The sequence below is a fragment of the Echinococcus granulosus genome, assembly GCF_000524195.1.
Source record: "Echinococcus granulosus chromosome Unknown EG_S00008, whole genome shotgun sequence".
NCBI lineage: Eukaryota > Metazoa > Platyhelminthes > Cestoda > Cyclophyllidea > Taeniidae > Echinococcus > Echinococcus granulosus.
Window position 1 is genome coordinate 1,552,762 of NW_020170388.1, and position 64,267 is coordinate 1,617,028.

The window sequence follows — 64,267 nt, forward strand, 5'->3', positions numbered from 1 at the left end:
AGGAAGACCCTCTAGTCCTGATCATGGGGAAATTATAACGAGTCAGACGTGTCAGGAGCTGTGAATGATGAAGCGATTGGTTGACAAATACGTGAAATGGGAGGAGGAGAAAGTCATGGGAGGGGTGCTAATACTACTGGGGAAATAAATCTTACCCATCCACCCACAGATGGCAATAAGCTCGAACGGCTATCAATTTGTCGTTCTTTCAGGAACGCGTCATCTGTCCATTATTTGCTGACTGACGGGCCGACACGATGAGAAATATCTCTCTGTTTATCCCTAACCCACCCAGTAACTATGCCCTCCATCCGTCAAAGGCACGCACCACTTCACTCACCCCTTCCCCGGACCACTGTGTTTGCCTCCTCTGTGGGTGCGGTTCTATGGCCGAAGTTGTCTACAATGAAGTACGGCTGAGATCCACCCGATAAAATGATACAACTTGAAGGTGTACAAGGAAACTTCTTCCAAAACAATCAGGTCTAGACGCTCATTTCTTACAAGAAAATGGTGAAATTCAAGCCCCATACCACTGCAAAACTTATCTGTGAAAGGATGTTTACTTTCGGATGGAAGGGAGGGAGGAAGATACAGTCCCATTTACCTCTTCGTATCCCCCCGATATTGTTCCTCCAAGTGCAGACTATAACTTTTTTGGTACCAGACTACTACATAAGTACATGAAAAATAGGACTAACCGTTGGGGCGAAAATGAAGGAGAATGATGATGCAAATGGAGAGGTGTCTATGGCAACTTTTTTCCTTGGCTTTTAGAAACAAAATGCGTTTTATAAAGGCAGAATTTGCAGCTAGCCTGTACCTCATTGAAATAGGAGGGAGTATTAATTGTAATGGTGATTGCTTTTAGCCATTAAAGTACTTTGGGAGGGCTTCTTTATATTTATTTCTCAGTACCATAAATTGATTTGGTTACCGCGTCTTCTTAAAGGTCTTATACAGGCGCTTTTTATTTTAGGAAAATTCCTACATCATTATGAAATTATTTTAACCCAGATTGGTGTTGGGCCTTCCAAACCATACCAATTGGATATGGTTTAGGTATTCCACTTTTTTTATGGGGGGAGCAAATAAAAGCGCTCTATGGGGACTATGATCTACAGAGTTTGAACTTTGAGTAGATACCAATATGTCTCTGGATATTTAGAAGCGCCCTCTTTACAAATCTTTAGTGATTTATGTTCTCCTTACAAACGCAAGAGGTTACTGGGGCCTCACACAAATGAGGTTCCTCCGTCTTTCTTATAAAGTCATTATCCGACCTAGTAGTCTGTGTTTACGTTATGGGAACGCAAGATTCCAAGTTAGGATTGTGAAAGCATAATACCGAAAGGTTGAAAAGACCCGCTTGAGCGTGTGTTTAATTAAAACTACCAACGTTCCATTGTTCAGGGCACGTCCCATCATGCCCCACTGGCGCTGGTCATCATGACAGTGCTCAAGTGCATTGACATGATGAGGGCTTGGCAACATGGGTAATCAGAAATCTCAACGGTACCTGGGCAACACGATCTCACACACCAAGGTCAGGAGCTAAATGAGTCATTAAATTATATGAGTAGCCCCTGTCTGACCTGTCTCCTCAATAAATAATCACAACTTTTCCTACTGACAACTGCTTATAGTGTCAAACGCAATAGATACTTCTCTTCCCACTAGTGTTCTTGCTGTCAAAGAACACAAATTCAGGTAAATAGCTGATAAAAATGTTTTGACTCGAATGAAATGAGCTAAACACTTGAAAAACAAGGGGTTTTGTTGCTTATGGTGGTGATAATGGTTTGCAAACACTCAATTTACCCTGTTGTGACGTCTCAGACAGCTGTGATTATTCTAGGTTAAAAAGGACACTGAAGTAGTTAAATAAAACAAAAGTTGGCCTAAAAAAATTTAAATAAATTTTTACTGAAAATTTGTAACATTTTTGGGGTATTTTCGGATCTATCAAGCTTAAAATTGCCTCAAATTACCCCTATCCATAAGAAAATTGATGAGATTAAAAGTGCATAAGTAAGTCCGAACATCTTGCATTTTCATTTTTTTAAAAATTATTCATATTATTGAAGAGTGCATTTATTTGTCTTTTCAATGTACCACATCAACCAACGCAAGGTTCCATTCGGTGCTGTAGGTCTCTTCGATAAATTCCGACTTGAATGAAATGTCATCACAAGACTTCTGTATTTAATGTTCATTTAATTTAATTTTTCTCTATTTCCTTGGTCCTATTTTTTGAATTCTGCCTTTTCGCCCAAGAAGACTTATACTTGGGGTTTTTTTCATCAACCTTCCACGAAAGACTGCCTAACATTTGGATCAACAGGGTCACGCCTGGTCCGAATTCGAGCGGTTGAGAGTGTGAGAAGATTTCACCCACAGATTGTTGGTGGACACGTCTCCCGAAACAAAGTGTTAAAAGCTGACATAATTTGGCTTGCAATTTGGTTTTTTATCTTCTAAATCGCTTATTCTCGTCGCTGATTGGCGTGAATCATTGTCGGTTTTCGTTCCGATCGGTAGATTGTTGGACGCTTTGATCACTTAATTGGTTTCCCAAATTTTGGAGTGAAGATTTCATAAAACCACGTTAGAGTAGTCGTAAGCCTACTGACAATGAAATCTTTCAGTCAAGACAATATGCGTATTAAATGAAAAAGTAATTGGATGTATCTGGATATGCGCCTTTCTTACACAAATTAAATCCAAGGTTTGAGATAGGTTTATAATCGGTATTATGCAGGGAAAAAATGTCAGCACGGAAAGGCGGGAAAGATTATTAGAAATTGTAAAGTTGTAAGATTTTTTTACCTATCGAAGACATGCGCCTTTTAGAGGAAATACTCATCTTCTCCCTAAGTAACTGGAGGGGAAATTGAACAAGAAAAGGTTTAATGAATAAAATGGTGAAAATAGTAAGTAGGTAAAAATAAAACGGTGAAATGGTCCCATGGCTACTAAGGTTATTATGTGAGCTTGGAATACTGTGATGCCTCCTAATTCATATTCCTGGCTCCAGAAGAATGGTTAGAGGATGGCACCATGTATAGTGGTGGTGTAGAACTTTACAAGTTATTAGCGACTTATGGAGAAAATCAAAGGTTCTCACCTCCTTCTCTACCTCTCAGGGATAGATGAGACCATCTAAGTTACCGGGGTTGATCCACTTTCAGAAGGGTGGATTAAAACAAAGTCGCATCAAAATGACTATCAGAAGGTCAAATTAAAGTGACAAAACACCTTTTGCAGTACTTTTGATTCGGTTTTTTTTTGAAGGGAAGGAGGAGGGAAATGTCCTAGCTTTTTATATCCTTATAATGATCCATCTCTCTACATTTTTGCCTTTCCAGTGATAGTCGGACCACTACCTAGTTTCTCTTCCCTTCCTTGCAATCGCGTAAAGTGTTGAACCCTTAAATTTTGCTCATCATTGCTTATGAAATGGTTTTTCTTTCTTCTTGATAAATGTTTTTCTTCTACTTTCTTGACTCCTCTGTTTTAATTACGTGTTATTCATAATTTTTTGGACCGTTTCTGCGCATCAAGCCACACCATCCTTTTGGTGGGACTTGTAGGTTGGGTGTGTTCCACTGTTTATTAGTAGTAAACAACCCTTTTTATCGTGAAAAAAAGGTGGAGTGAACAAACTGGAGATGAATTATGCAACTGTAAACCGGATGATATTAGGTGTAAAGCGGTCTGTCAGGTGCTTCACAAAAGGCCTTTCGCCACTGTGGCTACTTCACGGCTAAATTTTATCAGTTAGCAGTAAGTGTCTTTTCTCCCTTGACCACTTGATTAGTCATGGAGATTGGCAAGATTACCAAACATGAGTCAAGAGTTGTCCAAATCAAACCGGAATTTTAGGATTTATTTCATATCTTATCTGGTTAGTGGCTAGAAAGTAGCCTCCACAGTAGAAACACCTGTTAGTAGTACGACTGAACTCCTCTAAAACAGCATACAGAAGTTGTAAAAGCTTGCAAATTATTTTGTTTCCCATTTTTTAATTTTATCGTGAATTATGTGCTACTTATCCAGGAACGACTATTGTGCTGGGAGGCTGTGGTACACCACAACTGAGATCGTCACTGCCGTAGAAAGGTGAGACCGCCTTTGTGATGCCTTTTTGCGGCTCAAAGTCTCACCACCATCCAGACTGGGCTTAAAGCATTCGGTGTGAGGATATATTCGTGGGTATTACACCGTCGTTAATTTTAGAAATTTTCTCGTTTCTCCAACACCACACTTTTCATGAACGCAATTCCCCAGTTGTCCGTCATTTTGATTAGCTGATGATTACAAACACGATTTTTTAGGTCTGTAAAATCAAAAGTACGGTCCTGACTTAGATATCTTATGCAGATAAGAGTGAGTTGAATTGTGGGATTTCCACATCTAGCTGAGTCACTTCAGAGACTCCTTTGATAAAAACATTATGCATGCAAAGTTGAACTGCTTCAAAGATGTGAAAGTAACTCTGCGGCAAGTCCTATTTTCGTGTTACGCGACCCAGAGAAGAGACCAGTTTTCCATCCAAAGTGTAGCCTCTCTCCCCCTCCCTCGTCCACCCACCCCTGCATGACATGTTGACAGGCCGACCACACACGGGTTGAGTTCTCGTGTGCCCTAGTTCAGCCTCCCCCCCTCCACCTCCTCCACCCACTCACTGCTATACTGAGTCTGTACTGATTATGCGACCATGAGTGAGGAAAAAAAGGAGTGACTGATTGGCAGTGACGACGGTATTCCAACACTTGTGGGAATGGACTCGACTCATTCAACAATTCAGGGAGTTGGGTTGTGCTCGAAACCACTCAATGATTATTTTTTGACTAGAAAAGGAAGGAATTAACATGGATATTGCACTTTAAATCTTTTCATTGGTCTTGATAAGTTAAAGTGGTGAGGAGGAGCATATAGGAATAACGTGTCGAAGGTCTAGGAGGCCACTTAACTTGACCCGATTACCATACTGCTTGGAAGCAGGGTGGAAGCACACTAAAGCACCAGCGTAATTAAGCAGATGCATATAAAAACAAAAAAATCTCATCACTGCAGGAGGAATAAACACAAAAAAACCAAAATCGTACCTTATTTCCCATTTCTGATTGCAAATTTGGGTCCATCTCTACTTTTGCTATGTAGTTCGCTTTCAAATTCGTGATCGCCCAAGGCGTCGAAGTACACTTTATGGCAAAAGAGTAGGTCTCTACACAATCTCCCAAGGAGGAGAGCAGATATTCCCGTGGGCGTTGCATATTCCACAACATTTAAAATGCCTCTGGCATTTTCGATCACCATTGTACGTGTCTTACAGAGAAGGTGTGAAGATCAGTGTGGTCCCAAAGAAGAAATATCACTTTTACGAAGGAGTGAATCACAGCTTTTGGGCTGGGGAGGAGATGTAACGGGTGAATAGCTTAAAAGGCGGAAGAAGCATAACCGGTGTCCACAATAATTACTCTCCCTCTACTCTTCCCTTTTTGGTGGAAGAGGTTACTAAAAAAAGGGCAAAGTGGGTAGCGGTATCGCCATAACTTACCTAATGCTCCCAAGGGTCGGCTTTCGGTAATGCCGATGGTTAAATGTACCATCTGGGGTAGGTGACTTGTGTAAAGGTCTGCATTTCATAATTTTATCAAATGAATTGGAAAATAGCACCTTTGAGAAGTGCTATATATTAATTATTTGCAGGGATAGAGCTTTTTATATTCTTGAATAAATAGAACGATCACTATCCCCCCACCCCCTTTTCTCTAATAATAAGAGTCCAGAATGATTGCTCAAATTTTGAAGGTGTACTTTTTCATTCAGGTTCCATAGTCATGGAGAGGCAGCAGCGATGAGACCTTGATTTTGAGAAAGTGCTTTTTCGGCAACCATCATGACAACATCTTATTTAAACTACTTCAAGATGGAGGAGCTGGAAGACTAATTGGGCACCGACTAGTGGGTTGATCAAACCGTACTAGTGAAAACAATACCAAGTTACTCGAACCTGGACCTTGAAACTGCTCTAATGTCGGTGTTTAGATGGTCACATCAGGTCTACTATCGTGGGACAAAAAATGACAAAATTAACAATTTCTGCTGTTTTTACTGTCATTCCTAACGTAAGCTGCCAGATGAAATTCTCCTTATTTTTCCTTATTAGAGAAAAATGTAAGGGTGCTTTTTACGCTTTAAAACTGATAAATTTGAAAGAATTTTCGAATTACCATGGTCGATAGTTAAAGAAGAGCTCCTCGACTACTACCTGCTCAAAAAGATTTGTAAATTTCTCCGTACAGCCTGCTACAGCGACTTACAACTCGAGACTCGTATATATGTATACACTACAAGATGGAAGCATACGTCAGTGTCACCACTCTACCTTTTATTGTGATTTCCACTACCCTTCTCTGCCTTGTAACCCTCTATTTTTAAAATATTCGGTGGTCCTAGTTCAAGCTTATCTGCTTGTCCGGGTTCCAAAATCACATCCACTTGCTCTCCGTACAATAGTTGGAGAAATGTTTAAAAACATTCAATTCTCTTAATAAAACAATTAAAGATAAATTCGTCGAATGTAGGAAGGGCCTCTAATCTAAATCGGAATGAAGTGCAACAAGTCGACATCTACTTGCCAAAAGGTGTCAGGAACCGTCAGCAATGCAATTTTGGAGGCGCGTAGTGAAGCACTTGATTGACATCTGCATGAATTAGAAGAGGGAGAAAGTGATGGGAAAGTCACTACTGCAACTGGGGTATTAGATTTCACTCGCTTCCCATTCATTAGCAGGTGGCGACAAGCTTGAATGGCTACCAACTTGCTGTTCTCCGTTCCTTTCACAAACACCATAAAAAAGTATTATTTGCGTATTGCATTCCGACTGACAGACTGATCTGTGCTGAGAAGTGCCTTTTGTATGGGTACTTAGGTTAGGTAAACAAAAACGATTCGCTCCCTCTCCACCCCTTACTTTGGAGGTATGCACCAATTCTACAAAATTCTGTTTTTTACGTGTTTTACTGCAGACTACTGAAGGCGGAGTAATCACTTACGAAGGTCTTTGCCTTCCTAAAATTACTCATATTTCTTGTATGAAACAAGCTTTAAACAGTTGAATGGATTTCTCCAATCACTTCTGAGTTAGCTTTCCTGGATGAAAATACAGTAGAAAACTTTTCCAGCTGGGAGCATGTGGGACAGGCGCAAGCACCTTTGGATTGGGAAGTAAGGCCTCAGGCAGTAAATACAAATTGAGCCACTCTTCAATCATTCACTCCCTCTTGACAAAAGTCCATGGCCTCATAATGTCTGACTCAAAATAAATGAGTGGGATCTTGGTTTCCCGCCATGTTCTAAGGCAACTGACCAGCACTTGGCTAAGTTCTAGAACGGAACAACTTTGTCTAGATGAAGTACTCCGTATAGCCTCGTAATCGCAATCTTTGGAAAACAGTTTTTTTATGTATCTGCAAAACTCACAAGAAGGGGATGAAAAAAGATTCCGCTTCTTATCTGCCTCTGAAAGATGCCGTGAGCGAGTAAAATCAAACCAAAGTAGACTTAGGGGTTTTAAAATTCGCTGCGTACGTCAAACCAGCTCCTACTACTTCGTCATTGTGGCTTCTGGAAGGTCTACACATAGACATCTGGATCAACCTTTCGCCAACAACACTCTGACCACGAGAGTTTGAGGAGTTTATAGGAAAGCAGTTGTAAGCCTAAACTCTGGCGATTATGTAAAAGAGATAATTTCGACTTTTTCTTCCTTGATCTTGTAAACTACATTAAACCAGGCAGAATCATGTTGACACTAAAGATCTTCCTTGGACGATGCTCCATATCCGTTCATTTTTAACTTTTAAAAATTCTTGGAAATCTCTCTCCATTTGGCAGTGTCCAGTTCTTCTTACTTTGAATCCATAGAAGTGGAAGTGATCCTGACATCCATCATCTCATATTATTTTACTCATGAAGGTATGGATGAATTTGTCTAAGCATCACCGTGGATTGTGACTTATAAGCAATAGGTTCTAATGACACATAAACTGCTCTTGTTCCATAAACTTTCTGTTTATAATTCCTAATGTGCCCTCTAACTCCTAATTATGCTGAGAAAGAAAGCACCTACTATGTTGCTAGAGTAATCACCTTTACAAACAGTGGAGGCGAAGCTGTTCTTGGACCCCAATTTAAGCCGTCTTTGGAAATGGATCAGGAAGGTCATTTACAACAGAGCCATTTGTCCCATTTACTTGAGAATAGCAAAGCTGCCATTTTAAAGGAAGAAATTTTATTCGCTGCTAATCCACCTTCAGGGGAAAAGTATTACTTCTTTGAACATCGCAGGCGAACCTATCGCGTTCTTTTGACGCAGAAAAAAGGTGTTACCATCGCTTCTGTACTGTAATGTGTGATAGAAATGCTAGGCAAACCACGTTGACAGCGCCTAGCTAGGCGCCTGGGCATGGTAAATAACCTCACTGATGATCCATTTGCCCAATTTAAAAAAATAATAAGGTTTAGGATAACTCTGTGCTATGTGAGGAAACCTGTTGAATGTAATCACAAATGTGGAGAAAATGTCGACTTTTTAGCACTTTCTAAGTATTGAATCATTTCATTTTAACCAGTTTTTTACAGAACCAGAAAATTTGACCGAAATATAATTTTGCCTTTAACGGTGACAATGTGAAACGCATTTCGGTTCATCAGTCATGAAAACTTATCTGTAACAACTCACTCCCAATGACCTTGACACATGTAAGGTCACGTATCTAATCTTCAACTTGGAATAGACATTTGTGGGTTAAAAAATCCAGTAGCCTGACAGCAAATCAACTTGTAGAATTGTCAAATTTTGTGTACACATTTTCCGAATTTCAATTAATTGAATCCGCAATTTTGGAATTTATGCTGCTGTGGTATTCCCTCCCCTACGGGAAGGGCCCATACTCGTCTCCCCTTAGGGGATTGGTAATGCCTTCCGCTTAGCAACAACATTTGTGTAAGCTGACAACTTGTCACCCAAAGGAGCATCCCCAGACAGACACGCATTAAAGTCCTTAGAAGACCTATCCACAGATTTTTATAGAAAAAAAAGAACAAAATTTTCTAGTGTCATAAATTCTTCGGAAGAATTTAACTTTTGTAAAATGCTTTGAAACCGGTGGCCGTTTTTAGTGCGTCCACGTTTATTTGAAAAAGGCTTAGCTTTCTAAGAAAATTCAAACTTCATCACATGTAGGAGGGTTATTTTAAGTGACCTGTTGGTCATACTGAAAGAAACTTAAACAGGACATCAAATTAGCATAAAAACCATTTGGAGGGAGCACATGTTTGGACGACCCAACAGCCACATGAATTTAATCATGACAAACCGGCCCATTTTCCACTTCTATGGAGAGAGGGGGAGGAAGGGGGAGCAAGAATAGAGAAAAAGCACAAAACGGACAAAAGTTATTTCCCTTCGAACTGGGGTGAATGTGGAGGATTAGGTTTGTAGGGTGGGCGGGTGCCGGGAGCCAAGGGGGAAACGGAGGTTCCCCTAATTTATGCGTATTTGCACAAAGGTGACATTTGGACAAATCGTGTGCTCGCACACACATCAAAGCAGAGTGGAAAAAAGGTGCTTTAACCTTCCGACCTTCTAGCGGGTCGCGAAAACGCACTCCAACCAGAGAATGGTTTTCGGTGCCTCTTAGGTAGAATTTAATGTGCTTTTCCCCACCCCCCTTCGTCAGCTTCTCAACCTTGCTGTGATTATATAAACAACTTGTAAAGTGGATACACATTTAAAGAGGCACTTGAAATGGATTATTAGTGGATCCATTCTTAATTTAATGAGTTAAAAAAATTTGTCTGAGATAGGAAATTAATTTTTTTAGGAAAAAATTTAATAATTTTGGAATTTTAATTATCGAAAGGGTACATTATCGGTGAGATTTTGAACACACCCTTTATGATTTGTGGGTCTGTGGATAAAATTAAAACTTAGAATATTTCCAAGCTTTATTTTGCCCTTGAGGTGACGAAAGTGGATGAAGCGGTGGCCGATGTGCTTGGCCGATGGATGCGGTGCTGTCTTTGATTCATCCAGATGCACGCTTTTGTCTTTGAAGTTGTTTCCAGTGCAAAATAGATGTCTTTCAACATTGTTGAGGCATTTGAAACCAGCTGGTAGGGTAGAGAAGCTCTTTTTTCTATTGAGGCTGTTTTATCTGACTTAACCGAGACATTGTATTGCTGCAACTAAGCCGGTGTTTGTGCAAAGAGGAGGGCTTATTCCCTGTTGGCACAGATTATTTTTGCCCGAGGTTTGTCCATAAAAGGGACACTTAATTAGGGCTGGGCCATTGTCTCCCTGATAATATCAAATAATACATGCCTTTGGTTTTTTGCGCAGTTCTCCCTAAGATGCTTGATTTCTCTTCTTAACGAAGAATTCCTTTTGGAATGGTTTCTAAATTATTTCCGATAAAAAATGAGCTGGAAAGTTATGGCTCCGCCGTCTGAGGTTATTGTTGACTCCTCTCACAATCATCGATAAACACTGATACGGTGGGGTCACTGAAGCTCAGTGCTGATTGGTCATGGGAAAGGGCAGTAGGAACTACACCAACGGCGTGGAGAGATGGAGCAGAAGATGAGAGTGACTTCAACCTTTTTTCTCCTCTTGTGCAGCACCTTTTTTATTTTAGAGTAAAACAAGGCAAAAAATCCAAATAAGCCATTATCGTAGGCATTTTTTTTCTGGACAATCATCACGCTCAGCACCATCCACTTTGAAGAGGAATTTTGGTGTCATGAAAATTCCAGTTTGGACATTTTCACACTGAACCATCCACGGAGCAAAAAACTTCCAAATATTTACAGAATCGCCAGTTTTTCAAGGTAGGAAAGAAAATTTTTTGTCCCTTTTAAAGTAATAACAACGACAGTAAATTGTAGTGAACTTAAAGCTGTGGCAAATTTTGATATTTTATCCAACATATTTGTCACAAGTGGAATAAAAATGACATCAAGAAGAAAATAAGCTTGCAACTTAGTTTGTGTTGAGTTGTTGAAAGTCAAAAATGTCCACGACGGAAGTGTCTCTTCGATAGCAGGAGAGCTTGTCCGGCCTTACTGGCTTCTTTATTCAAGTAATATACCTTTTCACGGGGCAGATTTTTTATCTTGTTAATGCATCTGGCCCATCTCAAATGTATAAGCTAGGCAAATGATAGATGTCAAATAGGCTTCCCCTTTGATGGAATCTTCCGCTCAGATTGGCAAGCACAGATGATAAAGGCACATTTGATTGATTAGACGCTTTTGTTGGATTATCCTTTTTAAGGTTTTATAGTTTATCCATAGTTTGTTTGGAGGAGTGGGTCAAACTTACATGTAATGAGAAATTGAGGAGAGATTATAAAGTCTTCTTCAGTACGCCTTGTAGGCAATTACGGAGGTTGTCCATTTGATGAGTCTCCTCCTCCCCTCTACTTATACATAAATTTTTTAAAAAAGCTAGGAAACTTTTAGCATCCATTCATGTGAAGGATGTTTACTGCATAGGCCTTCTCACTAATCTTTCTTCCTTATTTACACGTTTTAAAGCAAAACATTTATTTTTAAATAGATGAATGTTTTTTTTAATGGGCAACAAAGCGATTCACCGGAACCTGGTGTCCCTCTATCCACTGCACTTTTGGGTACGGAACTCGAATAATGGTAGCTGACTTCGCAGTTGGATCCCTTGCTAGATACTAAACTAAATGAGGAAAGTTAAGCTTTAGAAAAAGAAGAAATAGAAGCCGAAGGAAGGATCCACTAAGAGTTCTTTGACGACACTTGACGAATACCACTGTCCATATTAAAACCGAGCAGTGGAAAGCATGCAAATGTACCAACTACTTCATGACTCAATAAAGGTGATTATTCTCCTCGTTTTGTCGTAGATTCCACCTCCTTTACTTGCAAAGCAATGCACTTTGCTTTCTTCACACCTCCCATGATGCGTTTGACTTAAATGCCAAATGGCCAGAAGTTGGCAGCCTCAACACAACATCAAGGGAACTTTTTCTATTTCACAATTACTGTTGACTCCACCCCTTGAAGCTACTTCTTAGCCGTCACCTCATGTCCAAGGTAGCAAGTGAACTCCCCATTACCAATTGTCATTCACTGTGAACGGAACGGGTGAGTAGAATCAGTAAAGTGAGCATCTTCGAGACTTACCACCAATAATGCTCGGACACTTAAAGGAAAAATTTCATAGAGATCATCAATGGGACGTCAATTCACGAGTCCTCTCTGCTTATCCACTCCGATCAAATAAATTTCTTTGAAACCAATCTGTTGATACCAATTCCATCAATACACTTCCATTATTTTTCCCCACCTCCTTATGCCAAAGCACATTCTGCAGATTCGGTGTGTCACAAGATCGGTGAGACTAGTTGTGACAGAATCGGATCCCTTCCACAAAGCACCGCAGAAGTCGACTTTAGGTAAGTGCGCGTAGTTAGCTAGTTGTGTGGATAAATGAATAATATCGCTTGGAGAGGAGGGGAAAAAGATGAGGAGGGGTTATTTGAGGAACTCTTAGGTGTCCTATTTCAGGCACCTACTGCTACCGCGTTTCACTGTCACACCCGGCTGATCAAATGCATTGTGTCCATACTGTACTGTACCGTACCACTCGGGCAAATATTAGCCTAGTCGAGGCGATCCTGGAAGGTTCACTTATTCTTTCTACCTGCAGGGCGAGTAAATCATGTGGAGGGAGAGAGAGGTCCAAGCCAGGTGCCAAAGCCGACGTAATGAGATCTATGGGTGCAAAAATGGGGTTTCCAACACTCCCTCACACTAATTATCCCAAATGCAGGTCCACTCGTAAAATTCGCGGAAATGGCTTCATAGATTTAGTCCTCTTTTTTGACTCACTGGCCCTTCAGAAAAACAGGAAATATCCACTCATATTATCTTCATCCTTTTGAGGATAAATAGCCTAATTCCTCATAAATATTACGAATACCTGTCTATGAGTTTTCAAAGAATGCCGATAAATTGTGTTATGGACATGGCAAAAAAGAATTGGGACATCCTTTGTTTTGGTGTGCAATTGAGAATCAAAAAATCATGGAACAAACTACTGCCTTATCACCCTCAGTGAGTACAATGGATAGACGGATAGATGTGCTTCATTGTCACGTTTTGACAACCAACGAATAAAATTTTTTATTATAGAAATAATACATTTACAGATACATTTTAAGAGTTTTTTCCTGTTGGTATAGTAACCATTTCCTATCAAGATACTAGTTAAGTGAAAACTCATTTTTGCCTTCAGAAGCACCAAACCAGGCCCTAGCTACCACCCTACTCTCATTTTTCAACTGTCCATTCTACTTTGTACGTGTCAATAAGATCCTCTGATGCCGAAAACCACATAAAGATAACAGTCATTACTTAAAAACAGCATCTGGGGGTAGTGGGAGTTTGCACAAGCCCTATCCTTCCTTCCTCGCCCAAAATACAAACCCAACAACCTAATGTCGCGGTGGGAATGGGATCTCACGTTGTCTTGCGAGAACAGAAACCTCTTCGGGTGATTGACTAACTCCCCTGTTTCTCCAGAAGAAATCCTCAGTAGTGCATGCCCCGGAAGTTAGGTGGGTGGTGGATGGAGTGTTTTGGAATAGCTAGAAATAGGTTCGTTTGACTGCAAAAAACACGCCAATACAAAAGCCAGTTATGCTGGTGGGAGTTGTGGTTGTAGTTGATGAAAGGAAAGAAAAACAAATTAATCAAGTCAAAACACTGACAGGGGAAGTCTTACGTGGAGTACAAACTTGTTTTTACCTTTTGTTTCGTTGATATTGTTGCTTGATGAATACTGCGCTTCCCGTGATTGAGAGGGGCCTCTCCTCAGAGGGGAGTCTATAGTCCCCAAACAAGGACATCGAGATGGTTGGTAATGCCTCCTCTTCCGCCCCACCTCATCTCCAGCCCTACCGGAGAATGATGTGCTCCCACAACCGTCCTAAAATAATCCTTTCTCACAGGAGCTTTCGGTCAGTAGTCAGGCTCTAAATCATAGATTCCTAGCTTGGAGTGAATTATTATCCAAAATAAGGTTTTTCTGGCAATATAAATGCCCACTATTGGCCTGACATGGCGGATACTAAACTTGCGTCAGACCTGGCGCAAAACCACGCCGAGTTTGTTGGGGGCGGTAAGTGTGCTTGAGTCTGGTCGTGTCATGCGACTGATCGCCTCAGTCTAGCATACGAGCTTTCCTTGCAGGTTTGGGAAAGGAATATCAGCCTAGGGCGTTGGATTGTCCATAAAAGTTAAATATAAGAGGAACGACATCCAATCAAACATCTGTGGGTAGGTGTGTTGGAGGCAGAAATTCACCTCCGTACACCTCCTCAATGCTGAGCCTCCAGAACTACAAGCTGGCCACAGCTATGTAGATACAGTCCTAAAAGTGAATCGTGGCAATTAAATACTGACAGCTAGCTCAATCGTTTGAAGGATGAATGCGAGTACTGGATTCACCGTGCCCCACTTCATGCCAACCTAAGCTACTGTTGAACATCTTCGTGGTGTGCTAATTGACAGCCATTGATTCGATTGTCGCTTTTCATTCTACTCTCACTTTGAGTGGAAAGCTTTTCCAAATTTATTGAGCTTTGCTCAGCGAAAAAACGCAAAGCGGTCTCATGGATGTTAATCCTCGTTTCCCTTATCCTTCCATATTGTCGCCACGTGTATGTCAATAGACTGACTATCAAATTGTTTTCCCCCCAAATTTCCTTCCCATTTGTTCAGGTCAAATCTGAGTAGTCACGAACAAATTTTGTGGTCATTACGTACGACTTAATTTAGTAGGAGTTCTCTACATCCACTTGATTTACATCAGGTGTCAACATTCTGAGTGGTGGCTATCCGCTAAAATCAGGATTGCGGTCCTTTTCGAGTCGGTTAACCACTAACATCAATGTCGGCATCAAATTTTCTCTGAAAGGCTTTAAATCTGAAAGTCGTATTTTATACTAGTTCATAGAAGTCCATTCCTTCTATGAATATTCTTGGTAGTTTTCAACAACCGACACAACTTCAACAGTGTCTGTTTTGTTACTCAGTAAATGTCCCCTCTGCGATGCTTCTATGTTGTATCCATCCCCGTAGCATTGTATAACCCTACCATAAATAACCTTTAGAGACGTTATAAGGAGTTTGTCCGGAAACAGGCATATTATCAAGGCACAGAAGGGCTAGAAAAATGGAAGCATCTGTCACACGAGCAGGGCTGGAAGATAGAAAAACGGCACGTAGTAACATGCGCAGGTGAATTCTGTTGAATTTTACACAAAAAAACTGGTAGCAAATAGGGATTTTCGGAGAACTCATCACAAGAGCGAATGCATGGGGTAGTCACGGGAGGGGAGGTTTGGGGGAGTACAGAAACGAGGCCACTGTGGAATTTGTGTGGACAGCTGACACTTTTTGTGTGGTTCCTCCCTCAGCCCACATACCCACCGCTCCGGATATCTGGACATATGTAGTGGGTTGCAGGGGTACCCCCTCTCTCCCTTAATCCCTCTGGCCTTTCTTTACCCCCCGGTTCCTCCTCCACCCTATCCGGAATCTCCAGCCATGACGTTTTGTCTCTTGACGCCAGGTGAATGAATAGAAGCCTTAGTTGCATGACAACTGATGGTAGTGTAAAGATTTAGCTATTTGAGTTCCCGGCTAGTGATCTGGACGAACAAATTGCGGATTTTGTTGCTAAACAGAATTCTTTCCATTTGTATGTTTAACCCTACTTGCTTCTTCAATCTGTCGCGATTTGGTCTCTACTCCGGTGTCGCCCCCTCGCCCTTCTGAACGTCGCCAACACAGGTGCTTACACGCTTATACACGTCATAACGTCTTTATGATTTACTCAAAAACCATAGAACGACATTGGAGTCTTTTCTAGGCCCCTAACAAACTAAAAGTCATGGTTTTCATGTTCATTACACGAGTTCAGTAAGGAGGTGAATCATGCTGCTATGGGCACTGACTATTAGCATTAGATTATCCTCAGTATAACACGTTACATGGTTTGGAGAGGAAACAGGTCTTTTTGTTTTTGAAATTGTACAAGTCAACAATGTTGAGATTGTTTCTAGGTAATGCTAGACTTATCAGCAGAGTTGTGAATTTCTTCCAACAAATTTGTCACGTCGATTTACACTGATAACCCTAAAGTCGATTCTGATTTCCTTGATGCTGTTAATGCTTGAAGACACATAGAAGGTCACATAGGACATCTGTAGTAAGCTTTAAGTCTTTAATCGCATTGAGATAAAGCCATATTCCCAGATTCTAGGACATTGTTAACTATTCCAGAATTGGATGAAAATATGGACCCATCTTAGAATCATTTAATCGCTAAACGTATCAAAATGCTTAGTTTCGTTGTCAAAGTAACGGACATTTAAACCTCGGAGTACTAGCTATTTAAAACAACTAACAAAAAAACTAACGGATGAAACCGTCCCATTAGAAACCAAATTGTTTGAGAACAGAAGACGCTCCTTTTTTTCTTATTTGAATGGAAGGTCTGCATTTGCTGAGACTGGTCATCTGTTAGCACTTATTGCATGCATAATCTTTTCAAAAAAAATGAGGCAGTTTTTTTACAATACTTGTATTCCTTTAAGTGACCGAAGGGCTCGGTTACTTGCGTGTCAGTGGTGAAGAAAAGGGGGAACTGTGAATCTTGCAATTAAATAAAACGTCTCCAACTTTTTGCACTCCCGTTTTCTGCTCCTTCTTATTCCACTCCGATTTCTTCATCTGGCAAAAATTCATGTTAAACCATGAACAGGCGCCACCCACTCCAATGAGTCACGAGAGCCGTGCCTTCACCAAATCCGAGATATATTTTACCCTTTTATTAATTCCACTCCATAGTCTATCTCGTAGGTCAAATAGTTAAATCTAAATTGTCTTCCAAGTCAGTGGTCCAATCAGAAGTGGATTTTAGATTTTGTTCTAATCTGATTGGTAAAAAAAATTGATAACTGCGATTTTGTCATGAACAGCCCGTGTCACCTCTTTTAATCCCCACCCTTCATGATGTCCGCTATTTCCAGTTACATCTCCTCTAAGCTTCTCCCCTTGTGCTCCAACGTGACATCTGGCTTGGCCACCTGCCGTGAGGCGAGTGATTCCGGCATCTGGCGCTGATCTTCGCCGCCTTTTCTGTTACCACCTTGCCCTTATTTAGATTGTTACTTTAAGTCTCGATAACCATCACGTACTCCCGAAGCTGACACCAAAACTTTTAAGGCAAATGTCTATAGTGTGAACCAAGTCATAACCGGGGTATTGAAATGCTGTTTCTGTTTGTATTATATATATATATTTGCTTCTGTCAAAATCTTTTTTAAAAACCTAAATTACCCGTTTTGAGATGAAACAAAGTGTTAAATTTAATCTAGTGCTCGTTGAGGTAGCTCAAGCAAGGGAATAATCGAGATTCCCAATCATGTTTAAGTCATCAATTTCCTGAGACTGGAATGTACATTCATACTGACAACAAACCACCAATCATCACGATGACAGTTTTTGGACTACATGGTCGGTTTCCGGGTTTTGTAAAGGGCATAGCAACGAGTAGGTTTGATGTGTTGTCAAGCTTCTGATGGGATGAACACCTGCTTGGCTTGGTTATTTTAGACAAAAAGGAGGGAATGAGGGAAAGGTGTGAAGTCCGTCACCTCTGATTATGAAAGTCACTCCTGGCTAGTTGTTATCGGAAGTCTTGATTTAGTGCAAGTGGCATGGCAACCGTTGGGGATGGGGTGGGTGTGGTGAGACCGCTGCTTGGCTGTGGGCAGGTATGGTGATATTTTAGTGAAGTGAGTACCACATCCACTCATTAATCAGTCTACCGCGCAGGTGTGAATTAGTCACACATCTACACACAAGCATACACACACACGCATTTTCGTTTTCGTAAACACACAAATAAGTACAGACATAGAGGAACCCCACCTTTACTCTGCCGCTCCCGCTCCCACCGCCATCCTATAACTTCATCTTGATGTTTGTGTATCATGCACGCAATCATTTCATCAGGGTTCAGTGGACCTTTACAGGTCCATTGTATGAGTGATCGGTTGGTGAGGTCTGAGTTGTGCCCTCTGTTATGGTGTCACGAGAGCCATCCCATTGGCCCGTTCAGATACGGTCACATATATTCTACTGATTAACTGTAGGATTTACACTATTCTGCCTGATGTCTTTCAAGATGATTGCTTCGGTGGTTTTTTTTACTTTATTAATTTAATGAGGCTAACTTTTGTAATTAATTCAATGTATTTTGCATTTTCGATACTACCCAAAAGCGGGAATTTCCGTCGTTCCAGTGCTCTCATGATAGATTTCCAAACTGAGTAAATTTGCCTCCCGGACTTAATCCGGGTAAACCCCAAAAAGGTGATTACTAGTGAAATGCGCTTTCACTTTCTAGTGCTTAAAAACCTTTTCTGGTGCAAATCTCAACAATCAGAGCTTTTCACGACATGATTTATCATCGGCTTCGTGTTCGAATTGGTGCCACTGCAATTTTCAAATATACACTTCACCGCTTTAACACGGGTCGTATTTATGATAGAGTCCAGGCTGCAAAACCTTTTTAGACATAAATTTCAGTAATTAAGTCCACATTTTTCACAAGATCTTCATATTTCTGTACAACCTCACTCACCCTTTATGCCTTAGGATAAAGTAAAGTGAGAAGTTTCCTTTTCGAGGGCGTATTTTGTGATCCTGAGCTCCCGAAATAATTACTCACAGCATTTAGTCCTAATGGATCCGATTTTAGACAAATAAAAATAGCCGACGAAGCGCCCAATTTAAGACACCTGCTTCCATGGTCCTGAGTTTTTAACCAGTTTGGTTGCTATGTTTACCGAAAATCGGGGAGAGAACTCACTCTCACTCGATCTATAACTGCATGAGTGACAACTGACAGGTGCATTATCGACCCAAACACTCGTTTTCTTTGGTCACTTCTAATCATTCTGAGGGGTAAGAGATGGGTATCCCACTTTTCTTCATGATCGGCTCCCTCCCTCCCCCCGCCTATTCCATTTCGATCATTTCCAGTATAGCGAGCAAACTGCTACAAACATTAAAGGAGGAAAAATGCTTTTGTCAACTATGATGCAAGCAATATGACAGGAATACCACTGAACCAGATGTTAATTGAATGGAAGTAAGTGCCCAACTCAGAAACCACCATTCCAATTTTCTGACGGATGCAAATTCGAACACGGAGCAGTGATGCAGGCTTTCGCGATTGGGAGCCTCCATAATTGGCGATCCTGAGATATGGTTATCCACAAATGCCTCCACACAAACCCTAGTAACGTGCTTATCAATCATCTTGAATGACTTAATGGGCAGCACCAAGATTAACCACCAGTGGACTGATTAGAGTGTAGTTGCCAAGTTCGGTGCTAAAACGTCCGAAATTGCCATTTCCAGAGCAAATTTAACTAGTCAGTTGGTAGGGCTTTCAAGAGACACATAGTCCACTTTGGTTTAAAAATTTCCCGGTAAAACGAAAACTTCTACTTCAGTGAGGATATATGATGCGAAAGCTGATAATCGGAGAGATTTTTTTTTTCAAATGAGGTCACCTCTTTGATACATGACCTCCTATCGTCAGCCACATCTTTCGATGCAATTTAGCACAGAAAATTAAGCCACCATGGTCATCCAGTGGTGTACTAGAAATCCACACATTATGGAAGCAATTTTCAGCATAGTCTGACTTATAATACTCGCACATGTATTGTGTAGAAAAAAGAGTGTTTGCGACATGGAATGTATAAGGAAAGATCTAATGCCTTCCCACGACACTTGCATTTGGCGCTAGGTGACGATGTCACATTGAAACGAGGCAAAACCAGATTTGGGGTTTGTTCAGACATCTCTTTGTATTGGTAGGCTTTTTGCTTTGTGTGGATACATGACAAACAATAGCATCGCTGACTTATTCGGACTTTTGTTAAGGACAAAAAAAACCAAATCACATAATGGCTTTGTTTTTTTTGTGTACCACCTCGTATAACGTGGTCATAAAAGTAGACACAGATGTAATGCGCGTTTATATCCACAGGGGTAACTGGTAAGCATCAAAATACGGCTGTGAAGCGCACTTTACCTCAAAAAGGAGTGGAGAATAATTTAAAATAAACTTCTTAAAATGGCCTGGATCATTCATCCCTTGTGAAGAAGAAGAGGGGGTAAAAAACTAAGAGTAGATTTTGCTGGTTTGATAAATGTAAGTTTTAATGTAGAAATCTCATTCAAATGCAACTCTTTAATCCAAATATGAGTCCTTTTGCCATTAGCGTCACATATGTGTGACACTTCGATTTACCCACCTGAGTCCAGCATCATGCCTATCTATCCTGCGTTTGGAGCATTTAGCACTAACATGATTCCATCTTAAAAAAAAGTTTGTAAAATGCCTTTTTAAAGAAACAGAACTTTTACATCGCTAGAATCCAGACACCCAATAATAAATCATCCGTTTAAAGCGTAGAAACCACAAGGAAATGCAAGAGTACCTAAGCAAATGGCTGCATAAAAAGCCGATTGACATTTAGTAAAACCTCTAGACTCGCGACACTACTTACTTTAAGCTGTGACTATAAAAGACTGATGTAAATGCAACACTGTAATCCAAATATTATGCCTTCCGCCCCTAATGTCACGCATATGTGACGCCTCGATCTTCCCACCTGAGTTTGGCGTCACATATGCGTGTCATGTGTACATAACCGATTACATTAAATCTTGTTAGCAAGTAGATTGGTTGAGTTTAGAATAATTAAAGAGAAGTAAAGTTTTCATGGTCCGGCCTACACTGACCGTTTTCCCCACGAGAAACTGGTAGCGACGTGCTACAAACTAATGCACGAAACAATGAGGTATTTAAAGCGTTTAAGATTAATAAAGTTTAATCTTAAAACCAAGCTCTAGGGAAATGCAAAAAACACGAATACCTGCTCAAATGGCTAGGTAAAAGTAGATCAACTATGAACGCAACCCCTAAACACAAGCCAATATCCACAAGAACTCGCTACTGTAAAAGCATGGAGAAGGGACATCAAATAAGATCGTAACTACGCACACGCATTGATGCAAACATTTTTTCTTGCAATAAGCCAAAAGTATACCTGCGTACATACATATATACAAACGTACTGTACCCGAGGAGGAGGAGGAGGAGGAAGAAGCATGCCAGTCATATTTACAGAGGGGAGGTAGGCTTAGAGGGGTTAAAAGACACCCAGAGCTGTCATGAGCGAAGACGAGGCATTATCAGAGGCGATCCCAGACTCATGCAGGGGAGAAACGCTGCTTGGTGGTGGAGGTGGCGATTTCTCGTGATCAATGGCCGATGTTGTCATGATGAGATGCAGAGGTGGAGGCACTTTCTGCCGCTGTTGCTGTTGTTGAACTGAAGATGTTGAACTAGAAAACCTTGGAGAACTGCCTAGGTTGCTAGGAGATGACTGACCGGATGAAGGGTGACGTGGTGATTCCCTGGATGTGGCATAACCATTGAAGAGACATGGGAGCGTGGTGGAGGCTGCTACTGCCTGGCGTAGGCGTTCTTCCATTGTTTGGAGGTTGTGTGGATAGGGCGGAGGTGCGAGTTGTTGACCCAGGTTGAAAAGACGCTCACTTGTAGACATCTTTTCAATCACTGACGGCACTTGTTCATTAAAGACGGTGCTACCAACCTCAAGACTGTTATACGTAAAGGCGTTTTGTTTGGAAAGTGTGGGATAATGCAACTTCCCGGCCTCTACAAGTGAGGGGCTGGTATTGACACCCTCTGAGGGGTTGGTTTTACTCCTCCTTCCCCGTCGTTTGCGACAAGTTTGGCAAGAGAGAATAGTTGCCGAAATTACAACCAGGGTCAGCATCGCACAGACAACAATTATGATTAAGGAGATTTTGTTCTGTGTCAGAAATCCACTAAATCCTTTTATGACGTTGTCATCCGTCGATGAGACAACTTCCACCTTATTTGTGGATCGTTTTAGAGAGATGTGATTGGAGAGGGGAAGACGTGGACAAGAAAGGTCAATAAAGGGTGCTATTGTGGTGTCGGTGATGCTATCTCGATGACCATAGACAGCTCGCAGACGGAGTTTATTTATGCCTACAATATTATCGTCGTTAGGAATACGAATGACCGTCATCTTGGGTAGTAGTTCTCCTACTAGTCGATGTCGGTGAAGAATGTTGACTGTATCTTGCACACCATTCTCATCGACTGTTACAAACTCATCGAATGCACTGGGAATGATGACTAAAATGGGATTCTCAAGAAGGTCAAGATCCCGAAGGTGTTTTACTCCACTAAAGGCTTGATCCGAGATCACAGTTAAAAGGTTTCCACTTAAATCGAGAGATTTTAACTGATGGAAGTCTGCAAAGCCCCCTTCTGGCAGACAGACGATTCGATTGTTGGATAGATTCAGGTGCTGGAATCGACTTCCCCTTTGAGCTAACACCATCCTCTTGAAAGCGATATGAGGTACGTCCGTTAGTTGATTTCCTGAAAGATCCAACTCCTGCAAATGACGCAATTCCATAAACGTCTCTACATTGATGTTAGCGATCCCTAGATTGGAGATTTCTAGATGTCGAAGTGCCTGTAATCCATAAAGCATTCCAGGTGTTAACGTAGTTAAAGGAGATGACCTAGAACCCAAACCGGAGATTAGGAGCTTTCGCAGTTTTGTCAGGGGCTGGAACGTGCCGCCTATTATCACAGTGATTGGATTTTGACGCAGATCTAACTCCTCAAGCAGTTGCAAACCAACAAACATATCAGACCGTAGTTTGGAAATAAAATTTCTAGCCAGATTTAGGCTTCGAATGCCCTTCAGAGATTGAAAACAGCCAGCACGAAGATTTTGAAGCCTATTGTTACTCAAATCAACCTCGTCTAATCTGCTATTCGGATCTGCGAATCCGATAAATTCAGAACCACTTAGGGATGATAGAGCGTTGTTGGAAAGGTTCAACTGTCTCAAACTGGCTACAAGTCCAGAGAACACACTTTTGGGAAGCATTGAGAGTGTTGAGTCACCAGTAATGTGAAGGATCTCCAGGTTTGGAAGTCCGTTAAAAGCCATTCCGTCCGGAGCAAGGCTAGTTTGGGTAGGCGCGTGAATTCGGAAATCTATGAGGTTGTGACAGGGCTTTTGATAGAAGGCTTTTCCGCCTATGATTTGACTTCCATTGATGTGCAAGTGAAAGATGTCACTCTGGCAACAGTAGGCCAAAATGTTAGAAAGACTGTCATCTTGGGATGTGGATTCTTCCACACAGAAGCAACTGGTGCCCTCAATTTTGCAGGCAGCTCTGGCCTCTTGAAGAAGGACTAAGAAGAGGGGGAAAATATGGGGGATGAGGAGGAAAGAGAAGGAAGTACTCCACAACATTGCGACATTAGACCCGGACTGTGAGTTCTTTTAGCATATCTGGATGCACGTGGCTGTATGTGCGCGTAATTACTTTCCAAAACCTGTCTAATGCACTTCTCGCATGCTAATTGGCTAATATTTACCACGTGGAGTGGATTGGTTCCCATCAAACCAATCACACCGTACGCGCACAGTTTGACTAAACCTTTTTCAGTCTAATTTAGCCTATAAAATATAAGTAGGCTAAAGAAACAGAATTTTCCTCTTTTTTTCCACATTTCTTTAGTGAACTTTCAAAATTCCACCTAAGCCCACCAACTTTTATGCATCCGTTATTGCTAATAGATTTAGGTCCTTGATTTTGCTGGAAATGATGGTTTGTTTAACACAAAACATGGCGGTATAAAAAGAGAGTTGTTCTGTGCAAAATGCGTCCTTTTCGCAATCAATTGGTGATTCACTGATTTTGTTTATCTCAAGTCGTTGTAAAAAACTACTCAAATAAGATACACAATTCGTGCTTCTGCGCTTGCTTGGACTGACTTGGGCAAATGATGAGAATCTAAGAAAAAAGCAATTTTGTTTCCTAATGCCACCAATTGCAGCAGAATCAAATTTTTCTTCCAAAGGACTGAGAAACTCGGAATGATTAAGTGTTATTTGCTTTTGAATGTACTCGATTAGAATGATGAAAAGTCAGCGATTCCGTCGTGTCGCCTGATTGAAAAGCCATACAGAGTTCTCAGGTACCTAGTGACTTAATGATAGTGACCTCATTTAGTGAGCACTCTTTTACGACTGTCTGGTATAGGTCGAGGTTACCGACACTAACAGTGATTTTTCTCACAAAAAACAATTTCGCTTGCGGTTTATTTACGCAGTACTTAGTTAATAAGGCCAACGACATGCCCCGGAATAAGTATTACAGAGCTGTGCAGCGAGTGACCTTCTGAAGGCATTTGACTTACTAAATGGACCCATATTTAATTCCAAAGTGGATAGTAATTTCGCCTTCTAAGCTCAAGGTAATCAAAACATTGTGACAAGTTTTCTATTAGTAGACTTAAGTAGCCATGCGGGAGGCCCCGTGTCGCTATTTTGTCGGCGCAGCACCTTTTTTAGCGCATAACAAGAAGTTGAAATATCACCTTTCACTTCCGGGTGGTCTTTGAAGCATGCGACGTCTGGCAGCAGGGAAATGCAGGCAGTGCTTTTTCTACCATCGCGAGGGAGTGTTAAAGGCCTCGGTCTCTCCCCCCTCCTTTCTGATCACAGTGGCGCTACCAGGTGCTCTTTCGCTTGCAAAAAGGAAATTTCTTTATAAGGTTACGATATTATGAGTAGAGGAAGTAATTAATTTCTTATGCAGCTACTGATCACTGGATAAACTTAGACAACAAAAAAGGTTGTCCGATAAAATTATTTGTTGTTTAACAAGTGACCGGGTATGTTGAACTTAGTACCGATGTCTGGCGTGGTGGAGTTTGTACTAAATGAATAAATTGGGATCCTTAAGTAAATTAATTTCCGCAACAAATTTAAATTAAACACTTGTATTTCCATCCAGATATCGTTATAAAACATACCTCTTGTTTATTTTTGTTTTCTAAAAAGGTTTTTACTTTGTGGGAACTTTTCCCAAAGATGTTTATCTTTACAGCGGAGAGAGGGGTGTGCTTAAACCCGTCCCCGAGGTTATTCAAAATGCGATTTTGGCAACCAAGTAAGGAAATGATTTTCGTGGAACGGAATCGATATCTGAAGAATGAATTATGCTTTAGTGATTTTCATTTCCATTTTATTGCGCTTCCGTCCCATTGTGGATATCCCCCAGACTGAAGACTTCCTTCTAGAATGAACGAATATCACATTTACTTCCATTTAAAGAAAACTAATTATTTTTTTGTATTTCTCTCTAGTTATAAGCCGGTAAGTAAATTAGTGCTTGAGATGAAATACCGCTTTTGACACTTTAAATGCACCTAGAAAATCGTCTTAAAGCAAAAATAGTGTAATCTTTGAGAAGGATTATCATTACTTCAAAGCATTTTCATCTATTGTAAATGAAGTTGATCGTCATCTTCGAGCAGAATTTTTTTCTTTTTTGATACAAAACAATAGAAACCAATAAGCACAAGAAGACTTAAATAAAAGCTTGTTTTTAGCTTAGGATAAGATCATAAACCCCCTTTTTATGGATAAATAAAGTTTACATTTTTGGGGGAGAAAAGTGCTATTTACTATACCAGTTGAACGGGTCAGGGAAGGAGCAAATAGTCATCAGACATGTATATAAAACATTTTAACACCAAAATTCCTCAACTCAAACAATAAAAGTTTTAACCCAAGACGTTTCAGTACGTTCTTCAAAGCTTTTTTAGGGGCAATGTCTGGCCGAAATTCGCCCGACAGTGTGGTTTACGCATGAACTACCCGCACCAATGTAATGTATTAAAGGGTATGAAAAGCAATGCACATTATGATGTGGTCAAAAAAAGAGTATTACTTGATCAGTAATCATTGCATTTACTGCAGTCGCAAGTTGACACGTTTAACATTACGCCTTAAACATTGGTCCATCAACCTCCCTTCAAAAACTATGCTTCCAAGGCAATTTCTGCAACGTTTCAAATTTTATGGCCACAGTGCTCACATCTCTTTTTTGTTCAAAGGATCCAACGAGGAGACTTAAGAATTTCAGGAAAAAAAATTAAGCAGAAATCGCCAAAATAAATAGAGGAATGATGGATTTCTGCGAGAATAGACAGACTAATAAAGTGAGTGGAATCTTGGGTGGAAAATGCCATTTTGGCCCAAAGAAGAGTTTAAGCTATTTAATCTTTATCCCTTTCCCGCTCTCTCTCCCTCCACTAGGCACCTTTATGCATTTTTCCTCATTTTTTTGCTTAAACTTGCCGCTAATGAGGTGAGGTTAATGGCAGAACTTGGGAGGTCTCGAGATTGCTACATTTTTGCCGCCTATCTTATTTTCCCACCAAAACGAGGAGACCATCATTGCCATGGGTGCCGAATTGTTTTTAGTGGAAGTGAAAGACTTCCCCGTTTCAAAAATCACGTTCTTTGTAGCGGAAAGTCATTATGAGTCGATATATCGATTGACTAGTTAAAAAAAATCGATCGACATTTAATTAGGCATATGTCGAACCCCACTCACGAGCTACCAATCAAGTGATTTTTTCGAATTTTTCACGACGAACTAATTACCTTTATCAATATTTGTGTAAAACCTAATTAATTTCTTTGGATTTTGAGATATGATGGTAGGGAAAAGTTTTTTTTTTTTAAAGGCACTCTAATAAAATAAAAAAACATTTTCCACCCATTATTCACCATGAGAAATCGCTTGATTTAGCAAATGTGCTACAAAACTTGTGAAGCCAATCTCACAAATTTTACGAGTGGACCTACAATTAGGGTAATTAGCGTGACGCATTGTTGGAAGCCCCGTTTTTGAAACCACAGGTCTCGTCACGTCGGCTTTAGCACGTGGCTTGGACCTCTATCTCTCCCTCCCCTTGATTCACCCACCCTGTTGCCAGGAGGAATGATTAGCTCTTTCAGGATCGCCTCGACTAGGCAAGTATTTGCCTGGGTGGTGCGGTACAGTAAGGTACGGATACGATGCAGTTGATCAGCCAGGTGTGACAACAAAACACCGTGGCATTTTTTGCTCCTTTGAGGGGCATTCTTTCCGACATGGCAGGAACTCTTCTGAAGCGGATGCTTCATTTACGGATCAGATTGGATTTTGCAGTGGGCGGCTGATAAAGGACGCCCAGGGTTTCCGCAAATCACTGTTTCTTGTCTTCCTCTCCCTCCTATCTTTAGGCGATATTGTTTATTTATCCACGCAACTAGCTACCCATACGCATTTACATAAAGCCATCCTCTGTTGCGCTTCGGGGAGAGGATCCTGTCATGTCACAACTAATTTCACCATTTTTGTGGCACATCGATTCTGTAGAATAAGCTTTGCGATGCAGAAGTGTGGAAAAGTAGTTTAGGGATTATGGAATTTGAAGCAAAATGCTTTGATAGAACTGACATCAAGAAACTTGTCTAAGATTGGCTCGTGTAGCCAAAGTAGATAAGCCGAGATAGCTCACAAATTGATAATCCATGGATAATAAGCAAAGGATACTTTCTTCAAGTGTCCAAGTGTTATAAGAGGTGAGTCTTGACGATGCATATCGTTGGTTAATGGAGAACTTACTTTGCCAATTCTACTCACCCGTTCCATTCAAAGTGAATGGGAATCGGTGGTGAGGAGTTCGCTTGCCACCTTCAACATGAGATGACGGCTAAGAAGTAGCTTCAAGGGGTGGAGTCAACGGTAATTGTGAAATAGAAAAAGTTCCCTTGATGCTGTGTTGAGGCTGCCAACTCCCGGCCATTTGACATTTAAGTCAAACGCATCATAGGAGGTGTGGAGGAAGCAAAGTGCATTGTTTTACAAGTGAAGGAGGTGGGGTCTACGACAAAACGAGGAGAATGATCACCTCCATTGAGTCATGAAGCAGTTGGCATATTTGCATGTTTTTCGTTGCTCGACTGTGATACGGATGATGGAGTTGGACAAACATTGTCAAATAATCCACAGTGGGTCCTCCTTCTACTTTCGTTTGATCTCTATAGTTTGGTTGCAACCATTACGGCTTAGCTTTCCATGTTTGACTAAATAGCCAGCAAGAGATCCGAAGACGAATTAGGGGCGCCGTGCTCCGTTGATATCGCTGTGATTTCATGCATTACCCATTCAGGATCTTAATTTTGTAAATTTTACTTTAAACGGAATTTTTGGTTCATTTTATGAATTTTGGCTACCAGGCAATATCACTTAACTTTTGCACAACCCTGATGCTGTCGCACAGTGCTTATGCATCACGCCTCTATCTCAACTATCCTGACAACTTGTCACATATTCCAAGTTCGGCGTTGTAATGTATCATTAATTGACTACAAAAAGGCCCATTTTTCCACTTTTGATAAAAATTAGCCAATTTTCGCATAAAAGTGATGAATATGAGACGATACACAACATTGTTTTGAGAAAATTTTTTAAACCACCAATCCCGGTCTTCTAGACTAGAACTCTTGTAAAAATCCGTTCAGTTGCTGTCAGTAAGTAGAGACGAAATATAATTTCAAGCCTGAAATAACAATTTAAGTAAAAAGAAGAAATTCCTTAAGGGTTGTATTCCCCATACTCTTTTGAAAATACCATTAGAAAGTTGAATACCCTGACAACATTGTGTCTGTGATTTGTAGGTGGTCTAGACGACATAACCACAGCTGTTGTTGTCCCGTTGTTTTATTGGTGAAAATTTCCGCTTCCACTTTTAACAGCATGTTGCATTTGTCATGCAAGCGAAACAAAAACCTAGACAGCGATTTGCAGGTCTCTTGATTGCATATGAATCAGGATCTCAAAGTGATATCTTAGGCGCGTATTTGATCGATGGGTGACAGATGCCTTGAGCCATCGAGTGCTATCTTTTTTAGTCATCAAGCAATAGCGCTGATGAGTTTTTTGAATGGATCACATTTAATGGGTATTCACATATCCTGCCTCACGAAAAGAAATGGAATTAAAGGAATAGATGACAGGATTAGCCAAATTAATTATTCATACTAACTCTTACCTTAAATAGTATATGAGCTGAAAATGCAGTGATGATGATGAGGATAAGGTAGTGTCCCGAGACTTCTCTGAAGAGGAAAGAAGGCATAAGTCCCAGATAGAATACATAGATTGGGTATGCGGTAGGGCCTGGGGCTACTGGCATGGTGCAGAGGCCAGCCCACCCGAAGGTGCAATGGCGGAGCACCTACGTAGCCCCCCCCCCGCTGCCGAAACGAGAATTAAGCAACCAACCCATTAAAACAGAGTACTGACCGCTGAAGAAATCGCAAATATTTAAAAGGACACATACACTCCCATTTGTTTACAATTGAGCTATTAAACAAAGGCTGATTTTTGGTTGGAAATCAATTTTCCATAATTTTGATACGCTTCCACCAATGAAAATCCAATTGTGACTTTTGTCGAAATCGCATCACAATTAGAAGCCCTGACCACTTTATTAATAAGATTCTGTTCCAATGGATATTAATTTTTCGAGAATAAAAGGAAGGAAATTTATTAGCATGTGACAGTCTAATTAGATATAGGGCAAAGGTTAAACTGGGCCCTTGGTTAGTGAGCTGGCCGAAATAACACGCAGCTACGTGCGGTGTAGACAAAACACACCGGGAAATAGACCGGCGAATTACCTCCTAGGCTGGTCGTTTTGGCGATCGTGTGAATTATTAATAAGACCCGTGTGGTATGTGGGTGGCATTCGGAGGAGCCAAATCACCCTCCTTACATGGGGCTTGTATTTTTCAAGGCGGTGTTTATTAGTCTGCTTTCCCTACTATGTTTTGTGTTAGTGTAATAAGGAACTACTCCACACAAATGTTTTTTAGCAAATTAAGAAAGGTGTCTGAGGCATGTCATGGTTAATGTTTGGATATACAAAACCTGGACTTAATGGTGTGTTAGAGAGACCGAGAAGCCGCCACAAGATAAATAGGGCTACGTAACAAAATCGCTTTTATAATTAATTCTAACAAACACCATTCTCCGTTAGATGATATGATTAGGCAATCTTTAAGTGAAATCTGAAAAATGCCTTATTGTTGGACTTTTAGCAAGATGCGTTACAACTGACAACTAACATTATTGGCTCTTGATTGACTTATGCAAGAAGTGACACAAAATGCATGATTTCCTTATTATAACTACGATGTATTACTATTTCCTAAGGAATGGTTAAAAAGTGCTAATTTTGGCGAAAAAAGCCCTTGTTTTTTGTTTGGCACCGCATTAAGTCCACAACAACAAGGGAGGGCCCTAAATCAACTCCAATTAGATCAACTTTGATTTTGGCTTTGTCTTGTTCAATCCAAAAAACTAGGTTTGTGATGGTAAATAAAAATTGCTACATTTCAACCTCACGTTCTGACGAAACTAATCAAAATGCTAGAAAATCTGCTCTGTTTTGGGGGATCTTTAACGCATTTATGCGTTGCATTTACATGACGTAGGTTTTTTTCACCTCATGGTAAATGGTTGCAAAAACTCGACCAGGCTTAAAAGAACAAGATGCGTGTCAAATATTCGTGATCTGAGGATGACTACATCCTTTATTTGTCAAGTAGCACTGCTTTTTTCTCAGTTGTGCTGATCCAGATCTACTGCGCTCTACGAATCTGCTGGTAGACACCACTGCTAAGGGACGAACAAAACTTTACCATCCTTTACGATTTCAAATACTACAGTAAGAGTTCATTTATTTTAGCTTAGTAAACTTTTTGATAAAAGGAATCAAATGAAGATGCGTCAGCACGTCGAGAGTCTACAAACTAAGACCAGTTCTCTAAGCAGAATGATGAAGCAACTGATTTCACCGAAATCCACATGTTGTATTTTAATCGAATAAAGTGATCAGACAGTGATTCAGTTACTGTCTTTGAGTTTCCTACGCTCAGCTAACTTAGACAAATGTGGAATCCTTGCCAGGCATTTGCAATTCACATAACATTTCCCGACTGTTCGCATCTACCCGCTATTTATTGCTTGCATAATAAATGACAACCTTCTATCGGGCGTAAAACTAATGCTGTTTTGAATTTGGCTCTCAAAGTTTATCGGAGAAGTCCGTGCTCCTTTTTATAAAGCAGAGAAGATGGCGCTCGAATCAAGGACTGGACTTATGGGTAAACTTCAAAACCAACCGACGATTCCTCATTCTTCTACCAATTATTCTAGTTCGCATTCCAGATGGCAGATGGATTCGCCAAGTAACCTTTTACTGTTCATTTTATGCCATTTGGAGAGTTTTTACAGCTAAACCTACCTTTAAACTGAATTAAAACTAGAATCTGAATTTGTAAGCCTAGACACAGACACGTAGAGTTTGTACTAATACTCGTTTTTTATTTTTGGAAACACAATAATGTGATTGAGTGGAAACCTTGGGCCACTCTTTCTTCTCTTGTCAAAATGCCTGAGTCGGCCTTGGTGGAAGCATAACTGTGGGTATTTCACGTCTTTCTTTTATGACAAATCTCGTCAGACACGAAGGTCATAAAATGTCTTTCCTTAGTCCTGGTCTGACCAATCCCGAAGTAAATGAATTTCCCGAAGGTCAGTTTGTTTTTAGTTTATAAATAGATAAATTAAACAAGAAAAATATTCATTTTATGCATATCCGAATTAGCCAATTTGTCACCTTTATAAAGCGGACTCATTTCTGTGCAGTGTGTGGAGAAACGAAAGACAGTGAGGAATAAGTTAGCTCTACTGCTACACCCAGATAATTGCTGGTTCTCAATTGTGACTGCACATGTCAGTATTTGTTCTCACTTTGACCCTGAATTTAGGTCCGCTTAGTCCCATTGTGTTTTGGTAAAATGATCCATTATTTCCGTCAAAACCAAAGTCAATGGAAACAGCCTCACTCCTGAGGACCGTCCATTATATAGCAGGTTGAGACAATGGTCAACAGGCTTGAACGAATCGGAACAGATTCAATCCTAAAGAGAAGCGTTTTTCTGTCCTGGGGAAATTACATGAGGACATTAAGTGGAAATGAACTGATCCAATGAGGGATTTGTTTCCCCATGACTTTTGCCAGTTTATTCTAGGTTTAAGATGGAATTAAGGAAAATGCTTCCTCTCTTCCACGTTGATAATTCCATTTTAAAAGTAGCAGTTCTTTTTTTCTTGATCAAGAATTTTTGTATATCACGGACAATTCGATTTATTAAAAAGACAACTTTTCATGCGTTTTTGAAAAGCAGAAAGGATATTATTAAAATAGAATTTAATATCGCCCACAAACTTCCTCTATCCAAGTAAATGGGTGGAGAATTGCTTCAGGGTTTCGTCGTATTTGGCCAAAATATTCAAAAAATCATCATTTTAGCAGTTTATATCCAGCAAACTTTATATAGACCTCAATATTTTTTTGAATATTTTTTGTGGTATTTTTACTATTCCGTCATCTGAAGGTGTAGGAGTAACCATGGCTCCCCTACTTTTCCCTTTCCTTCATTCCATTTTATTAGCACAAAACCATTGTTATCGTGTACCAAAACAAAAGCAAAAAATGCATGCATTTATCTAGTTTGCTGTGAGATATGCGATTGTTTTTAAAAGTCGAAAGGCATAAATAACCTGTGGGAAGCTGCTAATCTTTTCTCTCGACAGCATGATTCCACCAACGTCAAGACTTCCTACAACCTATGCATTATTTACTGCAGCGGAGCGGCCTTCTTTGGTCTTTTTTGATATTGTTTACTACAAATTACTCATAAATGAGTTGTGGGGCATGGTGACTCCCGGTGTTGCCATGTTGACAAGACTTTAAGACGATCCTTGTAAAGTAATTACATGCATTTAAAATTGGATGAATTTTGTGTGATACTACTAAAATAAGTGAAAAAAACGAGTAATTATATAATGCCATTGATATGTATAACTCTGATCTCTCATTGGCTATTTGTGTACCAGCAAGTAAGAAGTTACTCCTGCCTCTTCGTCTGCTTAGATTTGAAAAGACTCAATTGTCCATTCCCAAATTTGATTGCTCTGATGATAACAATCTAGGAAGCAATTTGTTCAAGCGTTCCAAGTACAAAAGATCCTGCTGCCACCATTTCTTTGAAATTCTAGTTACCTTCAAGGGCGTCTTTTAAGTGACGAAGAAGCAAAAAGTTGTACTGAATGGTGTTATCCGTTAATTGATTAAAATATGTAATTCAACATATTAAAGTCGTTTACACTCCGATTTGGCTCAGTTGAAGGCATGTAAACAAATTGCTCTTAGAAGTTCGTGAATTTCCTGCCAAGAAGCCAAAAGACATGAATTTTCAAGATCGCAGATCCATTTGGTGGGTCCTTGTGTGGAACTTATTAATTACGTCCAATTTTCTCCTGAAGGCGCTATGAAATGAGAGGTGCCTTTATTATGAACGTCCGGAATCGTGGCATTCGCCATCGAGGCATTGGCTAACGTCTAGAATTAAGAGTGGGTTGCGTAAACCTCTACGCATCATTGTGTATAGTTAAAGCAAGACCTCTTCCGCTAAATTTCATTTGCTATATTTTTAACTTCGCCCTCTTTCCATTAGCCTTCGCAACAGCACTCCAGGGGAAAAATCAGCAGTTGGATAGGATCAAAGATCGTGGAGTGAGGTTCCATCACGGCAGTCAACTCCAGAAGTAGTAATATTTTGGTGAAAATTATCTGCCATGCCCTATTCACACATTTAATTGCTCAAGGACAGACTATGTCGTAAAGAAGCCGCATTTTTTCCAAGGGATAAAGTTCTCAAGAGGCTTTGTTCATAATCTGGACCTGTCTATTATGTATTTACTCAATATCTCTTTCTGATTCTATTCCTCCCAATTGCATAACAATTTTAAGGCTTCTCAACTGTCCCTCTAAAGTATTCACAGATCCCTGTTAAATCATTTGATTCCATTCATTTTGATCTGCTCAATCTGAGTATCAATTTGTTCTCTAAACCATCAATTTGCGGTGGTTGGCAAATGTTTGCAATAGATGTTTCAGCTTTTCCATAGTTCCCACCTCGTTAAGACGGGGTTTAACGCGTGGTGACAGTTTAGGCTTGCAATAAATTAGACTGTCAGAGATAACTTGCCACGTTGCTACCAAATTTAGTCTCTGGGCCTACTTCTTGATACACGACAAAAAAGTGCGGGATCTGGTGGCATAGATGACACGGGCGGAGCTCCACGCCAACAACATGGTAGCCGGAATGTGAAATAACCACTCTTGCACTGCATATTGAAGCTCCATCGAATGAAAGTTCATCTAACTTCTGGAAGGATGTCATACAAAAGACTGTAGTGAGAGCTGTTGGTTATTATTCCTTCACTGCACCCACATAAATGAAAAACTTGTTAATGATATCATTTATTGTCACCGTGTTACCCCTGAAGATTAATAAAAAGCGTAAGTGGAAAGAATAGTCCGTTGGAAGGTCGTATTGTTTTACTAAATATTGCTACATTTAGAATGGCATAAAACAATGTCAGATTTTCCCTTTCTAGCCTAATATTGCTCCACCCATCATCAAAAACGGGAGTGGTTCAAGTTAACAGAAGAGGGAATCCTTTCAGGGGACCGAAAGCCAGTAAGCGCATGTGTTTAATCCATGTCAAGGTGAGGTGAGAGATGGGACCGAGTAATTTTGAGAATAAGGCCCACTGGCACTGACTCACATACCCAAATACGCCAACAAGCTTATCGAGTGTCCCCTTCATGAGGATGTGTGGGTGTGTTTGTAACTTTTCGTGGCTGACATAAATCATACAGGCCACACCATCTTCCCCCTCCCGAACAGCTTTCCACACTGTGTGGTAGCATTCACACAGTAGAGGGACGGTGGGAGGTAGGGGAAGAGGGGAAGGGAAATTCAATTTTCACCACCAAATCCTTCCACTCATCACCTGTCTTGCGCAAGTGGGAGGGAGTCTTTTTAAGTAAGACTTTAAAGGTGGAAGTCGCACCCCTAAGTAGAACACCTCACTTATTCTGGCAATGATTTGGCTACACTGTGTGTTAACATGAGCGCTAACAGTGCAGGCTACGGTTGTCATGACTATCTGTTTTGGTAAAGGGTGACTCAGGATACAATCAACTTCATTTAAGGCTACCTATTTATAAAATTACTGGTCGCTCTAAGTTTAACTACCTATTTGGTAATTTAATTTTTGGAGGGTAGCGTGCAGAGACCTGTCAAGACATCTAGGTTTCCCATTTTCTGTAGAAAAAATTGCCGACTCACAGTAAAGGCTTTAATTTTTTTTCAAATATCTACCTGACCATTTACGCAATTGGAGGATAAGACAACTTTTTATAAGGGACTCACTAGCAGAAATTTGGGCTCCCAGGCGAGCCTTTTGAATCAGTTCCACGATGCACATGTAGGACGGCATTCAAAGAAGAAATTATTTATGCCTGTTTTAGTGGGAAGGCTCTGGGCACAACCACATATTTTGGCATTTGGAGGATATCTTCTATTCTTTTGAAGGTTTTACTCTGTAAAAGAGATTAGTTTTTATGGTAGAGGAGAATGCTGAAGTGACCGGCCAAACTCTAACTTAAATAGATGCTCCATGGCTTCTTTGTTTGTCTGTCCTAGGTCTTATTTACCTCGGTTCATGAAAAACTTTCATAGTTTTATTTTCTTAAATGGTAAGGTGCGTTTAATAAGCGGTTTGGGTGTGAGACTATGTTTAACGGATCAACGATTAGGTACCTTAAAAAACCAAATTTTTACACACTTTTTTAGTTTTAAAAACGAAGTGACTGTTTGAAGCAGAAATTATTACCATTCACTAATTCTCGCTCATTTTTACGTGAATGTTGTTTCAAATACAAAATCTGTAATATTATTTTCATTATTCTTCTAAACACCGAAAAAGTGAATGGGAGAATTCGCAACACCCCATTCAGACTTACAACTCCCCACGCACCAGATTTAAGATATAGTTGATGAAGCAGACTACTGATTTAAGTAGTTACCAGGGTTTTGTTGATTTATGTCCGCAAGGCTTCAAATATCTTAGCGCCGCTACTATTCGACCCCTACTAGGAGCGAATAGATATCCTAGAAAAAATCGCTAAAGGCTCGGGGCTGGCGCCTGAACTTTGTACAAGCGATTAAAGCAGGGGTGACGTCGAGGGCCACCCAGGCGCAGCACAACAATTCCTTAACGCAATGTGACTCGGTGACACCATTTGCATTCAAAGGAGGGGGTTAAAAATGTCATTAGAATGGTGACGGTTTGCGTCGTCACGACGGGGAAGAGAGGTGAAGACTGGAGGGGGGTGATGCCAGTTGCAAGACTGTACACTTTTTAAGTCCTACCTACCGCGTGCCCTAGTTGCTAATTTTTGGGGGTGGGAAGGTGCGGGGGACAAGGAGGGGGGATAGGCGACGTCACAATATTTGTATCGACTGCCGCGTGGATTTTTTCCCCTGGAAAAAGACAGGGTCCCTTGTGATTTATACCTATATCCTGTTTCGAAACTAGTTTTTTGATGGGAGAAATTAACACACTGGCTACTTTTTGTTCGTTAACTTGAGAACGATAAACAAATTATTGGTGCAGTTACTAAGTCACCACTTCTAGCCGACAGAAGGGCGGTTTGTTGGATTCTCTTGTCAAATATGAACTAGCTCAATTCGTGTTTACTCAAAGTCTCTAAGATCAACGCCTTCAGTTTTGTCCATAAGCTACGCTAATGTACGAATTTTTTCATTTCCACAAAGTACTCAGATTAATCAATTGCATTATCCAGTGAAGAAAGTTTTCAGTTTAACTCATCTGTTCAGACGGTTGACCTGCAAAGTCAAGAGATGTCAAACTCCAAAATAGAGCCAAGCTATTCAAACCTCCCTAACTATTTATATCTTGGGTGTACTGCTAGGTACCAATTATACCAATTATATCTCTTTGAATTCATTCCTACTAATAATGAATTTGATACTGGGGAAAATCGAGGTTGAATTCGGCTGTCATACTTTTAGGTAACCAATCAAAATTAACCTAGAGATGAAAAAACGGGCAAACTTTACGCCATTTCTAACTTTTGATTAATTTAAAGGCGTAATGAGATTGGAATCAAATGATAAGGAATTAGGGCTTATCTATCTCATCCAAGTTAACATTACTTCCTCCTTACCCTCTACATAAAACTTACACAAAGGAAATTTTTGGAATCGGTAAATGAAACATTTGTTCAGAACAAGTCCATAAATGCACGGTTGTAGTTGCTAAGTCATCGGCACAATTGTGCTGTTATACGTATACCGAACTGTTAAATCAGTGTTTTGTGGTGTAGACAGCCTCGTTGTATCGTAGATGATGTGTTAAGCTAGAATTTTTCGGATCAGAATAACTCGAGTAAACAAAATGAAAAATATGTAATTAAAATACTTGAAGGATATGAAGTGTCCATTTTTTGACCTTTTTTAGCCTTCACTTTAAAATTTTAAATAGAGTCCTGTTTTAGGTTGCAGAATTTGGATTTCTTATAATGGCTACTTTGTTCCACTAGTGGGAGTTTATGACAAGCGTCACATATATGGGACACGTGAACTTTGTCAGCTCAATTGTACTAAGTAGTATTTAAAATGGGCAAATCAATCCCAAAACAATGCAAGTAATTCAAATGTTATCCATCTGAGGGTAAATGCTGCCGAAATGGTCAGTTTGGCAACGCAAATTTTGGTCTAGTAATGGAACAGTAAAATTACTGAGCCGGAAGTGAACGTGTAAAATTAGCTAACTTTTCAAAGTTAAGTACTCAATTGCAAAATCGCTCATATTTTCTGAGTAAATACACTTTTCATGCACTTGGTGCAATTTTTTTTTGCCATGGGACACCTAAATGGAGCCTATCAATCACCAATAAGCTGCAGGAGTTTTTCATCTCTCCGCCCAAAGCGCATTCCTTAGCAAGAGGTCTTGTGGGAGTTAAACTTTTAAATTTAGTACCCGCTAGTTACACTAATTAACTCTCGGTGTAGTAAAATCTGTAGAGAAGTTCCTAATGGTGCCTTTGTGCTCTTTTTGAGAACACAAACTTTAACTTTACCACTACTTTCTTTTCCTCCTAGTCTAATAGATTTCAGGTTGTCTCCTCTTCGGAGAACAAGCAGGAATCCATGCTAGTACAGTCCATCCTTGATTGATCGGAGAGGAGGGTACCTAGCCAGGATTAAGATATTTTACCAGCTAAATTAGTGCAAACGGCGACGAATCTTCTTTCAATTTCTCCATCTTTAAAAGCTGTAGGATGCATTTTAACATCATCAGTGGAAGAATTTATTAGTTCCACAAATTCATTTGAAGTAGAGGCAGGAAGCTGTCATTTATGGGTTCCAATTCTTGTTCAGAAGTAAAAAACCAAAACGAAACGCATCCTTAAGAGTGGATTTAAATACATTTAAACTGGTCCATCCTAATTGGACAGATAAGCGTGCTACTGACGGGCAAATGGCCATTAAAGTTAAGGAAAGGGAACTTTTAGGAAATCATGTTCCCCTGTCCACTTTAGTGGAACACTACTCGAGATGGATTATTGACATCTGTCAAAAGAACTGGACGTGAGAAAGGGTCGGAGTGGAGGCGTGACACCTCTCACCGTGGGAACGCATGCGTGCATATGACCCCCTTTTGATAGCACTGACTGACAGACCTCTCGACCCAGAGGATGCGGCGTTTTTTGGTCAGTATCGGGAGATGCGACTCTGACCAATTTAGTGGACTGTTTATTGATACACCTTGTCCCAAAACTATTGCAAGCTATTTAATGATTGATTGGAGGGTGGAGGGGGGGGAGAAGAGAGGGGCGAGGGGAAAATGAGAAACAGGGGGATAGACTTAGGTTCTTACCCAGTTTTTTGGATTCGAAGGATGTCTAACCACTCACGTATACCATTCTGTTGACTGCGGAAAGGTTTTTTTTTTCACGTTATTTGCCCTTATAAAGTGTTTTTTCCTTATCTACTGAAACAAGCTTCTGCAGGATAATTTTAAATTTTAGCTCTTAACACACAAATAACTCAGTTTGAAAAAGGATTCGGGAGCCATATGAGCATTCAAACACCAAATTTGTCCAACAGCAAGCAGGGAAAACTGACAGGTCAGATTAAAAGTTATGTTGTCTATTTGTAGAAGAAAAAGCTGCATTTCTTCCAGTGGCTTTAATTTTTATTTCCTAGGGATATGGAGGGCGACCCTGGTGATTTTTCCATTCACTTTTATGATTAAATTCAATCTAAAATGGGTAATTTTAGCACTTGTCTATCAAATTGTAACAATAACAAACCCAAAATCTACTTGCGATTTACGTCGGTTTTACCATCTCCTTCCGGTTACCAACCATTTTCTAATTTGCATTTGATTACTTAAACAATCAAGAAAGAATACCTTCTGCTTAATCAGCTTAGAAAGATATCTTGGTTGACTTTTTGAGTGCTTTCATTCTAATGCGGATAGGTTTATTTTTTTCCCTTCAAGCCTGGTAGAGCTTTATTGCAGACCATCATACAGAAGTCGAGATGAAGGAAGCTATCAAAAGTCAAAAAGGCATTCATCGCCTTTCCTTTCTCTTAAGAGTCTTTGCGGTTTTAAGCATCCATAGTTGACTTTCCTTTTCGGTCACGTCCAGCTGTTAGCTAGCCGACAATATCTAAAGTGCTGCTCATTTCAATGGAAGTCCACTTCCTCCACTGCCAACCATGTATCCCTCAACTTAATCTTTAAAGATCCTATTAAACAAACGAGTGTGGAATCACTTTTACTGCGAGCACTTAGGGGGCTTGGCTATTTAAAATTACCGGTGCGGCGCCATATCATCAAGATGGTGACCGTGAAGTGGGGATTGAGGTGTATGCACGGTTGAATACGAAAAGGCCAAATATCACTTTGATGCTCAAGCACTTGAATTAGCATTTGATGAGGCTTTTTTATTGTGCTGTGTAAATGTATGCTAATTACCTAAGTAGTCAACAAAGAGGAGGAAGTTTTTTCTGCTGAAAGGTATCCAAAATATCTGCTTCGAGTACTTGAGTGTCTTGAGAATTTGCATAAAATCGTGTAAACACTGCTTTTACCTTATTTAAAAGATTTTTCGTTTTACTTTAGGTGAGTTACTTAGTATTGCATTTTGGAAGGAATAAAAAGTGGATGATATTAGAAGGAGGAGGAAAAAATCACAATCTTTGTTCCATTTTAACCCCGGCCTAAATTGAAAAGAGTTGGGTTACCGTGGCTTGGCACTTAATGCTCGGCGGTATTCAGCGCTTGGCCACAACTTTTAAGTGGTAATGAAGATGCGGTGAGCAAAAGTAAAACTTCACATCTTGCTGAGTCACGGGAAAGGTGTTTTTTGTGTTCATGGGAAGCTGACCTCTTTTAGCCCAACAAAAGGCGCCAATAAACTAATGGAGATAAGGCTACAATTCCATGAATTCGCTTTCATGTGGAAAATGTGGAAATCAGCAATAAAATTGCGACGCATAAGACACAAGTTTACCTTTAGTGCACCTAAAGAATGAAAAATTAGTCGTAGAGGCGATGCGAATAGGCACCAGTATAGCAGTCGAATGTTTAGCTTGAAGAGACAGCCTCTAGATGGCATTTGTCAGGCATACCTATGATATATCTTTACATAGTCAGTAAAGAGTTGAGTAGCTAGACGTGCGGCTTTAAATTTGAAAGCGGACAATTCCATCTATCTGCATAAAACCACCTTTTAGGTAAAAGCGTTATAAAATAAGGTGGCAGAACTGGGGTGAAATTTACTTTCGACTCGTTTTTTCTCCCTTTAGCGATAGTCGAATCTTCACAACTAAAGACAATGTAATAGGCCTCCTCTTCCAACCCCGAATCCTTCGTGTATGGTTGTGCAATGTGATATTTTTTAAGACTGCTGTATCTATACTTCACTTTTTCGACCACACCTTTCGTCAATCCTACATTTTCTCTCTTGAATAAACCACAATCTATTGAATCTAGTGATCATTAAAGTGATGTAGTCTGCTCCTCCTTCCATTAATTAAAGTGACTGCTCGTCAAAATGCCTCCTCCGGTCACCTCACCACCTCCTAAGTATGACACAAATAGCAGTTTTTTTTCCAAAATTCACCAATAACCCCAGCTTTATGCATCCATCCAGACATTTCGGTATTTCGGTAAAGCCACCAAGTCCATTAGTCACCGATGCTTGATTGTCAGCCGTTGCCCCCTCACGCAAGGATGTGTGATGTGAGAGCCTACGGAATCATTCACAAATCCCCCTTAAAACCAACTCCCAATTGCAGATCTCGAGCCTGAAAAACATGGGTGAAAACAGCTTGTCAAGCGTGGCTATGGCGAAAACAATTTTTCCTGCCAACCTTAAAAAAATGAAGGCGTGGGCGAGGTGGTGAATTTGTGTCGCGTACACTCAACCCTCTTACTCACGTCGCTTTGATGACAACGATGAGAAATGAGGATGGCGATAATCACCACTGCAACTCAATCCAACCCTTCACTTTCACCATCGTCTCACGCAGACAGCGTCCCTTGTCGGCACCTTAGAGACCGATGGTGATAAGTGGGTGAACAAGTAACTGCTTATTTAAGCAGGCTATTCGGTGTGTAGAGGAATAGATTAACAACTCGACTGCCCCTATTTTATTTTATAAGCGGGGACGGTAAAGGAACCGCTTTTGATTGATAGCTGACATCATGTGTATCTGTTGGACGTGTTTATGGAAAAGTGACAACTTGAAGCCAGCAACAGTTTGATAATCCATCAATCTTTTGTACTGCCTTCTCACATATTGTGTGAGAGTAATCCACAAAATATTAAAGTGAAATGATTATTTTCTGTAATTTTGACATTTAACGCTTGTCTTCTTACTGCAGACATATCGATGCACCGTCGAAATGCTTAAACATTCTAAGGGTTGATTTATTCAGGAAATTAATACCATTTTTGCGGAAGATGATTTAATGGTAGAAATTAGTAAGAAAGGTCATTAAAATTCATTTTTACTTACCGGATTTCACAATTTTCGTCTGTCATAAACTTCTAACCATTTGACTTTACACGTTTTGAAAGTGCTGCCAAGGTTTGCATGCCCTGATAGCAATTATAAAATCCTTTTTTACCCTTTAAAGGTATTTTTTGCCTGAGCTGCCAATCATTATTAAAAAACTGCCATCTTTATCTTGACTTTCGACTCACAAATGCCTTGGCAGTTGGATGCTTCCGAGCAATTAAAAAAAGCGAAATATTTACTCTTGATAGCATATAAATCAGTTTTTTGAGGCCAAGTAGTGACGAATGAACTGATTAGGCTCACAATTAAGTCATTTTCATAGTTCTAAATATAGACTTGCCAGTTTTATGTTTCAAACTATCAGGGGGAGGGAGCCAGTTAAGCAGAGCTGAGAAGATGACTCAAATGTGGCTGTAGTCTAAACAGTCATGACGACACTACAAGGCGTGTCACTTTCGAAGCAGGTCTACAATCAACACATAAAGGGGACGGGTGGTGGTATGATTGGATATTTTGTTACCAATCAAAAGACGTAGACAAATATGCAGCTAAAAGAGCTGTCACTCTGGTTCATTTACTTAAGGGTTTTTCTTCATCAGCTTAGCATTACTTTGTACTCAAAATAAATTGTAATTAAATGAGGTATTTGCATCCTCTGTGTAAGTAGAAACAGGGAACCAATTACAAGGCAAAGATAGTCCAAAATGCTCACATTAACTCATTGTTATCGCCTCTATAGGTAAGGTGACCGAGTACTGTTGCTACGGCTACTGCATCGACCTCCTTCGCCGGTTGGCTAACCGCACGGGTTCGCATGAGAACCCAACTTCCTTCACTTATGAGTTGCATTTAGTTGGAGATGGACAAATGGGTGAGGAGCGTGTGGTTGCAATGAATGAGACTAAAGTCTGGACAGGGATCGTCGGTGAGCTGACTACTGGCATGGCTGATCTCTCCGTCGCCCCGATGACCATAACCCCAGAAAGGGTTACAAGGCTGGAGTTTACAAAACCCTTTAAGTACCTCGGAATTACCATCCTCATAAAGAGGGTAAGTAGTTGGCTCAGCTGAGATGTGATTGGCGCCTATACAGACACGCGGTGGTTTGAACCCCGCCTCGGATGGGTATCGATCACCCATCGATTCTTTATTAGGTTTCTCTCCAATCAAATTTTAGGTGGGGATTTAATACAATTAAAGAGAATTTATTGCTTTAAAAAGTGAAACTAGATTCAGTTTATTGGTGTTCTAGGTGAAAAAAGGATATGTAACATTCTGGGTAACGTTTTAATTAAATTTTATAAATTTTTCTAATTTCACCAGTAAGTCTTCATGTGCCGGGGATAAATGACGAAATTCCATTGGTGTTCATCTCACCTCTAAAAAGATATCATAACTGACTTTGTCACCAGGACACTGTCACATGTACTTTGTCAGAAGGGCAAGCGGTTGCATGAGTGGGTCTTTAATTGACTGCAGTTTTCCTGAAAAGCGATTGAAGCTTTATTTGAAAATGAGAGACAATTATCGGTTTATTCTTTGTTAGGCTTAACCGCAATCAGATTTTAAAATTTAGTTCCTAGCATCTTGTTTAAGCAAAAATCCACTACCTTGCCTTCAAAAACGCAAGTTCATTGAATTTATTGGTATTTTAGGTATAAGGTAAATATTTGCTTTGATCTATCAAAACAGCAACTTCAAACCCCAGACTAAGCCATGTTTATGTCAGCATAGTTTTGGATTTTGGAAAGATCACCTATTTGCGTGTCTAGTAAGCAGTATGTAAATAATTTTTAAAAAGGCTTTAACCCATGGCTAGTTTTGTTATTTAAAATAATGCAAAAGCAAACTTAAACCCACTCTATTTCAGCTATAAAAATCGTGCTGCCTTATCAAGGGATTACTTATCGCATCTACTAAAAGTAATTCAGTCTTGTCCAGCACATTCTCCACCTGTGATGATACAATTACCCGGAATCGCATCGATTGTTCATAGATTTTAAGGTTGCATTTAACCAACCAGGTTTCTGGTAGAGTTACAAATGTCTGTGATTGGCTGAGCTTAAGCATATTTATACATGATTGTGCTTAAGTTCCCCAAGCTAAATCAATCTGAGTACAGCGCTGTTTCAAATGGCAACTTGAAGGAAACTTTAACATCCAATTTTATGGTTTTAAATCCTTTTTCTTTCGCAGTATCCCAGATGTATCTCAGAGATTTTTAGGGCAAAATTTACAATTTAATCATTTTGACGAGTAAAATAAACGGGCACCAACATTTTCCATTTCCACGCTTGAAAGCAAGACATGGAGACATTGCTGAGATGTGGATGGTCTGGGGGCTACCGACATGTCTATGCCCTTGCAGCGGATGTACAAAGTCCAAGCCTTAAGTGCCCACGGAACCAAACTGAAAAGTTAAACAATCAAAGCATGATGTCGTGGCTAAAAATACGTTAAGTATCCTACTGAGTTTTGCTACTTCTGCAATTATATAAGCTAAGAATGTCTTTAACATAAGGCATTTAATGGTTGGTAACTAGTTTTTATAAGCAGAATATATTCCCACCCTCAATGCCTTAGGAGGTCTTGTGTTTGCTTTCCCCGTCTCTCGATAAAATTTGAAATCACAAAGATGAGAATAACGATGTGGACAGGATTGAAATATCCTTCCCAGCATTTGTAGCATTGTTTGAGAATGCATTGTGAATTGGCCTCTAAAATACATGAAAGAAGAAAGAATAAACTTTGAGTAGATTGTATGTCTTTATTTCACATGGATTGCCCCCATTCATTTTGACAGTATGTGGTCTTGTGTCGTCATTTTGGGATGTGACTGATGGACTTGTTCCTACGCTTCCTCTTAAGACGAGCAAAAAGTTGTTAACTAAACGTATTGAATTATATTAGGCAAACAGATGTCAAGCCTAGGTGTCTGGACCTCTAAAAGTGAATGAATCATTGTATGCAATAGCTTTTGCAGTCCATCACGCACACTGCTACAGAAATGTAGAATGGGAGGAGAATGGATCGTTTGGAAATGACCAATGGCACATTTGTTTTCTTTACAAACGTTGTAATGGAGAAAAAGACATTTTGCGCCATAAGTCACTTAGTCAGCCTCCAAATTACATTATCAAACTGGTAATTGCATACAGTGTGTAATATTTTGACTGTTTGCTTAACTCCACGTTTTGGTTACGTGGGCACTTACAGCTCTGCCATTAGTCTACCGCTCGGCGGCGTGGCCTTTGAGCCATACCAGTAGCCTGAGCTCTTCTGTACGTCAGTGATGTATATTCTGCCATGATACTATGACTTATTATGATTAGGGACTCTACAAGTATACCTGAGAAAAGTAGCGTAGAATGGCAACAACTTCTTCTTCCATGTTGACGTAAAACCGTTACTTCACCACTCACAGTTAAGGTTTGTTATTGAAAATTTCCCGCAATTTATTAATTTACATTTTTTAACGCCTCAGCAGCGACACGCAAGTCTTTGATGTCAGGAATGCGTTTCCCTTTTCAATGTTATAGCAGTTTTTTAGTAACTTATTACTGAAATCAAATAGTTTAGATTACCTGGCTTTGCAGGATACATTCTGTTGACCTACATGATACCGCCTTTAAATGCTACGCAAGTACCTAAGCATGATGATTCTGCAGACTCAGCTCATAAAGTTGCAGACAAACTCAATTTACGTTCATTGAGTTTAGCCGGTTAATCAGGAAACGCGGGTAAAAAGGTTAGGCGATAAAGGATTTTGAGTTATTTCATCTATGTCTCGTGGTTCGTGCATTTTGGGCAATCGCACACCTCAACAACTAACTACAAGTGACATTAAGCCACTACAGCAACTACCAGATAAACACTAGTTGCATTTTTGCATAAAATTCGATGGCCATGGATTCTTGTTTGTAAGTCAAAAAAGTACCCACATGAATGATTTAAATTGTTTAATGCAGTCATGAAGTAAATCAACATAACCTGAGTGTTCACACCGACATAATTAAAAGAATGGCTGATTGGGGCATAAATTACAATTTCTTGATATCTCATTAGTAAGAAGGAACTACTAGGTCATGTCAACTTCAATGCATGGTATAAAATGGAATGTGCGCGTTTGTTGTATTGTAGTCTTTATTCACTTAAAGTAAGTCGGCAAACACTCTTCATTATTCTCCTCTTTTATGGAAAAGTATTTTTTTGGCTGATTTGCCTTAGATTCATCCAAAAGAAGCACTGATGGCTTTATGACAGTCCGGAGTGCTTGTAGGAGATATCTATGACTCAGAGCCTTAGTTACCCTCTGAGGAAGACGATCCTGTTGAAGATTATTCCATCTGAGTAGTGAAATCTATCCAAACAAGAAGACAGTCAGAACAGAGCACGAATTACAGGCTATCAGATAGCATATGAGATGATGTTAACATCCTACTCTCTTCTCGAATTGACGGTTGAGTCAGTCTAGTTGTCCGAAGACTTGAGACGCTATCTTGTAATCAGTAGTACTGCATTTTAATCCATTTTATGTTTTGGTACTCCGTAAAAAGTTTTTTTTCTCACTTAAATTGTAGTTGTCATTTCACTTAAGTTTTCACCTAGTCAAGTCGCCACACTTGCATTCCGACTATTTAACTGCCGTAAAGTTTGAACTTACAAAATGCACAACAGACTTTGAAGTAAGCTTATACCTTAGAAATAGCTAAATTCCAAAGCAGAGAAAACACTTAATCAGCAAAGGTCCTATTTTCCACTTCTGTAAGCTCAATATTTGTTTTAAATGGGATCATTATCCCCTGAAAGAATTGTCCCTTTCTAACGCATTCCTAGTAGTCATTCCTCCATCGAAGCTATTCCACTGAAGAATTTCGCCATCACTCTTAACATGTGACGCTTTAGTTCAGTTGATGGGCGTTCATTGCACCAACGTGTTCTAAAAACCATTGGAAGAGTTACTAACGCCCATGCTTAAGGTTCCAAGGGCACGTTGATGTTTTTTTCCACACAAAGTCAGTGTCGTCGATGTACAATGAAAGAACAGAGCGAAAATGTATTCAGCCAAATAAAAGTCCCACTAGGAACAACAGAGTTGGTAATTTTGGAAGATAGGGCGAAGGAGACGAAGGCACCGCCTCATTTCATCCCTTGCATTTTAAGGAAATTTCCCCACAAAATAAGTATTCCCCTTCTCTTGGCCTTACTACTAAACAAGCATAAGAGCACCCACAAAGTGTAATATTTTCATTTTTCCTCGCTTTAAGCGACATGATGCATTTCACAACGTTGGAATTGGTAATTACCTTATAGGGGACAGGAGGATAGATTGCAATACCTATTTCCTCAGCAAAGCAGGCACTTGAAGAAACTTCAATCGCATTTGGTGGAATCTTTGGCAAGAAAATGTTGTTTCAAAAGCAAGTTTTTAGGAGGTCAGGCCAATCTTCTACTGGTTAAACTCAATTCAAACACTTGATGAGTGGTAAGTATGAAAGTGGTACTGGTTGAGGGGTTTGACAAGAATGGAGGAGAGTTTTAAGGAAGTCGGTGAAAAGGGAAACAAAAAAACAAGTACGAACCATTTTACCCTCATAGACTGACTTTTGGTGGCTGTTAAGGGTGATGAAAAAAATAGTTTTTAAGAATATATTGGTTGAGTTCTGATTTCGCACCTGTAGTTGATGACATCTTTTAGCGGAGCAGCAGGGTAGGGGTTTACAGGTTGTTACTTGAAAGTGATCGGGGCTAAAGTTTTCTGATACGTCAATTGCTTCGTTTAAACTGACCTCTTCATATCTAAAAGGTGCATTTAAGCAAGCGCTGCTGCATTAAACATTTACAGAGAAGTTTAACTACTAACCTTTCCTTCATTTAAACTTCCAACCAATTTTTCAGCTTTGTACAATTGTTACTGAATCAAGCCAATCTACCAGAATTGTTGAAAATTGCTTATTCTTTTAAACTTTGCAGTTTCCAGTTTGATAAAATTAAAACAATATTCATGTCACGAAGTTTTCAGAGCTTAACGTTGCACAATCTGGAAGGTTGGCGCAGATAATTTTCGTACTTTAAAATGCGTTCCTGAAGGTCAACCTGACCTTATGATTCTCTCAAGAAGTTTATTTATGACCTGAGGGAATGTTGTAAGTGGGTAATTCGTTTTTCCCTATTTTTGCGGTTCATTTCGTCCAGGACGACCCACAAATTGACTAGTTAATAACTGAGGCGGTGATTGGTTGAGCTTGTCTTGGATAAAATGGAGGGGGAACTGTTAATCTATCACGGAATTTCCTGTTTAGGAATGTTCTTTCGCGAACTTGCTGTAATTACGATGCAATTTTCCCTTTGGCATGAATTAAGCACTGCCCAAGAAACATCAAATGACACCATCAATTAACCGCTGACTGCTTGATTCTGCAGTTCTTTTGAGGGGATGTTTTATTATCCTAACTCCTAAGGTAGTTCTATCTGCCGAAATCACAAAAAATAGATGTTTTAGAGAAAGTCAAAGTGATGTGAGCAATGAATCAGGCCCGTCCTCCTCATCTTCCTTGAGAAGTTGATCGCATTAATGATAACCCTATTTGGGTGGTCTACTCGCCTGTCACAAAGGAAAGGCAGTAGGGATGCAAAAGCAGGCCCTCCCTCTCCTTTTTCCGCCGACAGGGAGTAAAACGATGCTTTGACCATCATATTACTTCATAAATGATAATGCATCTACACATGATACTTTTAAGCTATCCGCGTCCTCCTAGTTATGCATTCTTTAAACGTCTTCCGTGTACGACTTGAAGGTGGTCATAGGCCATTCGTTTTTCCTTTATAGCAGAAGTTTAGTTAGATGGATTATGTGACGCTTCCTTAAATTTCCCCTAGTTACATCTTTTATGCAGTTCAATAAAAGAGTCGAATGGGCCAGACAGTTAATCTCCTCTACCATCAGGCATTATTTATGATTAGCAATCGTGATAAGAGCCCCTCCAGGACCAGGCTAGACTAGATGAGGGTAAAGCAACCATCCAGCTCTAAAAAAGGAAGTTGTTTCTGCTTGGAATAGGACTGTAAACCGCTTACTGTGGCTTGAGATGGCTTCCTCGCCTGGGGCAGGCACATTAAATGATAGTTGGTAAGTAGTCGAATTGGCCACGAGAGATCTTATTATTCAACGGAAATCATATTTAACCAGGAGATAAGAAAAGAGAGAATCTTTGTAAAGTTGACCGCCGTCGGCTTAGTTCTTGCAATTCACAAAAATTATGCCCAGGTATTAGGCGGAACCAATGAAAGTTGGGCATAAACGTTTCGGCATATTCTAAATCTGGAGATAAAATCTACAAGTTTCTTAATAAAACATCTATTTTTTTTTGGTTCTAGGCTTTTAATTTTCCCAGTTATCAGCCAATGACATCAAGAGGTATTAGCAAAAGGCATTTCCACCTTCTTCAATAATCCAACTAGGATAAAATTAGAGAGAGTTCATAGACGTTAACTAGAGCCGTCCCTACGTAGTCGTTTACAATTTGGAGTGAATGTCCCAGTTCAAAAAGTCAGGAGGCGTATAAGATTATGCAGTCATTAAATAAATGCAATAAATCGTGAAAATTGAGACTGAGTTCATACTAATGGGAAAGATGTGTTATAAACATGCCGAAGAACATCCTCCCATGTTAAAATATAAACTATATAGAGTAAAGTGCTCTTCTCTTTCATTGGAAGCCCTCCCCGTTGGTCCCCATGGTTGCTTTTTAACAGCAAGTGGTCGAATCGGAGGGGTATTCATCTATAAGATAGTAATAAAGACTACATAGCGATCTCCAGCAAATGTCTTTTTTCCATGGCGGTCACTTTTACCAGTAACACCGTAAATATATTCAACTTTTCTTTGGGGTCAGTTGCACCTTATCAAAAGTTAACAGTGCTAAACCCAAAGCTATTATGCCGGACTTAAAACCGGGAAAGTGGGCGCTGGTCAAACTTTTAATCAGATTTACTACCTGGTCACTGCACTTAGGATTGGTCTCCACTCAGTTGGTGTTGGCCTAATGTGGCGGGCAAAAAGTTCTACCATCAGGTAGGGGAACAAAGTGTGATGACTTAAAAGACCGCAAGGCGTGAATAAGCTGGACGCGGAGGTCGTCTAGGCTGTACATGGGTCTAGCTGCGGCTGTGAATAGGACGTTGCAAATATCATTGACGCTTTCTTTCGGTGCTGAAAGGACTGTCTTGGCTTTAGTGTTATGGTGAAGTCTTCTACAACCAAATTAAGGATGGCTTTTGTGATGAGTAAAAACTTGACCCAAATAATTATGTCTCAAGCCAAGTATGTTAATGCGATTTGCATGGAAAGCAAAAAGTTATTTGCCTTTCTCGTGTAGTGATCTCCAATGTCATGTTGACATGGGGATCCTTAGAAATATTTAAACGATACAAAAATTACAGATAAGATAGAGCGGAGTTCTAAATTTAACCCAAATTATCTCTATCCTACAAATATCAAGTTTTTTGAAAGGGTTTTGCGAACAGCTACTATCAACTTTTAAGGGCTGGTCTCGTAAAAATGAATCCACGTTTTATCATCAACTGAATTTACAAACGTCATTTTTAGTTTAGCAAACTTTAAAGTCCCAGATCTACTGTGCAAGATGGATTTTTGGCATTTCAGGAGCGATCAAAATCCAACCTAGCGTCATTCCTCCAACCCTTTGAGAGCACTCTCTGGGTCCTAGTTGGTGTATCAGTTCACGTAGTGGCTTTCTTCCTCTACCTTCTTGATCGATACTCAGCCATCCGCCGTTTCCATCGAGCCCGTTGTCATAAGGCAAGTAATATCAACACCACCGTCAACAATGAAAACGGTTGTAATAACAGGGAAGAAGAGAAAGAAGAGGAATTCAACCTTAGCTCCTCTTTGTGGTTCACTTGGGGAATTCTGCTTAATTCTGGCATTGGTGATGAAACACCCAAGGCCTTTTCAACGCGAGCTCTGGGCATGGTGTGGGCGGGCTTTGCGATGATCATCGTCGCCTCCTACACCGCCAACTTGGCGGCTTTTCTTGTGCTGGATCGACCAGAGGCGTCCATTTCGGGAATCGATGATCCCAGAGTGAGCTTTCAGTTGTCTTATTTTTATTTGTATTTTGGTAGTTCAAATGTTAACATATTTAGAATTTAGGCCTTTCAAAGTCCGTTCTTTTAAGTCCAGCCAATCACAGGGGTAAAAATCTTCCATTAAAAATTTTTGCGGAATATTTAGCGAAAAATTTGAGAAATAATGGGTTTCAAGTTAAGAAAATAATCTTTGGATGTCCCAAGTCGTTCTACTTAGAATAACAATGCACCGGATCACTTCAAATCCTTTTCCGGGAGAGAAACACAAAAGGAAAAGTCGGTGCTTGAAACAGTATTATGCAACGAAATTTAGGGTTATTTTTATTACTTAGAAGCGGATGAAAAGGAGACTTGTAGGTGTAATAATTTAGCTTTTAAAGATCAACCTTTTTAGTTAAATTTAATGAGGTACTTGACAAAAGAACGGTATTTAAAAGTTAAGGTAATTTTGAATTGTATAAGTATTTGAAAGCTCAATAAGCCAATCAAAGAAAGATCATTTCCTAATAGACTTTAAAAGTAAAATTTTAGAAATTTCAATGTTTGAATTTGATGCTTCATTAGAATTCTTATCCAAATTCGAGTCAAATTTTACAATAGGTTAATTTACAGATGTCTCCAGATTTAATATGTTTTACTGTTTTTTCGATTAATATTTTAATTCCTAATATGATTGGACCTAAAGCATTTTTAAGCTTAATGATTTAATAGTTTTTTAAATGCCTTCGAGTTTTTAGTTTTCGAAACAATTTAAGAGAGCCCTTTGATGTCACCAAGTGACAAGTGAGCACTCTAAGAAGTTGAAAATGACGTTTAAATTGGATATCACTCTTGGAAATTCTACTAATCTTTTCCTCAACACGCTTTTTACAACTGAATCTTTAAGTACTCTTCAAAAAGACAGAAGGTGAAGTATTTCACTTTGTTCTTTTGTTTGATCAAACAGGAGGTAAACACTTCCAGAATGCATTTATGCCATTGAGGTGAGGGTGCAAGCATTTGCTTAGCTACCCACCCCAGAACCCAGAACATTGACCTACTTTATCAGGTCGTGTTCGAAAAACAAATTAGTGCAAACTCTTAGGCGCTGACTTCTATGAAGCTGTTCACCCATAGATCATCCAGCAAAATTCGCCTCTTAAGCGCATCTAACAGACGTGCTCTTGTGAAATATTAATGAGGTGTAGTCGATGATACCCTGAGAGTGGTGTCAGCTTCTAACAAAAACATTCATTCATTAAAAGGGAGTGCCATTTAATAAGGCGGCATCAAGGGAGAGAACTGGGTAAAGTGGTAGCGGAACCGCCTAAATGAGCCCTAACACCGGTCGTCGAGGCAACGTGAGTAAGACGTTGACTAGGCGAGAAGCAGAGTCACTTACTTTTACCGGGGAGGAAGAGAGGGAGAAGAAAACCAATTTTTCCCTTTTTACCATCTTTGCCTAATTTGGCTGTAAAAGTGGTGATTTTAAAAGGAATTAGTGGAGAGCTCTATCACCTTTAATGGTTTAAACATCTCTGCGGAAGTTTAATGTTTCCAACTCACCTCTTTAGAAGCTAGCATTAAGGCCAATTGTTCAAGATTTTAAATTCATGGGTTGTTATTAGAAATTAGTATGGGGTGGCAAGGAAGAAATAAAAATACAAAAGACTTACATATCTAGGCTTATGAAGGGAATGATAATTACTACATCCACATGGAAGCTTCTTGCTTCGTAACCGCACTAAACATATGGATCTGGAGAACCTTAGCTAGTAAATTTTATGGATCCGGTCCTGATGGAGCAGTGGTAGGATATGACACAGATCAAAGAACAATTATTTTCAATAAAGCTCTGCACATCACTATTATAGACAGGAGTTATAATAGGTGGCTGAGATTGCTAAACGTAACCGCTTTTAGTCTTAAATGCTGCCCCAATACGGTTTTTAAAGAACTTGCTCACGGTATTTTAATGTTCTCTCCTTATTTCGACTAAATAGGTTTATTGACAGAGATAGAGGTAATTTAAGATATTCCACTGAAAGCAGGTGCATATTCTTGTTTAGAGAGCCAAGCGACCCCAAAACTTATTAGCTATCAATCGCTAAGTCGTGCAGGATGAAAAACAATTAGGAGGGGACACTTAAGGCCACCCTTAGAATACTCTCCCTTAACCCCGGGCCTAACGGACATCTCTAAAATGTAGAAAGCATATAAAAGTGCCGCATCAATCCCGAACTTGTTCAAAATATGGTGAACAAGCAAGTGCCTGCAATCCATAGCCTTAAATACGAAATGACTAGTAACAGGGGTTAGCGACGTTTTCAGTCAACGGAGGCTTAAGACCAAAAAAAACCATGGTAATTTACCCGTATCAACAGAGAACCTTAGTCACAGTACCGTGATGGATCGTCAAATGCTGGATAAAGGTAGGATTATGAATGGTAGAAACGGTTCAAGGGCAACCGTATGTATGGATGTCCTTGATGCCTCTAGCCATTCACAGCCCACACCCCATAACCCACAGCACTCATTGTGTTGAACAGTAATTTAGTGCGTGAAACGTCTCATCCTAGGTATCTCTCTGACCAGCACAGTGCCAATCGTGACTTTGCGCAAGAAATTAATTTTCCCCTAACAACGATAAAAACAATGCAATGTTTTAGAAAGATTAGCGATTATAGTAATTTAGCGCGATACAAAATGACCTAGGATGGTTCAGCTCTGATGATAAATCTATTCATTATAAAACTACTTTTCAGACATTACTTGAGTGCTGAGATTGGTATATACATGTTGCAGAAGATCATAATAAATGAAAGTTATAGATCTCAATCCTCAAAACCAGTTTCTGCTTTAAAACCGAAAGAGTCCCGGTTTGGTTTGAACGGAACTTGCATTTAATACATTTTTAGGGCGCATCCTTTTCTAATAAAATATGAAAATAGATTTCATAATTACCAGATACTGATTATACAATAATTAGTTTCTTTCCTGATTCCGTTTAGAGTGAACTATAAAGAATTCTTTTTGAACCATTAATGAGATGTGTGCTTTCGTCCAGACTTTGTAAATCGGCGTTTTGCAGTCCTAGTAGATTATAATTGGATAAGCCGCTGGCATTTGCTTTTTGTTTTTACACCTATTGCAGGATTCATCATGTTATACTTATTTTTCTTTCATGTGAACAGAAAAATGATGGGTCCATTCGTGTAAAATTCATGCCTCCTGAGTCATCCGGTTTGATGAACAAAACAAAAACACATGTTACTCTGCATAATTTATCATTGATTACACAAGTGGATGCGTTGATGATGAATTTGCTTGAAGTTATGGGTTAGTTGTTATGTGTCCGAAAGTCTGTGGTCCTCCGATGTAGATGTTAAAGGTTGATTAGTAGCTTAAAGAGAGACTAGGTGACAATAGATGTAAGCAGAGGCACCGTTACGCTAAGACGATGACCAAAACCATGGCGACTAAAAGGACGTAAAGTCGAATACGTCAACAAAATGTGCAAATTTGTAAAAATGTAATATCCCAAGTCCTTCTATCCTGCTATTGCTAGGAGAGAAGAGGATATGCCATTAACGTAAAATGCTATAAAGATAAACAGAGGCCCATTTTGTCGAACAAGGATGCGACGTGGCGGAGAATAAAGAGCCAAACGTACAGTTAGGCGGATATCGTAACCTACTTAAAATTCTGTGCGTCAGCTCTAGAGCTTCCCTTGGCCACTAGTCTGCTGTGAGCAACACATTGCAGACGTGGCTACATAAACCACTCACAAGTCAAGATCAGAGAAGGTAGTTAATCCCAATGTCAATGAGGCTTCTTATCACTTCTGCAGTCTCTGAGGTTTTGTCCACTTTGTGAATAGTAGTGGATAAGAAGGAATCGCGGGCTTACTAATCCTCCAAACTGGATGATGCGCTACATCAAATGCATGTAATTTGCAAATTATTTAATGGATGTCAACTAAAGTGGCTTTATGGAGCTGCTAGAGACTTAGAGAAGGCGTTATTAATTTAAATAGTTTCCCTGCATTCAATTAAGCACCATATATGACACCATAATGAAGGTTTACTAATCGTCCAAGCGTAAAATCTCGTCAGTTGTTGCATGTCTTCCTCTAGAATGTGAGATTACCACAACTGCCAAAAGTGGATGTGGTTTTAGTAGTCCTTCAGATACAGCCTTACTTCTAAAATTGAATTTTGATGTAATATTTAGCCGTCTTTACTAGATTTTTGATTTAAATGGGTGGTAATCCACTACATGCGCAATCAATCTAGCACTTCGAGTCATCCCTGAAGGTGTCTATCAGTACGAGCAAACCACAGAGACCGAATACCCTCCACAATTGAATTGTCATTTAAACATTAATCAACAAACTTTTAATAAATTATCACTGAGTCAGTCTTGTAAAATCCAAGAAAACTTTTATTTTAAACTTTCCTAGTTAATAAGTTCACTAAAAGAAGTTTAATTAGTATCTAAAGCTACGTTACATCTAAAAGAGGATCTTGGTTTCTGAAAGGCTGGCCTACGTTTGGCCGTTGAAGTGGCGCATGACACGCTGGTTATGTCACTTTGGCTTTGGCGCCGATCATAGAGGCATGCATTGGTGACACAAAGGAAAAGGCCAATTTAAAGAGGGTATATAAAACTAACCGAGTAATCACCAAATCACTTTATTTTACTAAACTAATTTAAGAAGACATTTCTAAAATCCGCCAAAAATTATGTAACAGCATTTGTGAAAAGCAAGGAAAATATTTGGTCGGCAAATGGAAAGAACATTACCAGGTCTAAGTAAATCTTGACAATGACGAGGACACCTAAGCCTAAAGTGGATATTCCTCTTAATCGCTTAAAAAATGGGGGCTTTTGGAATTTCTTTTGAATTTAATTTATCATAGACATAGCTACTGGCTATTTATCATTTTAAAGGGCGATAAGTATACGAATTTTAATCATAAATATCTTTTTTCAAAAAGCGATTGCGTTAAAACAGCTGTTTGCGATTAAAAGCAACATGAAGTAGTGCCTCATATATGTGACGTGCTTTTTTGTCAATTTCGAGTGGAGAACTGGTTGCATTAAATTGTGTTTTAAATGGATTGGTTGAACTTAAGACAATCAAATGAGTACACGTGTGGTAATTTGATGGATTTGTCTAACTTATGTCAATAGCACGGGCACTTGAGCATCCGCAGATTATACTTCCACTTAATGGCCATGCATTAGAAATAGATGTATTCTTCCATGATGAGTTATTTTGCTGCAAATTCACGAAAGACTTGGGCTGCTTCGTTAAGATAGTAAAATTAGAGGCTCTTATTAACTTTAAACACCAGTTAGGTGATCATTTCGGTAATGAACGTGTTTCTATGAAAGTAGAACAATGAAACATCTGACTTGCGTTGATGTATGAGATGATGACCTGTGGTTTTAGTAACGAACGAGATCAGAGCAAATATAAAACAGATCTTTATGTATTCTTACCGATTCCCATTTTACCTAGTAGACTTAAAATTGTATTAGAGGGACATAGATTAAAATGAGGTGGGTGTATAGTAAAGGGTAAATTTTTTGATAAATCACAGTAACAAATACTAATTAGTGGATGTCTTTCCGTTTGGCACAAGTCGGTAAATTCAAACCCCAACTTTGTATACGCATCCGCGTGGAGATGACTTCATTAAAGTTTCCCTTAACACCGTTTGATGACTTCATCAAGAAATGCTCAAAATATTTAAGCGTTTCCTATTGAGTTTATATTTTTAGTAAAACAGGATCTGAAAAACGTTTTTATTTGTATTAAAATAACAGCTATTTGCTGGACAGAATTCTTCCGCCTTATCCACTCGTAGAGTCACTGCCTAGGCAACAGCAAGCCACTGTCAACCAGAGCAGTATGGTCATATGAAAAGTTTAACTTTTATAACAAATTTGCATTCTGGAATCAAATTTTAAATTCCAAAGGATTATTGTGAAAAAGATTTTGAAGCAACCAAATATCCAGAACGTCAATTTTTTCAAATATCTTTCTCGCAATATGTGAGAAGGTAGTGTAAAATATTATTGGCTTTGCTAGCAGTAACTGACGTCAAGTTGTCACATCTCCAATAAATACCTCGAACGTATATACATGATGTTAATTATTATTAATTAGAAAAAGTTCCTTTACCGTCCTCGTTTATAAATTGAAATGACGTCAGGATGGTCGAGCTGTCTGCTTACTCTTTGCTACACCGAATAGCTTACGTAAACAAGCAGCCGCTAGTTCAAACGCCTATCGTCATTAGTCTCAAGGGCGCCGACGAAGGATACTGTCTATAGGAGATGATGGTGAGGTGGTGAAACCAACCATCCTCATCTTCATCGTCATCATCAAGGCGACGTGAGTAAGAGAGTTGACTGTACGAGGCATGAATTCACCTCACTCATCCGTGTCTTTTTTCGAGTGTGGCGGGAAAACCAGTTTCACTACTGACATGCCTAGCACGCGTTTTTGCCCATGTTTTGCAGGATTTAGATTTGTGAATGACTTTATGGACTCTCACATCCCACATCTCGTGCACTTGTTTAAGAGATTAGTGGCCGACAGTCAAGTGTCGGCAACTAATGGACTCAGTGGATTTGGTGAAATACCAGAATGGCTGGACGTATGGATAAAGTCGTGGTGAATGCTGTATTTTTGCAAAGAACTGCTCTAGGTGTCATATGTGATGACGGTAGTAGTGGAGGGAGAAGGGGAAGGGGTGATTCGACGAACAGTCATTGTGGTAAGAGGGAGAGGAATAGAAATATCACCTCTAGGAGGATCAGCAGATTTACAAGAATAGGTAGATTTAGTGGATTGTGATTTATTTATGTTAAAGCGTTGGATTTCGGTGGTAGACAGTGGGAATGTATAAGCTTGCCGGAAGATGAGCTATAAATTGCAGAGTTTACATGTAGTAATCTTAAACTCAGCACCCTGCACAGCTATATTAAGGTGTTCTCGTGGTTGAGCAAGAGAAGCAAAGCATTTGGATTGGAGCATCCATTGACAGGGAGACTTATGGATGAGAAGAGGAGGTCTATTGCGTCGTTTAAGTCAGAAAAGAGGATGTATTAATGGGAAAGAAAAGTGCGGTGGAAAATCGCCTATCGCCCGGTGGGGTGAAGAAATTTTGACACGAGAATGAACGAAGGCTGCGTGGTTTACAATGCAGTCATTAGATATGCAAATCAAAATGTTTATACACCTTATGTGACAAATTGGCTGTGTCTTGATCGGTACATCTAAGGGCTAACTTGTCAAACCTAAGCATTAATAACATCCTACTGGAGACTTAGTTTTCTAAATTAAAGCGCTAAGCAAGTTGCTATCTGTTAGGCCTAAATGCTGGCATGACTATGACTTCTAAAATATGTGGGGCATTTGAGTAAAGTCGGTGGTCTTTAGTTTTCGTTGAAAAAGAAAAGGAGCAAACGAATTTAAAATGAAGACTGTGTAAGTTTTTCAACATTACTGCCTGTGGCTCTTGTCCAATTATCACATTATCAAAATATTCAATGGGATAGATTTGTTAATACAGCGAAACCATCCTAAAGTCGTTTATAGTGCATGAATATCCTAAAACTGTAAAATCTTGTAAAGCCTTGCACCGCGTCTGCAGTTGCTAAAACAAAAATTAATCTCTTGTGCAATTTCACGATTGATAGTGTGTCGATCAGGTAGGCACCTAGGATGAGACGTTCCTCACACCGAACGAGTATCCACAACAACGAATTCTTTGCGCTGTGGGCTGTGAATGGGGACCCACAACGTGTGGAAGCATCACTGACATCTACGCATATGGCTGTCATTGAAACTTTTCCACTAATCCCATATCCACTGTTACCAAGTGACTGGAAATCCCATCACGGCACAGTGGCTTAAGTCTTCAATAGGTACGGAAATATATCCACAACTTCTGGATTTCTCCGTCTGTAGGAAACGTAGTCCATCGCAACATACTTTTCCTATAAAACACTATCAAAGTTGCCAAAAAGTCCTGATAACTGGTGCCAAAGCTTGACTATACTGAGGACGATACTAACTATTGATGGGTGATTAGGCACAATTGATATTTGACCATCTTTATATCAGTGCTTTTATATTTGTCTAATAAAATTCAAAGATTTTTTTGTCAGCATACCGGCTTTATTAACACTTAATAGTTACAAGGCAGGAAAGAATTTTACTGTGAAATGTAGTTTAACCTTGCTTTGCAAAAATATTATAAATCACTTTTTACGCTTAAATTCGGCCTAAAATTCTGTAAAATTTCTAATATTTCGCAAAATATTTAGAGTTCAAGATCCTTTTACCAATATGTGCTAAAAATGTGCTTGTTAATTTCTTTTAAGAATGGGTATTTTGGAAATAGGATGAGCCTGTGCATGGAACTGCACCGCTCTCATCCTTGAAGTTGAATGTTATAGAGATGGTCATCTATCAACTGTTTTCAGTTACACATCAATAGCTGGTAATTTCGGTCAATTCAATCGAGTCTAGATATCATTTATAAGATTTAAAGCCACTAGGGTGTAGATGAAACAGTTTCCAGTAAACGGAGGCGTAAAACCCCAAAACCGTGGATCCCTGCCTGTATCAGCAGAAGACTTCAGCCGCAGTACCGAGATTGGATCCCTCGATGCTCGGTAACAGCAGAACGTGTGAATAATGAAAACATTTCAACAACAGCCGTACGCCTACATGTCAGCGATGCTCCCAACCATTGCAAGCGCCTGTCCACAACTCACAGAGTACAGTAGTCATTGCAGTGAACACTCAGCCAGTGTGTAGTATGTCACATCCTAGGTGCCTACCCGATCGACACATTACCAATCCTGAAAATGCACAGGAGATGAATGCAATCAAAGCACAAATGTGTTGGCAATTGTAACACTGCTTTACAAAAACAACCATTGCAGAAATAGTTTCAATGGTAAAAGGTGGTCAAAATTTTTTTGATTATTGATATTCCATTAAATGTTTTCATTTCTTAATCCTTCTACGAATATGTGCAGATAAAAATCACCTTGTTAATTTTCTCTACGAACAATTGATTTTGAACTACGTTGATCCTACTTGTAAAAATGCGTCAGAGTCGCTTTCAAACTTGCCACATGAAGGATATGTCCGGGGAGGGTCGGAATGTTTCATCGTTCATATCTCAATTAGAGCGCCATTATCAATTATTCTGGTAATTGTTCTAGGACAAACTATGACACGACAGCTACTCGAGTCTTTCTGAGGCCTAAGAGGTTGCTGCCATGGCTCGAAGGTCATGTCGCTAAGAGAAAGTATAATGACATAGTCTTTAGTGCCTCTATAGCTAAAACGTAGATTTAAACAAACCATTTAAGCATAAGAGCTCGTTAGAAGTTACATCAAAGTACTAAGTCAATTTGAGGCATCATGAACTCCTCCATGATAAGGCATATGACACCCCCAATTTTATCACAATTTTCGCCTCTAACGGTGTATTGTTGTTTATCCATTTCATTTTAAGTATCCCAAAATAAAACTGATGGTTTTTTTATTTTAAAACATTTTAAAGCAAAAGAAATAGAAAAAAAGTACTGGAACTAGAGGACAATTCAATGATTACTGATTGGACAACGCGAAAACAAAGGGATATCATTCCTTTTAAACAGAATTCCCTAAAAGCTCTCTCTAGGCCCCCAAGGATTTTAATAAATCGTTTAGAGGCAAATCAGATCCTCTTTTAAAAAAGGCAAAGTTTTCTCAAGCAGAACCATTTCAACGCTTCTACGTCTGTCGGAGATCTACCCTTACTTCGTTACAGGAGGGATTAGATTTATGGTGAAATCTATCGTTTTTGTAATAAAACACGGCGATCTTTGGAAAAAGGTTTAAATGAATGATGGAGCTCTAAATCTTGCCCGGTTCTTTTCGATCGCCTGAGGTTTTAGTTATTCAGGAACTAACAGATCTGCACTATTTTGGCAAGAATTTCTACCCTAGTGAATAGGTGCTAATTATGGGTAGGCAAAAAAGCAAGGCTACTCGATTGAACATTTTTTTTCTAGATTCTCTATAATTTAGACCTTTATAGAAGATGTCATGGGATTTTTAGTTCATAGCAGAAAATGCACCATTTCAAATGCTCCATCGTTATCAATAGTTTCCTAAGCGTTCCTCCAAATAAATGTTTAGGGCTTATTTATTTTGCTCAACAAATCGAAATAATATTTTCTTAATTCTGAAGCACCAAAAATCTCCCCTTTTATTTGCCTCATTCGTCGTTACCAAGGGCTAAGGGAAGGAAAAGCGGTATCATGAAATTTCCCAATGAGTCAGCACCGCGTTGGTATTAACTACGCCATATCAATCCTCAAATCTTATATTCACCACCTCCGAATTATCCTCTAATTGTTTGACTTTTTTAAGTTGTAAAAATCTAGGTTACTGTGTCTCAACAACGGGAAACATGTCGTGTTTTTTTTGCGTAAAAATATCTTTTGTCTCGGAAAATTTGTTCATCGGAAATGTAATGCCTAGACTGTTATAAGACTTCAATATCTGCAGACAGCTTTTTTATGCTAAAGGGCGTTTTGGCTATCCCTAAAGAAGGAAAGTGGCTTTTGGGGGATGTGCAGAAGGATTGGGAGACTAGGAGCAGAGGTAGGATGGGTATCAACAGTTAGAACTGCACCGTGGGAGACTTTGGATGTAAAGTTGAAGTAAATATATTTATTTGTCTCCTTATTTTTAAATCACCATCGTAACTACTATTTCATTTTAACCGCTACAAGATTTTTAATGTCAGGGCGAAGATTTAATGATCACTATTTCTTCATTAGTTGTGATAGGCGTCACATTCACATCATCTGATGAAAAAAGTTAAATCAGCCAAAAGTTGGACGAAGATATTCTACAGCGTGTATATCTCATCTACACTATTCGCTTCAAACTGTGACAAGTACACACGGAGCTCTCACTGGAGCATGTTGTCAAAAGTCAGTTAAGTTTTGATAGACTTCCCATTTGTGAATCTGCATTGATTTTAGCCTAACGGTAGATTTTTTCTTTTAGGAATTTTAGGCATAAAACTAAGCTAGAAAAAAGCGTAATTTTCCTTCTTTTAGCACGACACTTTGGGGACCGATATAAGCTCTTCGAGTGTAAAAGTAAGGTTGAGAGATTTGTAGCCTGGATAGTTAAGGTTATCAGACCGTGGACCTTTGCTGAAGTCGAAAGGAGTTATTAAAAAAAGGGCAGTAAATGTTTTATTGACGTAGGGAAGGGCTGAGGGGCCACTGACATGGTCTGAATGCCATGCCGCCTATCAGAAGCACGACGGCGCAGCCTACGCAACTGTAATGCAACGTTAAAGAAACACTCAAAGTATTACAGTCTTGACTTATCGGATATCACTAATTAGTTGTGGATAAAATGTCTTGGACGAAAAATGAGTTGTCTATTCCTACATTGCTACATGTTATTTTGATGCATTAAGGTGCTATTTGGATAGCTTACAAAATTCTGAGATAAGGGAATACTTGCCTCTGAAAGCTTCTTGATTAATAAATTTGGCATTTGTTTTCTTTGTTCGTTTTTGATACAGTTCTACCTTTTGTAGGCATTAAATGGGACCTACGTGATGTAAACATGATGCCTCAAAGGAGTGAATAACTTCAGTATAAAACACTTTTCCGAATTTTAGAAAAACAATATGCTTAATTCAACCAAATAAACTACATTTACGTACAACTCTAGATCGCTTTATTAAAGCCTTGACCAATTTAATTACTGGTAGTTTAGAAATGTAGTCTAACTGTGAAATGGGAAGAATTTTTGTGGCAGTTACTCTATATTTTTAGCAATCCGGATTGCTGTTGGTAGTTAATGGGAGTAAGTAGATCCCCACAATCAAGATAAGCCCTAACAAAAATTGACAAAAGTTGGAAGTAAGCAGTCGCTTATTTCGATGTGATGATAAGACTTTCAATCTTCATTATGAGCTATTTATGCGGACTGGGCTTATTTTGTCTTATATAAAAACTACTCGAAAATCATTGCTGATTGGGGAAAGGAGAAAATACGAAATGATTAGTCATCGAGAGTGACATGGTTTTCATAGCCATTTTTCAAGGAGCTGTCAGCGCTTTGCAGGTTCTGTAAAAATTAAACCTCTCTCAACTTCTTGCCGCGTGGATAAATTTCCATTTTGAAAAGAAGCCTAATTTGATTGGAAGGCATTATTTTAATGCAATATCATTCAGTACTGTTAACGGTTTTAATAATCAATTTTTTTACCTTTAAGACAAGTTACCGAGTCAAAACTTTACGCATAAGAAGAAAATGCACTCAAAGTCGAGATCTTAATGCTTTTTTGCTTTGTGCCTTAAAGTTTTACACCTTCAACTGTTGTCTAGATTCCTCCTACTTATTATCATTACATTCCCATCAAAGGACGATCGGATTATTACAGAAAAGGGAAAAGCAAATAAGTACATTTTGAGATCCCAAAACAAATTAGCTTCAAGCAAATACAAGAACAGAAAGTCATTTTTGGTAATAACAGAGCACTTCCATTTCTTCTTATCTTTCTTTTGTTGAAGGCACCTTTGTCTTATCCAAGGAACAATGCAAAAAATTGCAAATTCTGGTGTAGTTCATGTAATTATTTGGCGTTTATAGACATGGGTCCCTTTTAATGAATAGAAAAAAGTTCTAAAAAATATACAAGTTATTCACTGAAATAGCCACCACTGCAATGCATATTTCTTTCCAATCCGAAAGAGTTGCATACTTGTGGTAAATTCCACAACCATAAAGTCTTTTGCCCTAAGATGCAGAACACCGTGCCCTACCCACTGTCAGTTCTATTTTACAAGTGATCGCTTGATGCCAAGATAAGGTAAAAGCTATCGCTTCGAGGAATGCCAGAGAATAAGGGGGAGATTGTGGTATTACTTTCCTTCACTGTCA

At 39.5% G+C, this 64,267-nt stretch overlaps 5 protein-coding genes across 5 annotated transcripts; 3 read left to right on the top strand and 2 right to left on the bottom strand. All coding sequences in view use genetic code 11, as the record gives it.

The window, feature by feature from the left end:
- Window positions 1-8,096: 8,096 nt before the first annotated feature.
- On the top strand, window positions 8,097-16,247 carry EGR_02011 (hypothetical protein; the record flags this gene model as incomplete). Its single annotated transcript, XM_024491260.1, has 7 exons — window positions 8,097-8,416; window positions 8,809-8,934; window positions 10,829-10,903; window positions 11,349-11,427; window positions 13,052-13,165; window positions 15,069-15,146; window positions 16,155-16,247. 7 exons carry the CDS (start codon window positions 8,097-8,099, stop codon window positions 16,245-16,247), a joined length of 885 nt encoding a protein of 294 aa, XP_024354403.1.
- Window positions 16,248-21,354: 5,107 nt separating this feature from the next.
- On the bottom strand, window positions 21,355-23,229 carry EGR_02012 (Leucine-rich repeat-containing protein; the record flags this gene model as incomplete). Its single annotated transcript, XM_024491261.1, has 1 exon — window positions 21,355-23,229. One exon carries the CDS (start codon window positions 23,227-23,229, stop codon window positions 21,355-21,357), a length of 1,875 nt encoding a protein of 624 aa, XP_024354404.1.
- Window positions 23,230-29,062: 5,833 nt separating this feature from the next.
- On the top strand, window positions 29,063-32,714 carry EGR_02013 (hypothetical protein; the record flags this gene model as incomplete). Its single annotated transcript, XM_024491262.1, has 4 exons — window positions 29,063-29,093; window positions 31,760-31,867; window positions 32,223-32,442; window positions 32,528-32,714. The coding sequence occupies 4 exons, from the start codon at window positions 29,063-29,065 to the stop codon at window positions 32,712-32,714; spliced, it is 546 nt and encodes a 181-aa protein (XP_024354405.1).
- A 4,800-nt stretch (window positions 32,715-37,514) lies between these two features.
- EGR_02014 (hypothetical protein) lies at window positions 37,515-42,832 on the bottom strand (the record flags this gene model as incomplete). The annotated part of the gene is made up of 7 exons (XM_024491263.1): window positions 37,515-37,606; window positions 38,360-38,492; window positions 39,389-39,433; window positions 40,937-41,136; window positions 42,215-42,314; window positions 42,355-42,504; window positions 42,791-42,832. 7 exons carry the CDS (start codon window positions 42,830-42,832, stop codon window positions 37,515-37,517), a joined length of 762 nt encoding a protein of 253 aa, XP_024354406.1.
- A 7,393-nt stretch (window positions 42,833-50,225) lies between these two features.
- Window positions 50,226-51,355, top strand: EGR_02015 (Glutamate [NMDA] receptor subunit zeta-1; the record flags this gene model as incomplete). Its single annotated transcript, XM_024491264.1, has 2 exons — window positions 50,226-50,254; window positions 50,812-51,355. 2 exons carry the CDS (start codon window positions 50,226-50,228, stop codon window positions 51,353-51,355), a joined length of 573 nt encoding a protein of 190 aa, XP_024354407.1.
- Window positions 51,356-64,267: the final 12,912 nt, after the last annotated feature.